The sequence below is a fragment of the Hyla sarda genome, chromosome 4 (genome assembly GCF_029499605.1).
Source record: "Hyla sarda isolate aHylSar1 chromosome 4, aHylSar1.hap1, whole genome shotgun sequence".
In the NCBI taxonomy this organism is placed as follows: Eukaryota; Metazoa; Chordata; class Amphibia; order Anura; family Hylidae; genus Hyla; species Hyla sarda.
In genome coordinates, this window is record NC_079192.1 from 28,185,651 (window position 1) to 28,257,739 (window position 72,089).

The window sequence follows — 72,089 nt, forward strand, 5'->3', positions numbered from 1 at the left end:
TTATTTTCGCGTTTGCGAAAATACGCGTATACGAAAATCAACATATGTGGAAATTCGCATATGCGAAAATTAGCATATGCTAATTTTCGCATATGCGAATTTTCGCACGCCAGTCTCACACAGTAGTATTACAGCCTTCTTTACACCACACAAGCTGGAAGCAGAGAGGGGTGATCACTGTGATGTGTACTGTGAAGAAAAAAAATAAATAAAAAACGAATATTCGTAATTACGAATATATAGCGCTATATTCGCGAAATTCGCGAATTCGCGAATATGCGATATTCGCGAATAATATTCGAATTGCGAATATTCGCGAGCAACACTAGTCACAAACCAAAGGTGAAAACCCACACACAGATTCTAAAGAAAGGAGAAGACAGTGTAATAGAACATTATGAAGTAAGTTTATTAAGAATGTAGGTGCACTTTGCAGTCATAGATGTGCCCAGATTTATATAATGTAGTTAATAACATTATATAGATATTTTTTTTATATATTGGTTAAAAAATGTGTATATTTTTAGGTTAGAAAAATCCCATACTTTTTACCACTAGGGGTCCCTCCACTGTCTAAAACTCAGTCTTGTCCTTGCAGCTATCATCTGTGTGTCTCTGTGCCAAGACAAAATCCAGAAAGTGTTGGCGAGGCAAGCAAGGCTTCCTGTATGCTCCTGGCTTGTCAGTCAGCCATGTATAAGGTATACAAAGAGGAATATTATCACCATACATATTATTATTATACTGTTATTGACCAAATCCAGTACACTGAGTCCAATATTACCATTAATAGCAGTATACAAGGAGGAATATTATCACCCTACATATTATTATTTTACAGCTACTGACCAAATTCTGTATACTGAGGCCAATATTACAAATAATATCAGTATACAAAGAGGAATATAATCACCATACATATTATCATACTGTTACTGACAAAATTCGCCACACTGAGTCCAATATTACCAATAATAACAGTATACAAGGAGGAATATAATCACCATACATATTGCCATCATACTGTTACTGACCAAATGCTGTATACTGAGACCAATATTACCAATAAAACCAGTATACAAGGAGGAATATTATCACCACATATATTACCATCACACTGTTACTGACCAAATTTTGCACACCGAGTCCAATATTACCAATAATAGTATAGAAGGAGGAATATTAAAATCATGCTGTCAGGATCCAGACTGGTATGTAGCGAGGACACTGGTGGTGGATCCTCTGTGTCAGTGGGGTGATGGCGTGGGCCGTACAAGGGGAACGGAGTCTAAGGGGTTACTGGTTTTCACCAGAGCCCGCCGCAAAGCGGGATGGACTTGCTGCGGCAGGTAACCCCCAGGTCATTCCACCCGATAGCGACTCAACCCCGGCTGACAGCTGAGACAGGCGCAGTACACAGGGACAAGGCAAGAGCAAGGTCGGACGTAGCAGAAGGTCAGGGCAGGCAGCAAGAGTCGTAGTCAGGGGCAACAGCAGAAGGTCTAGGTACACAGGCTTGGGGACACACTAAACGCTTTCACAGGGCACAAGGCAACAAGATCTGGCAAGGACAGGAAGGGGAAATGGGTTTTTATACACATAGAGCAGGTGTAGGTACTGATTGGGCCAGGCACCAATTAATGGTGCACTGGCCCTTTAAATTTCAGAGAGCCGGCGCGCACGTGCCCTAGAGAGCAGGGCCGCGCGCGCCGGGACAGAACAGCAAGAGGAAGGGGCAGGTGAGGAGATTGGGATGCGACCCGCGGGCGGGCGCGTCCCACTACGCGGATCGCATCCCCGCCGGTGATACCAGTGCAGAGCTCCCGGTCAGCGGGTCTAACCGGGGCGCTGCACAGAGAAGAACGCTGCGAGCGCTCCGGAGAGGAGCAGGGACCCGGAGCACTCGGCGTAACACATGCACATCACCATCATACTGTTAGGCTAAGTTCAGACTTTCTGCACGGAATTCTGCAATAAAATTCTGCTGTAAATTCTGCAGAAATCAATTGTCCATTCACTTCAATGGAATTTCTGCAACAGAAATTCTACAGTAGAAATTCTGTTGTGCAACTGTGACAGCAGTATTTCATTGAAGTGTATTGGCTATAAATTCATGCTGAATTTTCATGCGTAATTCCATGCAGAAATGCTGGCATATGAACATTGCCTTTATTGAACAAATCTTGTATACTGACCAAATCTTGTATACTGAGACCAATATTAACAATATTACTAGTTTACAATTACAATTATGACCATGCATATTAGCATCATACATGACAGTGATGTTGCCGGCCTGCCCCTCAGTCGACGAGCGCCGCCGGGAGAGGAAGACGCGGAGCTGGTGAGTGCTCATTTGCATGGCAGCGGCGGCGTTAACCCCTCACCCCATGGCAGCAGCAGTGTTATCACTGTTATCGGGTTAACGCCGCCGCTGCCATGGGGTGAGGGGTTAACTTAACCCTTCACCCCATGGCAGCGGCAGTGTTAACACCTCACGCAGCGGCAGCGATAAAACTGCCGCTGCCATGGAGTGAAGGGTCAAGTTAACCCCTCACCCCATGGCAGCGGTAGCGTTAACCCCTCTCTCTTAAGCGCAGCACAAATCCCCAGGCCTGGCCCATAGCCCCACCAGGCCTGGCCCAAAGCCCCACCAGGCCTGGCCCAAAGCCCCACCAGGGCTGGCTCAAAGCCCCAGCAGGCCTGGCCCATAGCCCCACCAGGCCTGGCCCAAAGCACCACCAGGCCTGGCCCAAAGCCCCACCAGGCCTGGCCCAAAGCCCCACCAGGCCTGGCCCATAGCCCCACCAGGCCTGGCCCATAGCCCCACAAGGCCTGGTCCACAGCCCCCACCTCGGGCCTGGCCCAAAGCCCCCACTTCGGGCCTGGCCCAAAGCCCCCACCTCAGGCCTGGCCCCTAGTTGAAATTTCATGGACTCAGGAACCAATTACCAGTTTTCCATAGAGATATGTACTCAACATATGATGGTCTCGGGGCTCCGGAACCAATTACCAGTTTTCCATAGACATGTACTCAACATATGATGGTTTCAAGATATGATGGTAATCCCGGAACCAATTACCATCATATGTTGAGGGACCACTGTAATAATAGTGAACATGGTGTGGCTATATTATTTACCGTAGGTTTTATGTAGGAGTAGCAGTGTAGAGGTATATTTACTCCTGGTATGTAACAATGTTATATGATAATTGTACATATGAAAATATAAATATATATATAAGACTCTAGTAATGCCCCTGCCTTAATTTATAACCTATTGGGCTGTGGTTGTCCAGGCATCCCGCATGCTTGGAATTTTCGTTGTGCAGCAGCTGGAGGTCAACAGTTTGGAGACCACTACTATATGGTATAGAACAGCTTATGTATACCCTAAAGTGGAAGAAGGTATTAGCTATATGCACGTCCTTGGTTGTTTGTTTGCATGTCATTGTCCGCAGTCTCTGTTAACCCATTCAGATCAGTTCGTGCTGTGAAGGACATGGTCTCTGTGTATTTTGCTAAAGCTGCAGTTCTTACTGGAAATTACAGCGTTTGGAAATCCCTCCCTCCCTGGAACTGATCAAAGGGACTGTTTACTTTGTCCGTCCCTCAGATGATATAAAACCTCACTGCCCAGGAGAGACTACAGAGCATCCTGGAGATACCATGGGGTGCAGACTTTTGTGTCTCACCCTGCTTGCCCTACTGGCTGGCTGCTTTGGACAACCGTGAGTATTTGGGAACTGAATTGCACCATTACGTGGGTCCTATATGGCAGTAGTCTGTGGGCCCTTTAAGGTTGTATTATTTTTATGCTGAATATTATTCAGGTTTTAATTATTAGGTGTTATGTAACATTATTATTAGTAATTATTTGGAAATAAATTGCAGTCATACATGGGCACTATATGGCAACATTTTGTGGGCTGTTAAAGGGGTATTGCAGGAAAAAAAAAAATTTATATATCAACTGGCTCCAGAAAATTAAACAGATTTGTAAATTACTTCTATTAAAGAATCTTAATCATTCTAATAATTATCAGCTGCTTAAGTTGAGTTATTCCTTTCTGTCTGTCAACAGTGCTCTCTGCTGACATCTCTGTCCGTCTCGGGAACTGCACAGTGCAGAATAGGTTTGCTATGGGGATTTGTTTCTACTCTGGAAAGTTCCCGAGGCAGGTGTCATCAGAGAGAACTTAGACAGAAATGAACAACTAAACTTCAGCAGCTCACAAGTACTGAAAGGATTAAGATTTTTTAATAGAAGTAATTTACTAATCTGTTTAACTTTCTGGAGACAGTTGATATATATATTTAAAAAAAGGTTTTTTTTCCTGGATAACCCCTTTAAGGTAGTATTCTTTGGACTTTGTATATAATTTGGGAGGTGATGTTATATGGCAGTATTATTTAGATGTGAATGTTGGGACTGCAGGATTACATAGGACCTACATGACAGTATTCCCTGGGCTCTTTAAGATAGCACTATACGCAGGTACGCAGTAGGACAGTATTGTGTAGGATGGATATTCAAGAACTACTGTCCAAAATTGTAAAGCGTGGGCGGGGGGGGGTCATGCTTTCCTTATTGTCTAGGACCCAATTTTCTATAAGACGGATCCAGAGTGTTGGTCATCATCATTATGTAAATTATCGTAGGTAATAGAACTCAGCATGGCTCCTTCTTATCACTATAACCTATATATGATTTTTTTTATATATTGGACTATAAGTTCTGTTCTCCCTTATTATGGCTATTAAACAGTTCTAAAATTTTAATGCACTCTGTTCTAGTTTTCTCTGGGCATCATATGGCACTACAATAAATGCACCTCATAGTAGTATTATGTATGCTCCATTGAGGAGATCTATCACAACCAGTGCAAAGGAAAAGTGGAAAAGTTGCCCATAGCAATCAATTAGATTGCTTCTTTAATTAATAAAAAAAAGGCTTCTATAAAATAATATAATAATAAAAAATAAAAGAACCCTCTATATTGTTAAAGGGGTACTTTTTTTTTTTTTTTTTTTTTAATCAACTGGTGTCAGAAAGTAAAACAGATTTGTAAATTACTTCTATTAAAAAATCTTAATCTTTGCCTTACATTTTAGGGGCTGTATACTACAAAGGAAATGTTTTTCTTTTTGGATTTCTCTTATGTCATGACCAAAGTGCTCTCTGCTGACCTCTGCTGTCCATTTTAGGAACTGTCCAGAGCAGCATAGGTTTGCTATGGGGATTTTCTCCTGCTCTGGACAGTTCCTAAAATGGACAGCAGAGGTCAACAGAGAGCACTGTGGTCGTGACATAAGAGAAATCCAAAAAGAAAAACATTCCCTCTGTAGTATACAGCCCCTAAAAAGTACTGGAAGGATTAAGATGTTTTTAATAGAAGAAATTAAAAAATTTGTTTAACTTTCTGGCACCAGTTGATCTAAACAAAAAAAATTTTTCCACGGGAGTACCCCTTTAAGTAGAAATATTTAGCACAATTTTAGGTACCATGTGGAATAGTAATTAGGGCAGTATTATGATCACATAAACCTCCATTTACCTTTTTCCAAAGTTGAAAACAATTGGCAGATTATCCTTAACATGTTTTATCTAGGGTTTCCCCACAAACTTTAAAGGGGATAATTCCAGATTATAAAAACAGAGCAAATTTTTTCAAAAACCGCACCACGCTTGTCCTCAGGTTGTGTGTGGCATTACAGCACAATTTCAATAAAGTGAATGGACCCAAGTTGTTATACCACACACAACCTGAGGACAGGTGTGGTGCTATTTGTAGAAGCCATTAGTTTTGCTTTCCTATTCCTGGATAACCACATTAATGTAACCCTACTTTTTTCAGATTTTTGTCTAGTTTGACTGATGTTTTTATTTCCTTTTTTTGTGATAGATGTACACTCATTACACCTAATGTGCTACGACTGGAGAGTGAAGAAATCATCATCGTAGATGGGCACAACAAAGCTTTTGAGGCTGATGTCGAGATTCAAGACTTTCCCAAGAGAAGTTTTAGCTTATCAAAGCAGAAGATCTCCCTGAATAATGGCAACAAATTTCTGGGCACAGCTACAGTCATGGTAAAATTGTGGCATAATAAAACCGGCAAACATACATCTCAAATCACTCCTTGATTTAGCCCTTTAAGAAGCATTATTCATTTTCTTCTTTCTTTTTCTCATCAGATTCCATCTAAAGATCTAGCTAAAGACCCAAAAACCAAGCAATATGTCTATGTAACTGTGAAGTCTCCCGTGTGCAACATGGAGAAAGTTGTCCTGCTTGGCTATCAAAGTGGATATGTCTTCCTTCAAACTGACAAGACAATCTACACCCCAGGGTCTACAGGTAACATGGATTTATGGGTTATAGCAGTGAACGTGCTCTTCAGGTCCAGGTTCAGCTCATTGCAGAGGCTGGGACCCTGAATGGGATCTATCAAGCTCTGTTATGGACCTTTGTTGAGTTTACTTTATGGAAGCAATACAATTTCGTGAAATCTCCTGCTGGGAAGCAAGAGCCTGATTGTCATGTCTGTATTGGTCTGTGTTCACACACAGCTTATTGGTTTTGCTGTGTGTGAACAGTTTTATGCTTCCTGGTCAGGGAAGAGTTAATGTCTCTGGCTCTTTCAGCTTCAGCCTCTGTTAGCCAATAGCCTTTTGGGTGTATTTGTAGGTCTATTTAAAATCTGCCCAGCCTTGCCTCGGTGGTGGTTCTTATCCTCATTCTACCCTGACTTTCTGCTATGCTGGACATGCTGCTAACTTGCTACTGCCATGTGGCTAATGGAGGCTGGGTGAAACTCTTCTTATTTGAGCTTTTAAACTACTATATCTGTTTTAGCATGCACTTTGTATTTTCTGGTTTTAGAGATGTTTATGGCATGCTCTTAGTAGATTTTAACCTGTGTTTGTTTAGTCGGTTTTAGGATTTGTATATCCTTTCTGTTATGTGTCTGTTCACACTGTGTATTCTCTTGTATCCGTTTATGTGAAGTTCTGTGTTTTATATTTCTGTTTTCCTACTGGGCCAGCATCCTGACCACACTGCGGTGTGTGTGCCGCTGGTCAGTAGTCTATTTGGATTTATTATTAATGGCTATTCCTATAGTGGAGTGGAGTGTCCAGTTTGTTTGTCCAGTGTGAACAGTGTCCTATGTTAGGCATCCTTGTTTCTGCTCCATGCGGACAATCCTGTCTATTGGAGGTTTTCTGAGGGATTGCGATTCCTGTCTTGTTCACTGTGTACTGTGTTCTATAATTATATCCTGTGTATCTAGATATCCCTGTTACCTGTCCATGGGGAATCTGGGGAATTGAGAATTAGTATAAGTTATCTCCGTGCTCCAAGGTGCGATCTAGATTGCGATCTAGTATGAAGACATTCCTGTTTCTACTGGAGGTTATCTGAGGGATTGCGATAATTCCTGTTTAGCTATTGAACCCTGATTCTGGTCCAGTGGGACTTCGTGTCTATTGGACGTTCTGGGGAATTATGCTATATTCCTGTCTGTTCCTATAGTCTGTTGACCTATCCGTTTTCCTGTCTGGTGTTTTGAACTATTTGTTATTTAGTTCTTTATTCAGATCTTTGGAGTTCTGTTCATGATCACTTATCTATGAGTTCTCTGTTCACGGCCACTGAGCTCATTGTTCATGTCCACTGATCTATGATGTCCTCTGTTCACGACCACTGATTTGTGTCCTCTGTACTACTCTCTGATCTGTGTCCTCTGAACTTATATACTATAGAGTTGTATGTTTCTGTTAGTTTTCTGGTTGGTGACCAACCATTTATTAGTGTATGTTTTTATTAGGCCCCAGCACTTTAGTTCAGGGAGGGACCGGCGCCCAGTTGTCGATTCACCGTTTAGGGTGGATGGGCAAGTAGGCAGGGAGAGATGGTTTTAGGGTCAGTTTAGGGATTACTCTCCCTGTCCCCCGGTCGGTCCCTGACACCGATCTACTGGTTTTGCTCAGGGACCCTGTCCACCTTTAGCAATTGTCCATCTTATCTTTTCTGTTTTCTTTGCACAGTTCTTTATCGTATCTTCTCTATGGACTATAAGATGTCTCCTGTGAATAAAGCTGTGGTCATTGAATTTCTGGTAAGTCAAATCGTATGCAATTTACATTTGTGAGCTTGCAAATTTACTTTCCTTCACGAAAAAGAATCCCATATCCAGCAAAGTTAAGAAAACAATAATATTGCACAGATGCTGGTAGTTGTGGTTCCATAATACTACTGGGCCCTGGTAGTCATGGTTTTACCAAAATCAGAAACAATTGTAAAAACTATTCTCCAGCATCGTTGAACGCTTTTTGGATCTGGGTTTTTCCCTTAATGGGGTGCAAAAGGTGACAAAAATAATACAAGAACAGGGATTTTAGGGGGAAAAAGTACTTTAACACAGGATTAAAAGCATGGACAGAACCTCCATCAGGAAGATACAACTGCTCAATAAAGTCATATATGTTATAAAATGAAAATTTATCAAAACCTGTGCAGAGGAGGAAAAGTTGACCAGTTATCCATAGCAACCAATCATATCGCTTCTTTAATTTTTAAAAAGGCCTCTGAAAAATAAAAGAAGCAATCTGATTGGTTGCTATGGGCAACTGGTCAACTTTTCCAATGCATAAGTTTTGATAAATCTCCCCCCTAGTCTTTTCAAATATAAGTGCCATACTGTGCCTACTTTGATACCATAACGTGCCCAAACAGTATTGTGATCATATAACATTGCCATACATTTCCCTAATTACAGAACTATACAGTACATTTACATACACTATGAATCTCTCTAAATGTACTGTATGTATGTATCCTCCAGCATCATATGCAAATGGCTGGAGATATTCCAATGAAACTTAGTCACATGTTACTTATATTTCAACTAAAAAATATAGTAGTGTTAAATTGACCATAACCAACCCCCTTATGGGCGGGTTGGGGGTTTTCTCTGAAGACCCATGCAAGTCTATGGGACTTCCGGTACATCTCCTGATCACATTACTCTCGGGCTTCAGAGATTGCCTGGGACTTTTAAACATCCTGCCGACTGTCCAGCAGGCAGGTGCAAAGCATAGTTATGAGGACGGGATATTAGGACAAAATATGATGACAGAATATGAGGATGACATATTAGCTTGTCATATAAGGTCGGGATATTAGGACGAAATATGAGGTCGGGATATTAGGACGAGATATGAGGTTGGGATATGAGAACGAGATATGAAGACGGGATATGAGAATAAAAGAGTCATTGTTGTTTTTTCTTTCCCACATGGTTAAAGGGGTACTACCGTGCTGACAACTAAAAGATAGGAAATAAGTTGCCTGATCACGCGGGGTCCCGCCGCTGGGGACCCCCGCAATCTCGCACGCAGTACCTCGCTCTCATCAGGCCCCGAAGCGAACATCCGCTCCGGGTCTGATGACGGGGGCGGTGATCGTGACGTCACAGCTCCGCCCCCGTGTGACATCACGCTCCGCCCCATCAATGCAAGTCTATGGCAGGGACGAGACAGCTGTCTCGCCCCCTGCCATAGACTTACATATAGGGGGCTGAGCGTGATGTCACATGAGGGTGGAGCCGTGACATCACGATACTCTGGCCCCGTGATCGGCAGTCATCAGACCCGGAGCGATGTTCGATCTGGGGCCTGATGAGGGCGGGGTGCTGCGTGCAAAACTGCGGGAGTCCCCAGCGGCGGGACCCCGCACGATCAGGCAACTTATCCCCTATCCTTTAGATAGGGGATAAGTTGTCAGCACGGTAGTACCCCTTTAAGGTAAGAAGACAGGGCAACACCGGGTACTCAGTTAGTACCTAATAATATAACCACATAATACTGCATTACAACAATATGTAATATTGTTCAAATATTAGCATTATTGCCTAGCATATGAGTGAGATGACCCCACATAACATTACTTTACATCCAATACCTTGTTTGCTTCATTTTCATTCTCTTTTTCCTGTACAGACTCCTGAAAATATAATTGTTAAGAGAGATACAGTAAAAACTGAAGGCTCATCTGGTATCATCTCCTTATCGCACAAACTACCGGAACTAGTGAGGTAAATAATAGATTACATACTCATATTTTCTCTGGTTAATTTGATATATTAGAGATCATATTAGGGATGCACCTCACCAATGTCATTTATGGTGGGTAAGAGTCAGTATGAACACATATAAGGACAATTGCCAGGAACCATAAAAAGCCAAGTATAACTGGTCATTTGTTAGTGACTCAAGCAAAGTCCAAGTAAGGTCGGCACTGCCAAGTATGGGTGCTCGTGGACCAAGTGCAAATACAGGTAAAGAAGAAAGGGTCCCCGGCACTGAAGGTTTTATCGAATCTTATCGATTTATTGCAGTTAGCATAATGCTAACTGCAATAAATCGATAAGATTCGATAAAACCTTGAGTGCCGGGACCCTTTCTTTCTTTACCGGTCATTTGTTAGTGGCTGGCTGTCCTACGTTATTCACAGCATTCACTACATATTTTTCTCCTGAAGAGCAATGGCGTCTCCTTCTGGTTAGACATGGAAGTTTGTGTTTAGATACATCCATGGAAGAAGCACTCATCATGGTAAAGTGACTGATATAAATGGCATCAATTAGTGCCCATATAAAAGGTGCCATACGGTGCTTTCAAATATATTGTCATAAAGTGTCTCAGTGCCATACAGTATATAATAATGACATAATTATCTGTCCCTACAGTGTGGGTGTATGGACCATATCAGCAAAGTATGAAGACTCTCCACTGCAAAATTACACCACAAACTTTGAGGTGAAAGAATATGGTAAGGACATTTTACTATGGGACACGCTGGTAATATCACTTTAAGTCGATTCTTTAAGTATTTCTAACAATTTCTACTTTTTGCCCATTTAGTCCTACCTACATTCGAGATTCAGCTGATTCCAGAGCAGAAATATTTTCATGTGGATTCTTCAGAATTTGTAGTGGATATTAAGGCGAAGTAAGTAAATGACCAATAAGAGCAAAGTCTGCCAAAACCTGTGAATTTCAGCAGGACCAATCGACTTATTTCACTCTCCTTTAACAGTGAATGTTTGAATGGAGAATGTTTGAATGTATTGAATTTCAATGCCTTTTGTTCTAACAAAAAATTAGCTGTTGCCATAGTTGTCGGGCAGTAGTGTATTTCTCTCACCTCATTGAGAACATTTGCACAGTTGGGTAATTAAAGCATTAATGTGTATTGAGGGGGGAGGGGATGGGAGGAACACTGGTTGGCTAATGAGTATTGGAGGTGTACAACCACTTTTTGAGCAAAATCTACCATCAAATTATTAGTCTTGTCTGTAAGCCAACAATATGAGTATGAGGAGTTTACCACTAAAGGGGTACTCCCGTGGAAAACTTTTTTTTTTTTATCAACTGGTACCAGAAAGTTAAAAAGATTTGTAAATTACTTCTATTAAAAAATCTTAATCTCTCCGGTACTTTTTAGGGTCTGCATACTACAGAGGAAATGGTTTTCTTTTTGGAACACAGAGCTCTCTGCTGACATCATGACCACAGTGCTCTCTGCTGACAACTCTGTCCATTTTAGGAACTGTCCAGAGCAGCATATGTTTGCTATGGGGATTTTCTCCTGCTCTGGACAGTTCCTAAAATGGACAGAGATGTCAGTAGAGAGCACTGTGGTTATGATGTCAGCAGAGAGCTCTCTGTTCCAAAAAGTAAACCATTTCCTCTGTAGTATTCAGCAGCTAATAAGTAGTGGAAATATTAAGATTTTTTTAATAGAAGTAATTTACAAATCTGTTTAACTTTCTGGAACCAGTTTATTTAAAAAAAATACAATTCCGCGGTAGTACCCCTTTAAAACCAGGAGACACTGGAACCTGAGAGAGTTTCAACACTATGCTCCAGATCACAAAATCATCCTTAAAGGGGTTATCCAGGAAAAAAAATGTTTTTTTATATATCAACTGGCTCCAGAGAGTTTAACAGGAAGTATTACTTTACTGTGAGAGTAGTGGATGCATGGAATAGCCTTCCTGCAGAAAGGCAAACACAGTGAAGGAAATTAAACATGCATGGGATAAGCATAAGGCTATCCTTCATATAAGATAGAGATAGGCATGAGGCTATCCTTCATATAAGATAGATCCAGGGACTATTGATAGGATTCAGATTATTGGGCAGACTAGATGGACCAAATGGTTCTTATCTGCCGACACATTCTATGTTTCTATGTAAATGACTTCTATTAAACAATATGATCTTATGAGCTGTTGAAGTTGAGTTGCTCTTTTCTGTCTAAGTCCTCTCTGATGAACGTGTCTCGGGAACTGTCCAGAGTAAAAGCAAATCCCCATAGCAAACCTCTTCTACTCTGTGCAATTCCCGAGACAAGCAGAGATGTCAGCAGAGAGCACTGTTGCCAGACAGAAAACAACAACTCAACTTCAGCAGCTGATAATTATTGGAAGAAGTAAGATTTTTTTAATAGAAGTAATTTACAAATCTGTAAAAAAGAGATTGGGGATGTGCAGCTCACAATTAGCTAACCGAGGTAAAATGGCTGTACACCTACACCTGGTGTTGGGAAGTAGCAGAGAAATTGTTTAAACAGTAGCCAACCCCTCAAAGTTAGCATCAGTTACCTGATAAAAAGAAGAAAAATAATAATAATGAAAACTGGATCGTGCTTCAATTAAAATATGAAAATGTATATTTATTACACAATTTTAAAATATATAGTTTTTTTTATCAATATATCCTCTAAGCACAGGGCCCTTGTGCCGAGGGAATTAAAATAAAATAGAATAAAATGACAATATCAACAAACACCGATAACTTGCATAAACCTAGACGCGTTTCAGGGCTCTTATATGTTTTAAACAAGGCCCTTTCCTCAGTAAGCTTGTATGCGTACAAGCCTACTGAGGAAAGGGCCGTGTTTAAAACATATGAGAGCCCTGAAACGCGTCTAGGTTTATTCTAAACCACCGATACTCGATTATCCACCGGTGACCTCCGATCCAGTCCTGCAAATCAGCAGATTATTCCTGAGACCATGTTCCAGGCAGCACTGCCAAGCGCCTGTGACGTCACCTACAACTGAGTTTTCCAGAGGCCCGCACCTGTCTTTCTGCTGAGATACCACCTACAGCGAACAACTTCTGAAAGCGGCTATCTTCCCAACTGGTCCGTGGCGGGCGGACCGGCGCTAAGACGCATGCCAGCATCTGGTACCATCTCAAAAGTACGGACCTCACAACATAACTCCAGGTGACCTCATATCAGGTTTTATTGCAGACTGGTAATTATAATATATCCTATCTACCTATATTACTTTGAAATCTACAACATTTATAGGACTTGAGCTCACTTTCCAGATTACCGAAGGCCGGACTATCAAAAGTGACATTAAATTGTCACATTTTCTTTTTTTTTTTTTTTATGCAAGTTATCGGTGTTTGTTGATATTGTCATTTTATTCAATTTTATTTTAATTCCCTCGGCACAAGGGCCCTGTGCTTAGAGGATATATTGATAAATAAAACTATATATTTTAAAATTGTGTAATAAATATACATTTTCATATTTTAATTGAAGCACGATCCAGTTTTCATTATTATTATTTTTCATCTTTGTATCAGGTAACTGATGCTAACTTTGAGGGGTTGGCTACTGTTTAAACAATTTACAAATTTCTGGAGCCAGTTGATATATAAAAAAAGTTTTTTCCTGGAATAACCCCTTTAATTTTATGATTTAAAATTGATAAAATGTTTTTGGAGCAGGGCAGACAGTCCATCACTCAACAGATTGAATTTTTACACATCAGATCTTTTGTTTCCCAAAAGATAGGCATCATATGTTCGAGGCTTTTAAATATCATGTACATCCAGCTTAACCACACATGAGTATAAACAGTAAAGTTTAGGGCGGAAACTCATCTTATTTACGGTATATTCCTGGTGGGTTTAAAGCAGCATTAAAAATGTATCCCCTATTCACAGGATAGGGGAAAAGTGTCGGAAGGGCGGTCCTCTGGGACCAGCTCCTTAATGGAGCTGGGTTAGCCCGTGCTCCATTTCATTTTCTCTGGAAAAACCAAAGATAGCTGACTACAGTGCTTTGCTATCTCCTGCAGATCGAGTCGGTCCTCGATTTTGTGGGGGTCTCAGACTTCCCTAAATCTGACACTTTAACCCTATCCTGTGGATAGGAGATACGTTTAAATCACCATAATGCCCATTCATTTATTTTATTTTTTTAATGACACCTGATTTCTGTTTAATATCAGATTCCTCTATGGGAAGCCTGTATATGGCATGGCATTTGTAATATTTGGAGTCAAGAAAGATGGTGTAAAGAAAAGTCTATCAAACACTCTGAGACGAATTACGGTAGGAAAAAATCTGTAAATGTTGTTATTACTTTCTTTTTAATAAAAGCATCTTGTGATTTTTTTTTTTTTTTTTTACCTTTAAAATTAATTACATTTTTTTTCTGGGATTTTTACTTCTTGTCTGGCTTCCATTTTTCATTCTTTTCTATATCACCATTCAGTACTGATTTTTTTTTTCTTTTTGTTTATCATTTTCTGTCCATTAGATTCAGGATGGAGATGGAGTTGCTAAATTAAAGAGGAAAGATCTTGAAGCAATATTAAATGAGCCTGATATATTGGAGTATACTTTATATTTGTCCGTTACTCTCATTACCGATTCTGGTGAGTGGATTTACTTTTATATAGTACATACACCATGTAATCTATATATTAAATTCTTCAGGATAAGAAAAGAAAGAGGCGGATCACTCACCGTTCCGATGCTGTGCACTTTATTAAGAGATGAATACAGTAACCCCCCGACATGCGATGGCCCCGACATATGATAAAATCGACATACGATGCTTTTATATGTCGGGGCCATCGCATTAACTGCTATCCGACAGCGCAAAATGCTTAAGCTGCTGTCGGATAGCAGTTTAAGCATCCCTGGCAGGTTCACTTACCTATTCCCGCTGCTCCGAGTCCACTCCGCGATCCTCCGGCATCTTGCGCATCTTCTCCAGGGTCCGGGCCTCGCTTTCCGGCATTGTTATTACGTCACTACGCACGCCGTGCCGGCGCAGCAGCGTAATAACGTCACCAGAAAGCGAGATTGTTGAACAGCTATTGCACTAGAGTGAGCACCACCGTCACACCAGATGTGTTGAATAAGCGCATTATTCCCCGCCAGTCATACAGCTCCCATTTATAGATCCCTGATCAGTGCCAGGTGCTCTGTTACATTCTAATCTATATATTATTTTCTAAGTAACTATATCAGCCTATAAATTTGTTTTTCACAATGCTTTAAAGTCTGTTAGAACATTATTTTTTAGATTTTATTAAAGGGGTTCACCGGTGCTTAGACATCTTATCCCTTATCCAAAGGATAGGGGATAAGATACCTGATCGCGGGAGTCCCGCCGCTGTGGACCCCCATGATCTTTCACGCGGCACCCCGTTTGTAATCAGTCCCCGGAGCGTGTTCGCTCGGGGTCTGATTACCGGCGACCACAGGGCCGACGACGTGTGACATCACGCCTCCACCCCCGTGTGATGTCACGCTCCGCCCCTCAATGCAAGCCTATGGGAGGGGGCGTGACAGCTATCACGCCCCCTCCCATAGGCTTTTTTCCTTATGAAGCATGATTTGGTGAGACCTTAGAACCTAAGTATAGTTTAGTACTATTATACAGACACTGCATGTCAATCATATTATAGCACAGTATGTATCATTATTTAGGCTTTGTTTTTGGAGCTTTATAGTTGAGTGTTTATGTGGACACTGTCTGGCAATAATATGTGGACATTGAAAAATACTGATATTGTGTTTGTGCTAATGTTTTAATATGTTGCATGTATTTTCATCTTAAAGGGGTACTTCGGTGGAAAAAAATTTTTTCAAACAAACTGGTGCCACAAAGTTAGACAGATTTGTAAATTAATTCTATAAAATAAAATCTTAATCCTTCCCATACTTATCAGCTGCTGTATGCTCCACAGGAAGTTGAGTTGTTCTTTTCTGTTTGACCCCAGTGCTCTCTGCTGACACCTCTGTCCATGTCAGGAACTGTCCAGAGAGGTTTGTTATGGGGATTTTCTCCTGCTCTGGACAGTTCCTGACACAGACAGAGGTGTCAACAGAGAGCACTGCAGTCAGATAGAAAATAACAACTCCACTTCCTGTGGAGCATACAACAGTTGATAAGTACTGGAAGGATTAAGATTTTTTTTTTTAATATAAGTAATTTACAAATCTGTTTAACTTTCTGGAGTGGATATGAAAAACATTGTTTTCCACCAGGGTACCCCTTTAATTAGATTCTTTTTCTGAGCTAGTCTCCCTTTTCTTTAGTTGCCTTCTTTAGCCCTTCAATGAGTTGAGGCGAAAGACTTTAAAGGGGTATTCCAGGAAAAAAAACTTTTTTATATATATCAACAGGCTCCAGAAAGTTAAACAGATTTGTAAATTACTTCTATTAAAAAATCTTAATCCTTTCAGTACTTATCAGCTTCTGAAGTTAAGGTTGTTCTTTTCTGTCTAAGTGCTCTCTGATGACACGTGCCTCGGGAACCGCCCAGTTTAGAAGAGGTTTGCTATGGGGATTTGATTCTAAACTGGACGTTTCCCTAGACACGCGTCATCAGAGAGCACTTAGTAGACAGAAAAGAACAACCTTAACTTCGGCAGCTCATAAGTACTGAATGGATTAAGATTTTTTAATAGAAGTAATTTACAAATCTGTTTAACTTTCTGGAGCCAGTTGATATATAACAAAAAGTTTTTTCCTGGAATACCCCTTTAATCTTGTTTTGCTGTTTTTTTTATTAGTGTATATAAATGACAATTCAGACTATGTATGGCAATTTTATCCTGCAGCACTGGGGTATTGGGTTGAAATGGGAGAAAGGAAGATCTATCTTTTCTCTTTGTGTTATCTGGCTTCTTATAAAATTATCCTCATGTGCTTGTGATAGAGAAATTAGTTTGTGACCGAAGCAGAATATGTTTGTGCTTTGCAAACAATGAGAAAATTAAAAGTGATCTTTCCATTTTGACAAGTGGTAAATATACTGGTGATGTTCTGACACTTGATGGTTGTAATATACATTGTGAATTCTAAAATAGTTTATGTTTATTATACATAAGACAATAGAAATGGAAAAGCAATACAGCGTCATACATAATCCTATAGGAAAAGTTGCCCAGTTGCCCATAGCAACCAATCAGATCGCTTCTTTCATTTTTAACAAGGCCTCTGCAAAATGAAAGAAGCCATCTGATTGGTTGCTATGGGCAACTTTTCCTTTGCACAGTTTTGATAAATCTCCCCCATAGTCCTATCTGTATCTACCACATGGCTTTTTGTTGTCTTTTTAGGCAGTGAAATGGTGGAAAGTGAGCTGGAAGATATTCACATAGTGAAGTCACCATTTAAAGTTCTATTTACCAAAACCTCCAAATATTTTAAGCCTGGAATGCCCTTTGACCTTATGGTATGTGCCTTTTTTTTATCGTTTAAAGTACTTAACATAGGTGTGTGACGCCCTTTTATCTTTCATACCCTTACATAGGGCTTCATAATCTGGTTATTATCACCTTCGTTACCAGGAGCCTAACAAAGGCCTTAGCTCTGCCATAAGTATCATGCCAAGTCATGTATCAGGCCATGCCAAGGCCTGTACAATTGCTGGCTTTACACATTAGATAAGTGTTGCCTGAACCTGTTGATTTAGGTTAGACTGGATAACCATCAGAGTATGGGGGTCTTCTAACTCTCCTGCAATTTCACATGTCATTGGGAATGTTGGATTTTAATTACTCTGCCCTAGTGTTCTAATGATGAAAAGATTCCATCAGAGGAGTCTGGCAGCAGCTTTTCCCTTCCTTGTCCTATTGAGTAAACATAAATGCTTGGTCAAGCTAATGTGCTTGGGGGAGGGATCGGGAAGGATATCTATTGTCTAGACCAGTGGTCTCCAAACTGTGGCCCTCCAGATACTGCAAAATTACAACTTCCTGCATGTTATGAGTTGTATATTTGCAACATCTGGAGGGCCACAGTTTGGAAATCACTGATATAGACCAGCATTTGGCCTAGAGATATGGTGTTATGGCCAGCTTAACACTTACAGGCTATGATGAATATGATCCCTACTTAAAGGGGTACTCTGCAGCAGGGAGAAAAACAACAAAATATGGAATGATTTTTCAAAAAAACTGCCAGGTGGAAACCCAGCCTTAAAGTGCAGTAAATTCTGGTCACGTGACACAAATGGGAGAGAATGTGCTAAGCGGAGACTTCTTCTGGCTCATTCTGGTGATCAATTAGTAAGCTTATTATTAAATGGAATTTTTAATTTTTTTATTTATTTATTTTTTGCTTTATAGCAATTTCCATGCAAATAGGATTGATGGACTGAAACAAACTCTATTGGCTTAAAAAGAAGAGTCTTCTAGGCACAGTCAGTGACCTGAGCAGAGATCAGTGTGCAGGGAGGAAAGAGCTCAGGACATCACTTATTGTGAATGGTCTAATCCTATCTTATCTACGTACTCGTGCAATCTTTCATTATAATCCTTCATGTGATGATCTGGAGGATATTGCAGAAAATTCTTACAAATATATTTTAAAAAAAAAATTGATTTTAACAATAGGTTATTTTCTGATGATACATTCCCCTTATAATCCATACAGTTTTTTGTGCCTTAGTTCTGTATGGATCTAAATGGCAACTTTGTGGTTTGGTATTCTAAATATATTCTCTTAAATGCTTTTCTTCATTCCAAAGGTGTATGTGACAAACCCAGACGGTTCTCCGGCAATTCGGATCCCGGTGATTGCTGAACCTGGAGGTGTACAGGGTATAACAGGAGCAGAGGGGACAGCCAGGCTGACAATAAACACCGCTTCAAATGCAAATTCCCTTAAAGTTACTGTGAGTATCTCCACAAGTAAATATATATATATATATACCGTATATATATACATATATATATATATACCGTATATATATATATATATATATATATATATATATAACCGGAGTGAACAGTCGCTTAAATGGGTGGAAAACACTCTGAAAGACTCCAGCCATCCATGCATAACATGGATATCACAATAGGTATTGTGCAATGCTTCATTTCTCCTGCCGTGGTGCTGCAGGGGATTTAAACACTTGCTGCCAATCTCTCTTATAGTTTACAGCAGATCAACATGGGGGACATTTATCAAAGCATTTAGAAGGTTTTTTTTTGCTTAAAATTGTCGCAAAAAAGTCGCACGTGCGACTACTCTCTTTTTTTCTGCGACTTTTTGCCCTAAGCAAAAAATAAAAATCTTGCTTACCAAAGCAAAAAGTGATTTTTGACTTGCAGTGGTCAGAGATTTATCAAGTGCGAAAGTCGCATTACATGGAAAAACCTACAAAATTTACTCCAGCTCAGACCTGGAGCAGAAAAAGCCACTACCAAAGCAAAAAAAGAAAGATTGCTTATGTGAAAGAAATGTATCAACAGGCTGAAAGCAGTTGATAAATAAGTCGCACATAAGCAAAAAAATTGTAAGAGAAAAACAACTAAAAAAAGGAATACATAAGCAAACATTGATAAATGTCCCCCCCCCCCCCCCATGTGATCCACTTAATGTGGAGAGAGCTTCTAACGAAAAAGGATTGTCCAAAGACTTGATGATGGTTGTTTGAGGACCTATTACATGAAAGTCCTCAGTTTTAGAGGTCCTGTAGGTTAGTGTCACATTGATTGGTATCTAGTGATCATTTATTTAGTGGAAAATGGGTTGACAAAACTGACATTTGAATTTTGAAGCAAAATCCACCAACACTTCGCCATGTTCCTCAAGATAAGCTTCATGATGAATCTTAAATAAAGACAGCGAACACCGTTCCACCCTCTTTTTATCAATAATTCTGTTTTCAGTTGTTGACTCAAATTGACGCTGTATTCTTCTCATTTTTTGTATTACAGGTAAAAACCAAATTTCCTCCAATATTTGATGCTCATCAAGCAACTGCAACTATGACAGCCAATGCCTATCAGTCGGGTGGAAATTACCTGCACATTGGTATCACCGCCTCAGAGGTCAAACCTGGAGACAATCTTGCCATAAACTTTAATATTCGTAATAGCAACGCTGCTGTTCAGAACCAGATACAACACTTCACCTATGTGGTAAACAGTTTCTACATTTCCCATTACAACTTTGTTGTGTTCATAGTGAAATCTTAGGAATATCTATGAGTATATTAGTCTTCAGTATTGTATAGTGTATATATACAGTATATTAGTGTTCAGTTTTGACAGAGATTGTAGAATTGGAAAGGATCCTGGGTTCTGACAATGCATAGTATCCTATCATAACCATTTGTGCTATGCAGTAACTACTGTATCGTAACTCTTATGACTACATGGCTGTTACAATCAGTTGGATCAATTTTGTTTTCAATCTTCACCCATTTTTAGATCATGAACAAGGGCAGGATACTGAAAGCAGACAGACAACCTCGGTTGCAGGGCCAGGCTTTGGTTACCATGTCTCTCCCCATCAATGAAGAATTCATTCCATCCTTTCGTTTAATCGCATATTACATTGTTGGAAATGAGATTGTTTCGGATTCTATCTGGGTGGATGTAAAGGACTCATGCATGGGAACGGTAAGGCACCTTATTTAGAAGAATCAAAGTTGTGTGATGTTATAAAGTAGTAGAGATAAGAGATGCGAGGTAGTGAAGAAGAATGCCAGGGGCTTATATACACTAGCGTGTAAGGTGGTGCTCAATATTTCAACTGGTACAATAAGCTTTGTGGTTTAAAATTACAAGTGAGTACAAAGCTTAATGGTTACAACTCATTAGGTAGCACCACAGCTTTTTGTTACTTTAAAGAGACTCCAAACTGCATCTAATTGAAAAGAACTAAACAGAATAGGAATCACTGCCCGACACTGATTTATCCTCCTACTATTTCCCTCTACTACCTCCACTTGACTTACGCTCAATTCACTAGATACACTTATGGCCTCAGCACACCCACTTCCTTGCCCAACAAGCCACCTGCACATAATTACTCTAGGTCCCAGTGACCATTCCCACCAAGTTTGTATTTATGTTGACAACAACTAAGTTTTGGCTTCCTTCAGCCTTACATCTACACAAAATGACCCTCCAACATACTGACAATACACTCAGCCTCCTCCACCTCTGCAATACCATGCCCCAAAAGACTATCTAGCCCTGCAGCTAAGGCTCAACTGCACTAACTCAAAAATGGTCCAAACACCTGGTAAGCTCACCATCTTTACACAACACCATAGGCATTTTTAGGTAACCCCTATGGTATGCCTTACAACTCCAATGGTCATGTGAATAACATGCACAGTAGCATTTTCACAGCCCTAACATCACTCTCACCACCCTGCTGATGAATGGTATACTCCAGCAGCCATTCCAACAGATGTCATCTCAAGCAATGGCAAGTTTCAATCTGTTCCTTACATGCAGATCAAGAACAGGCTGTTCAAATATAACATGCAGGTAAAGAAACATGCACTTAAAATTGGCCGCCCAGCCTTATCCACTTTTACATGTTTTCCCTCCAATGTGGTGACACACATACTGGCGCCACATTAAAAGCTTTCTAACTAGACTTAGGCACAATGACCTACTTGTAATTTCCTCCATCCAGGTGAAAGTTGACAAATAGTCCATTACATTAGTCAATATAATGAAATGTGGCAGCACCACTGAGTACCATGGAACTTTAAACCTTCAAAGATCCTGAAGCAGAAGGGTTGTTTTACACAGGCCGATATAACATCCATGTTTACCTACATTACAAGCTGTCCGTGGAATGTAGTTTAAAATGTTCCTATGTCATAGAGAGAAGAGTGATTGCTAACATACCTATTTATACCTCGAAACAGTTGTTGGTGACGGGCAACTCAGAAAGAGACAACAAAGCACAAAGCCCTGGTTCCGCTATGAGGTTAAAACTGCAAGCAGATCACAAGGCCTATGTGGGACTGGTGGCCGTAGATAAAGGTGTCTATGTGTTGAACAGCAAATTTAAGATGTCCCAAAAGAAGGTAAGGAGTTTTATGTAAACCACATTTGAAATAGTCACTATATGAAAATGCAAGTACATCAACTATATCCATGTCCGTCTTACCTTTTTTAGGTGTGGGACTCTGTGGAGAAATCAGACATTGGCTGCACATCTGGAAGTGGTTCCAATAATATGGGGGTGTTCTATGATGCTGGTTTGGCCCTGCAGTCAAGTTTCCAAATATCAACCCAACAGAGATCAGGTACAAAGGCCTTCTCTTGTTAGGAAGAAATAATGATGTGATTTATTCTACTGAAGAGATGTCCATTCAGATTCAATTTTAAGGTTTGTGAAATAGAAGACTTTCAAGGGACCTGTGGAATAGAAATGAACGCATTTAGGCATAATAGGAGTCCCAAAGGAGATAGGAGTGATGATGAGTAGGGCAGGGGAGAGGTGTGGGTAAAGCCATGTTGGAGAGAATATGATGTGTGATGAGTGTAAGAAAGGAACAGTATGGGAAAAGCCAAGAATTAGAGAATATGAGGGAGTGATGAGTATGGGAGAAGCTGTCTGAAAATATGATGGAAGACACAAGTGAGAAGTGTTGAAAAAGAAAAAAGAAAGAGCTAACAAGAGAAGTGGAGAGGAAATAAATGCCCTGATAAAGACCTGGTAGTAGAGTAGAGGAGAGGTATGGAAGAAGCTGTGATAATATGAGTGTAAAAAAAAAAAAGAATAGGGGAGGGAAGGATCAAAAAATAAATCTTAAAAATTTGATTTTAAAGACGTTAGATGTAAAAGAGGGGCAACTCATCGACTCTTTGTCAAAACATGTATATGTTCAGAAAATAACTAATGATTGTCTAATGACTAAGGCTAATGGCTGTCCATGCACAGCACCTTTCATTAATAGCAGTAATAATAAAACGTATTTATATAGCACCACAGCACTTTACAACTCTGGGGATCCATAAACAGACATCAGACATTACTGACTTACACATTAATTATTTAAACAAAACGAGTGAGGGTCCTATTCTTTTACAATCTATGAGGAATGGGGTTGAGATAAAAGGCAGAAAGTGCTTTATTTGTATCTTGTCCGATATACGAATTGGGTAGTGCACATACAGATGGATCCTTCCGTGTTCAGATACCAGGCGTGTGAAGCATAGTCAGACTCTGTTGAATGGAAGGTGTTTGTGTGTGTATGGGCAACCATTCAGGGAATGTTGTAATGTTATAAGCCTGCCTAAATGGATGTGTTTTAGGGCACACTTAAAGCTGTGGATGTTAGGAATGAGTATGATGGTTCTGGGTATCACATTCCAGAAAACTGGAGAGTACTGATGCAGCACAAGCAAAGTTGACTTCCAATTTTGACAGCATGCCGGTGTATACGTTTCATGTCTTGGCCAATCACCTTGCAATGCACCTTAATGAAGGGAGAGGCATGAAAAGGAATCTGGCCATACATATTAGAAATGGTCAGTTTTAACTATTTCCACTGATCATCCTTTTAGACATGATGACCGATGACCAATATCTGCGGAGACATTGTCTGTATTTTTTAATTATTTTTGTTTTTTTTCTCATCAGAACCACAATGTGAAGTCCGTGCTGCTAGGAGGCGCCGCTCCTCTGCACAACTTATTGAACAGAAAACTACCTATGGTGAGATGAAGCGCAGTGGGAAGTGATCATACAGTTAGGCCTCTTTCACATAGCCATCAGGCTCTGCTATATGGAGTTCCATCTGCAATTCTGTTGCAACGACAAGAGTTTAGCAGAGAAAAAAATAGTGCATGTACTATTTTTTTTCTACTGTAAACTACCGGATCTCCAAAAGACCCAGTTCAAGTAAATGGAATCCGTCGAGACCCGGTGGAGTCAATTGTGCATCACCCTGTTTTGAACCCAGAATGGGACAGAGCACAACCGCAATGTGAACATAGACTTAGTTAATTTAAAGTGTACCTGTCATCAACAAAAACTTTTTATATAATATAGATAATACCATTATATGTATATTTGTAATATACATTGGTTATAAAAATATGTATATTTTTTCCATAAAGCTATTGTCTGTGTGTCTCTATGAGGAGTCCAAATACAGGAAGTGAGGGGGGACAAGCAGGGCTCTGTGCACTGAGGCTATGTGACATGCTATGGACTCACACATGAGGATGATTGACAAGCCAGGAGCCTGCACAGAGTCCTTCTTGTCCTGTCCTCACTTCCTGTATTTGGACTCCTCGCAGAGACACACAGGCAATAGCTGCAGAAACAGCATTTTTTCACCCAAAAATATACACATTTTTTTTACCAATGTATATTAAAAAGATACATATAATGTTACACTGGTACACTTTGAGACTCTGCTTAAATCGTCAGTAACTTATATTGTTGTTATACTCTTTTCTATACAGTTTGCTCTTGTCTATACAGTTTTAAAAAATGACATTGCATAGTGGGAGAGGGTGATTTGGAGACATAACCAATGGTCTGATTTCCTGGGTACTAGCTCGCAGGGGGAAAACACTGCAATCTTTAGTAAACCTCTGTAATACTAGGTAAAGAAAAATGTCTTTGAGCACTTGGGCTTCCCCTCTCATTCTCTGATCTTGGGTTTTATATTGGTAGTATGTTGGTAGTATTGCTTCATCTTAGACATGGAATCTTCTCCTTACGTGTGTGAATGTGGCTTTGGATTTATGTTTATCAATGAAAACTTATTTTTCAGCCTCCAAGTACAGTGGGTCAGTGAGGACATGCTGCACGGATGGCATGCATGACAATCCAATGGGTCACAGCTGTGAAAAACGAGCAAAAAACATCTTGGAAGGCAAAGAATGTGTGGATGCTTTCTTGGACTGCTGCAATTACATCGAACGAAAGCGGAAGGAGGAGAGGGGTCTAAAAGAAATCGACACGGATGGCAGAAGTGAGAAGTGGGAACACGGTGGGATCTGGAAAATACTTATATACTTTATCCACTATAAAGGGAACATTCACACATTGCAGAAATACATGTGTTTGGCACCACAATAACCCCAACCAGATGAACGGAGCTGATTTTCGTCTCCCCAAATTTTGCAGCCAATCTGTCTTTTATTAATGTCCCCTAAGAGCTTAGAGGAAGAGCTTTTTTTGCTCTTTTTTTACTTTGCTTTATCCTCATTGGTTCTTATTGCTCCTTCTAGAGATATACATTTTTCGGAAATTTTAAAGCCATGGAAAAAACATATCTCTATTTCTTACTCCTGGTTTAACCACAGGTGTCAAACCTCTTCATGTCGGTAGACTGCACTGTAGGGGAAAATGTACAGATATAAACATGGCGTGTTTTATTCTGCAGGTGATGATGACGATGAATATCTCCCGGATGCTGATATTGTTTCAAGATCAGAGTTTCCTCAGTCATGGTTTTGGAAAATAGAACAAATGAATGAGAGACCTGATAATAACGGGTATGTTTTACAATTCTGTTTTTTCAAATGGACAGATGAGGTGAAAAAATAAAACAAACAATACTCACCTTCCCAACCCCTCCAGTGCAGTTCCAATGCTGACCGGGTCCCTGTGAATCTCCACTTACTGGTTCCCCCTTAATAAGCAGGAAATTCCCACTTCCCACAGACTGAGATGGGTAACCTATGTGACCAATAATTAGTTAAAGGGGTTCTCAACCATAAGGTGATTTTAGTACATACCTGGCAGACAATAATGGACATGCTTAGGGAGGATCTGCACTTGTCTTGGGGCTAAATGGCTATGTTGTGAAATCTGTGAACTTGTATTTCCTGTTTGAGTTTTCTTTTTTTGCCTACAAATCCCATAATTCCATTTTCATCCCTCCCACACATCAGCCACCCCACCCATTGAAACATAAATGAGCTGCATCCATTCAAAAGACCTTTGGTTTTCAATCAGGGTGCCTACAGCTGTTGCCTTAATTACTGATTGATCTCTCTCCCACCAACGATCCCTCCACCCATTGAAGCAGACAGGCTCCCTGTCATCAGCTGACTAGTGAGTCAGGTCTTGGCCACATTGCAACCTGGGAAAAATCTGAGACAACAGTCATTTTGTATGCTGTTAAAAATAAATATTGGGGTGAAAATCACATAAGAATTGTGAGAAAACCGTCACACACAGGTACAGACACTATATTATGAACTACACTAACTTTACAGCCCCTGCAGCATAGTCAAATAGAAAAAAAATCCTGGAATACCCCTTTAAGTGGGCATTTACTTCCATTGCATGTGTTGAGAGGACAAGAAGTAGGGATCAGCAGTGAGTGTTGGAACAACACTGATTCTACCCCTTTTTAAATAAAAATATATGGCTGGAAAACCTATTTATATAGTATTTTTCTACATATGTGAATTAAAGGGGGTATTCTCATCTTTAGATGTAATTCCTTTTTAATATGGTAGGGGATAACAAGCTGTTTGGCAAGGGTCTGACCTCTGGGACATCTACTGATCCCAAGAACAGGGATAAAAAAAATTCTGAATGAATGGCCAACACAAGGCATAATCTGCCACTGTCCTATTCATTCTCTATTAGCCTAACAAACATTTCTGAGTTCAGGGATTTCAGAGAATGAACAAAATTCTGGCAGCACATGTGCAGTGCCCACCTCTGGCCTACCTCATTGTCAGGATTGGTGGGGTCTCAGCAGTCAACCCCCCCACCCCCATCCCCCATCCCCCCCATCAATGAAAATATCTTGAGATGGTATAATCCGTTTTGGTAAGATGGGGCAAATGGAAGAAAAGAAGGTCCCATAAAATGTCACTGCTTTATAGTGTCCAGTTGGGTCAATTCTCAACTCTCTATAGTTTGCTAAAAAAAAATAATGCTGTTAGCTTGTGGAACCCTTGCAGGTTCTTACCAATCAATGGCATAAGGAATGGGACCAACTCTTAAGCAAAATGCACAAAAATAACAAACCCAGAAACAAGGGGGAGGGGCTTGTCAGAAAATGTGCATGGCGTGGGTGAAGAGCGGAGTGGTCTAAATTGTCATGGTATGCACAAAAAATTTGGAGAATTGTTATGACCTAAAGAAAATAAAGAATACATTATTCAAAACTTAGCCAAAAAGTGCTAACTAAAACGAGACAGTCTACAGATTTATGAATCAACCTCTGACCTTGTGATAAATCTGGCACATTTAAAGACACATTTTCCACTGTCTTAGAATTATACATTATTATTAATAAATGTGAGCCAAAGATTGTAACTTTTTAGCGTCTTAATATGACAAATATTATATGGTGATTTATAGATCTTCATTACTGACTAGTTTTCCATCTCTTTAGGATTTCGACCAAGGTTCTCAACCTCTTCTTGAAGGATTCCATCACTACCTGGGAGGTCCTGGCTGTGAGTCTCTCTCAAAATAAAGGTACTAACCTGAAAAATGTGTTCTAGAAAGAGGATCAGGTCCTGGTGTTTCTGTGGTGTTTTTTGACCATATTAAAACACAAAGCTATAATATATTCACAGGTTTGAATGATAAAGCAATATGGAAATTTACTTTAGAAAAATATGTACAATTGTATTCCTTATAGCTTGCAGTCACAACCGTGGTATATTCAGTTAAAAACTATTGCACCAAATTATAGCCATTACTGTTCATAATATGGTGGAAAAGGTCCGGGATCTTCGGCGCGTACCGTGTAGAGATGACAGGAGCGTATGGTAAAAAGGTTTCTTTATTGCCCAATACACTTAAACGCGTTTCGAGGCTTCTTGCCTCTTTTTCAATAAGACATAGGCTTCAAGCCTATGTCTTATTGAAAAAGTGGCAAGAAGCCTCGAAACGCATGTAAGTGTATTGGACAATAAAGAAACCTTTTTGCCACCCTAGGCAGAACCTCATTTTGCCGCCCCTTATATAGCCTTTAGGTGGTTCCACCCCTGCTGGGGCCCACTTTCATATATATAATGTGTGAGAACATGGTGCAACATATGAGAACACAATATAACCTATGAGAATACAGTATAATATATAAAAACACAGCACAATGTATAAAAACACAACCCAATGTAATGTGCACTAGTACGTGCTCCAGTTTCTGGCACAGCATGCCAGATTTCAGGCGTGATAGAAGATGTAGTTTTGTAACAGCTGGAGAGCCACAGTTTGGGGTACAGTTTTGTCCATCATCACTGCAGAACTTACAAGTGACTCCAGCATGATTGGGACAGTCAGAATACACAATGATATAAAGTGACTCACAGGAAACGTCTTCTGTCTTTCCTTTTCTTCTCCATCTGTTCGAGGTGCTGTGACTTCTTCCATTTCCATCTTCTCTCCATCTTTGTTTAGCAGATCTTCATCCTCTATATGAAGACAATTGTTACGCCGAGCGCTCCGGGTCCCTGCTCCTCCTCGGAGCGCTCGCGGCGTTCCTCTCTCTGCAGCGCCCCGATCAGACCCGCTGACCGGGAGCGCTGCACTGACACTGCCGGCGGGGATGCGATTCGCATAGCGGGACGCGCCCGCTCGCGAATCGCATCCCAAGTCACTCACCTGTCCCGGCCCCCGGCTGTCATGTCCTGGCGCGCGGCTCCGCTCCTTAGGGCGCGCGCGCGCCAGCTCTCTAAGATTTAAAGGGCCAGTGCACCAATGATTGGTGCCTGGCCCAATCAGCCTAATTAGCTTCCACCTGCTCCCTGTCCATATTACCTCACTTCCCCTGCACTTCCTTGCCGGATCTTGTTGCCTTGTGCCAGTGAAAGCGTTTAGTGTTGTCCAAAGCCTGTGTTCCAGATCTCCTGCTATCCTCTTTGACTACGAACCTTGCTGCCTGCCCCGACCTTCTGCTACGTCTGACCTTGCCTCTGCCTAATCCTTCTGTCCCACGCCTTCTCAGCAGTCAGTGAGGTTGAGCCGTTGCCGGTGGATACGACCTGGTTGCTACCGCCGCAGCAAGACCATCCCGCTTTGCGGCGGGCTCTGGTGAAAACCAGTAGCAACCTAGAATTGGTCCACCGACACGGTCCACGCCAATCCCTCGCTGACACAGAGGATCCACATCCAGCTAGCCGAATCATAACAACAATAATTATTATAAACCTGCCACACACTATGCAGCCTAAATATAACCCTGTCAGACAACATGCCTCCTGAAAATAATACTGCCATATGCTGTTTTAAGTCCAACTGTCCACCCCCAAACCCGTCTTTCTCCTCCTCCTTTAGATCCCTAAGGGCTTGCAGTCTGGCAGAATTCTGCCCAAAGAATTTCTATGTTCATTCTTCGGGCAAACATCCATTCCTCCAGCAGGATTCCGCTGTGGTGATTCCCAAGTGTGCAGAGAGCAGAACAATCTCATTGAAAACAAAATCTGCAGTGGGGACATGGTCTATGTCCCCCCAGACACCTTAGTCCTCCTCCAGACCCATGTTTCTCCTCCTCCTTCAGACCCCTGAGTCCCCCTTTAGCCCCTTTGCCCCCTTCTCCTCCACACCTTTTCTCCTCCTCTAACCCTCCAATCCCCTCTGTAATTCTCCATGCTCCTCCTCTATGCCCCCATCCAACAACTACCTCCTAAGCAAGCGGGTGGCGCCCCCATAAGGAGAGCGCTATAGGCCGGTGCCTACTTTTCCTATAGATGGCTTCAGCCCTGGCCTAAAGCTATCTCTCCTAATTCCCTGTACACATGCATGATCAGCTCTGCCAGGTCTGCCTTAGTTTTCAGTGAAGAGGAGAAGATAAGCTTCTCAGAAGGAACGTCAAGCTTTAAAATAAACAAGAGGGTCATGTAGAAATCATACTGTCCTTTTTTTTATTTCTCCTGACTTTATCTATCGGGGGAAGATTCTGAAGGTGCCCATACATTGGATAATAACTTAAAGGGGAACTCCAGTGGGGAAAAAAAAAATCAAATCAACTGGTGCAAGAAAGTTAAACAGATTTGTAAATCACTTCTATTTAAAAATCTTAACCCTTCTAGTACTTATCAGCTGCTGTGTACTACAGATATACTACAGAGAAATGTGTGCTCTTTGCTGACACCTCTGTCCGTGTCAGGAACTGTCCAGAGCAGGAAAGGATTTCTATGGGGATTTGCTTCTTATCTGGACAGTTCTTGACACAGACAGAGGTGTCAGCAGAGAGCACTGTTGTCAGACAGAAAATAAATTCACCAATTTCTCTGTAGTATACAGCAGCTGATAAGTACTGGAAGCATTAAAGGGGTTATCCAGGAAAAAAAATGTTTTTATATATATCAACTGGCTCCAGAAAGTTAAACAGATTTGTAAATTACTTCTATTAAAAAATATTAATCCTTTCAGTACTTATGAGCTTCTGAAGTTAAGGTTGTTCTTTTCTGTCTAAGTGCTCTCTGATGACATGTGTCTTGGGAGCCGCCCAGTTTAGAAGAGGTTTGCTATGGGGATTTGCTTCTAAACTGGGCGGTTCCCGAGACACGTGTCTTCAGAGAGCACTTAGACAGAAAAGAACAACCTTAACTTCAGAAGCTCATAAGTACTGAAAGGATTAAGATTTTTTAATAGAAGTAATTTACAAATCTGTTTAACTTTCCGGCACCAGTTGATTTGAAAACATTTGTTTTCTACTTGTTTCCACCGCAGTTCCCCTTTAATGTGCATGACTACCTCAACACAGTCTAATTTATACATTGAGATATTAACAGAATTTCTGTCCTGTACACAGGTATTTGTGTAGCCAAGCCTTATGAAATCCAGGTATTAAAGGACTTCTTTATTGACCTGAAGCTCCCATATTCCGTGGTGAGAAATGAGCAGGTGGAAGTTCGAGCTGTACTTTATAACTATGGCAATGACAAGATCAAGGTAAGAGATGTCTTCTAAGGGTGCCACAGCTATGTAAACAATTCATAACTGTAATAAGTCAATTTCTTGTAATAGTTCAGAATGGTCAAAACTTCATCCAATTGGCTCTTAATGTTTTACCAGCATTAAGTAAAAAAATTCTACACAAATTCATGTGACCTGGGCTGATTGTTTATATTCTTCATAGTTAAATATTTCCCAAATGTTCTACATGGACAGTTACTCCATTCCCATTTTCCTTTCCATAATGTTTTACCTTTTAATGTCTTCATCTTAGGTACGAGTGGAGCTAACTCACAATCCAGAATTTTGTAGCCTGTCTACGGCCAAGGCGAAATTCCGTCAAATTGTAGATATTAGACCTCAATCTTCTATAGCTGTTCCTTTCATTCTGGTTCCATTGAGCCTGGGTTATCACGATGTGGAGGTGAAGGCTGCAGTTTCCGGACAGTTTTTGTCAGATGGTATCAGAAAGAAACTGAAGGTTGTGGTAAGTAACCAGGAATCATCTTTTGTACCCTACATTACAGGAGAATGTGATGGGCAAAAGTTTAAATTCTGATGTATAAAGTCTGAAAGTAATATACGCAGTTCTCAATATCAAAAGAAAAATTGGGTATTGTGCAGCTCAAAATATTTTTATTAGTCGAGGCTAGATGGAAAAGTACTTACACCTAAAGAAGTACAGGCAGTGAGTAACTATAAAAAAGAGAAGCTACCATAAGCCTCTACACTAATACCATAAAATGGTACATGATGAATATAAATATGTTCATTATTTAAAGGGGTACTCTGCCCCTAGACATCTTATCCCCTATCCATAGGATGGGTGATAAGATGTCAGATCGCGGGGGTCCCGCTGCTTGGGACCCCCAGGATCTCGGCTGCAGCACCCACCTGTACGGCTTCCGGCAACCCTGGAGGCTTCGGATCCCGACCACAATGGCGGAAGAGCGTGACATCACGACTCCGCCCCGCGTGATGTCACGTCCTGCCCCCTCAATGCAAGTCTATGGGAGGTCCGTCAAGCCCCCTCCCATAGACTTGCATTGAGGGGGCGGGGCGTGACATCACACGGGGCGGAGTCGTGACGTCACGCTCTTCCACCATTGTGGTCGGGATCCGAAGCCTTCAGCGTTGCCGGAAGCCGTACAGGTGGGTGCTGCAGCAAAGATCCCGGGGGTCCCCAGCAGCGGAACCCCGTGATCTGACATCTTATCCCCTATCCTTTGGATAGGGGATAAGATGTCTAGGGGCGGAGTACCCCTTTAACAACCAAACAACATACCCTGCTTTACATTTTTGAAGAGGGTATTGGGTACCAATCGCAATCATTACCAAACCATAGAGATCAGAATTTACAATCATTGAGAATAATATAGTCTTCATATTCAAAGGTTGCCTTGAAAATTCTGCTAATAGGTCATTGGATATAGTCAGGCCTGACAACTTTTCTGCATCTCCTCTACTAGAACACAATTTATTTATATCCTTTTGTTTTTTCAGCCTGAAGGTGTTCGCATTACAAAGAATGTAAAACAAGTCACACTGGAACCTCAGGTCAAAGGGAAAGGTAGGCCCCATTTTTGCAGTTGTAAATCACCCATCTTCTACTGGATCTGACCACATGTAGGGGTTTTAATGTTTGTTACCATGGAAATTTATAGGTCTGCACTGGAGCTGTATGTATAAGATAGTAAGGTATCTCTAATGAAAACTATTTGCAAAGTTGTTTGATTTTGTTATTTTAGCTGCATCGGAGAAATTTAAATTGGTTGCCATAAAGTATAGTTTAAAGGAGTTTTCCCACCACTAGAAGTCCTTAGTATAGGGGATAAGTGATCACTGGGGAGTCCATCTGTTGGGGCCCCTTGAGAACAGTGACCCACATCTCCTGTCAGAATGAAGCAGTAGTGCGCACATGTGACTACTGCTCCTTTAATTTTCTTTGGAAACTACCAGAGATAGGCATGTGCTGTACTCGGCTATCATTGGCAGAGAGTGAATGGAGCAATGGTGTGCATGTCTGACCACCACTCCATTCTGATGGGAGACCCAGGTTCTCATTCTCCAAATCACAGTGGAGTTCTGTAGCTACAGTAGCTACTAATGGGGGGACACCCCTCCTTAAAGGGGTATTCTGGGCAAAAACATTTTATCCCCTATCCAAAGGATAGGGGACAAGATGTCTGATCACAGGGGGGCCCGCTGCTGAGACCTCCCGCGATCTCCCTGAAGCATCCGCATTCTACGTGGGTGCTGAATCTCCAGTTTCGGAAACCTCTGGGACTGGGGACGTGACGTCACGCCACGCCCCCTCCATTCATGTCTATGGGAGGGGGTGTGACGGCCGTCACGCCCCCTCCCATAGACACGAATGGAGGGGCGTGGCATGACATCAGGTTCCCAGTCCCAAAAACCCGGAGGTTTCCGAAACTAGAGATGCAGTCCCCGCATAGAATGCGGGTGCTACAGGGAGATCGCGGGGGGTCTCAGAAGTGGGCCCCCGTGATCAGACATCTTATCAAAATGGTTTTGCCCGGAATACCCCTTTAATGAACTGATGACCTTTTATTCTAGGGTCAAGTAAGACCTAACTCTTTCTTGTCTTTAAATGTATCATTTGCTTTAAAAAAAAGAAAAACAATAGAATGTTTTTTACAACATAAAATAAAGAGATTATAAAATGGATACAAATGTATTATGTGAAACTGTAACTTAGACCAAGCTATACACTTAGTATTCAGTGCATGTTTATCTATAACAATTTAAGTTTAGCATGTTTAATTCACATGCTGTTACCATTGAGTATATGGATATATATGCAAAAAAAATAAAATGGATATTAGAAAAGAACAAGAGAATTTGCATCAATCATTTGTGATCTAAAAATCTCACGTGTAGACGACATTTCAGCTTTATGAAGAGAATTTGAGTTGGACCAATATTTTATAATGTTTGATGTAGTTTCAGAAATAACTATTCCTTCTACGTATCTTTTATTCCACCTATGATAACATAATTTTACTTAATCTGGCCAGACATACACCCCCTTACACAAGCACACTCAGCTTATTGGGTATGCTTATGTTTTTAGTGGAAAGAGGGATAAGCTAGTGATTCTATCTGAGAAATCAAAGTGAAAAATCCTTCTCTTCCCTGATATATGCTTTGGGGAAGAGTCAGGAAGCCCATATCCACATTACTGTATATAGTCTGCCAGTTGTCAGCTTTAGTCACTAATCTACCTTAGAAATCTTTCAGAAGATGGTAGATATATTGTATTTTTCAGCCATGAATACAAAACTAACCAAGTAGTAATATGTTGTTTATTTCCAATAGATGGTATTCAGGAAGAGAAAGTGTCTGCTCTGGATGAGAAAAACATTGTACCTAAGACGGAAGTTGAAACATTTGTAACTATTCAAGGTAAAAAAAAAAATAATAATACTTATGGCACCCATTCTTCTACAGCCATGCATTCATCTTCCATGACCAAGTTACTTATGCCCTGTACTTTTTTTTGTTAACATTTGTATTAGCCATAAGGGAGAGTATGACACCCATATTAGCTAATAGTATTGGATGAGACTGAAAAGCCCTTTTGATGCCCCAACAGGCAAGGACTGAAACTAAAACTCAGACATGAAATTATGAGGAGGCAGTTTTCCCACTTCTGGTGGCCTAATATGAAGATTTTCTGTTCTTTACCAGTATACTGTGATGCACTGGTCTCCATTCTGAGGTTTACTGATACTTCATGATCTACTGGTCTCCTTGCTGAGATCCCTTTATACATCATAATCTGTCTCCACATTTACTGATACATCATGGTCTACTGGTTTCCACTCGGAGATCTTCAACTACTTTGATATCTACCAGTACATCACAATCTACTTTTTGCCACTCTGCGGTCTACTGATACATCATATCTCATGGCTTTCACTCCGAAGTCTATTAGACATCTACTGGTCTCCTCTCTGAGATCTACAAAATACATCATGATTTCACTGGTCTCCTCTCTGAAATCTACAAAATACATCATGATCTACTGGTTAAAATCTACTGAAATATATTGTAGGATAAACTTTACCTGTTTATTTAACTGAATACCAGGAAGACTTTGAATTAACTCTCTGGCCGTACAGTAAACATTTATAGTAAATTCACAAAAAAAATTAGGTTAAAGGGGTAACTCCAGTGGAAAACTTTATTTATTTTTTTTTTTTTTTCAATGAACTGGTGCCAGAAAGTTAAACAGATTTCTAAATTACTTCTATTAAAAAATCTTTATCCTTCCAGTACTTCTTAGCAGCTGTATGCTACAGAGGAAATTGTTTGCTTTTTGAATTTCTTTTTTGTCTTGTCCACAGTGCTCTCTGCTAACACCTCTGTCCGTGTCAGGATTTGTCCAGAGTAGCATAGGTTTGCTATGAGGATTTTCTCCTGCTCTGGACAGTTCCTGATACGAGCATCAGGTGACAGCAGAGAGCACTGTGATCAGACAGAAAAGAAATTCAAAATGAATAGAATTTCCTCTGTAGCATACAGCTGCTAAAAAGTGCTGGGAGGATAAAGAGTTTTTTAATAGAAGTAATTTACAAATCTGTTTAACTTTCTGGCACCAGTTGATTTAAAAAAAAAATGTTTTCCACCAAAGTACCCCTTTAAGTAAGCCTCAATCTCCATATCAATTTTAAAGGGTTTAAGCAGTTCAGGAGAGAGCTTCTTAAAATATTAATTAGGGGACTGTATATACCGGGCCATAGCTCATTCACCCTTGACAACGCTGAAGTCATGGCAAAACATGTTGAAGGCAGTGCTCTATTGTTTTGATCCAATTCCTGATAAATATGTGTAGCCCACTTGTATAAAAAATGGCTAGTGGTGGAAGGTGATTGAATCCCTAGCCCAAGTGTGGGCTCCTTATACATATTAATTCTTATTCCATTCAACACAATTCCTACAACTGTCTGAAATTAATATCCCATAAAAGCTCCTAGTTTCCAGATAAATGTTTCACTACACTTCCAATGTATATAATTTCAATAAAAGTTTAAATTTTTAAGTTTTAATTTCTTTTAAAGCAATTGGTAAATGGGGGGTCATTAGTTTCTCTTTGGCAAAAAATAAATATATATGTCTTTATACCTTAAATGTAATTTATCCATTATAAATGACTATGTCTGGTGTCTAAAAAAATATTTCATGAATCCATTCAGGAAACCCAATCGGCCAACTGGTTGAGAATGCAGTCGACGGCTCAAATCTCAATCCTTTAATTGTTGTTCCCCGTGGTTGTGGAGAACAAAATATGATCACCATGACTCCCAGTGTAATTGCAACCATTTTTCTTGATGCTACCAACCAGTGGGAAAGAATTGGTTTGAACCGAAGAGATGAAGCCCTCAAGAACATCAGGCAGGGTAAGAAAAAAATAAAAGCATACAACATGTGTATTACATATTAGAAACTCACTTTAAGTTTAGCATTCTTCATTGTCATTTTTTTTTCTTCTCAACCCCATAGTAGAAATAGAAGTACACATTTCAAGTGTTTTAGGGCATTATATAACTTAAAGTGTACCAGTGAACTTGTCCTAGAGATATATATTCAAAGTTTTCATCGGTGGAGGTTTAAGTGTTTAGAACTCCATCGACCAAAAGAACTAGCCAGGAGAAAACTGCACAGCCATTCACTCCTGCCTTCTCTTTCACATGACCGAGACATCCTCCATAGACTTACATTGAGAGTGTGTCTCGATCATGACAAAATGTTGGGAGAAATTCTTTGAGCACAAACTTCTCCCGGCTTGTTCTCTAGTGATGAGCGGCAGGGGTTGAAGTCGCGATATTTTGCGAACACATGGACGAATATTGATCCTTTATTCGCGAAAAACGCATATTCACTATGTTCGTTCCCTTTTTTCCATGCAAAAATTTGTAATGAAATTCCCATAGTGCGCATGCACAATTATATCTTCCATCTAAAAGAAGGGAAGGATCAGTGTCTTCTGGAGGTGCCAATATTCGTGGATATTTGCGTATACAAAATCTTCGCGCTCCCCACTGACTCACACAGTAAATAATATGATCACTTTTTTTTTACACAGTACACATCATTGTTGTGATGTGTACTGTGAAGGAAAAGAAAAAAAAATTGCTATATTCTAAATATTTGCAAAATCGCGAAGTGCAGATATTCGTGGTAAAAATTCAAATTTTGAATATTCGCGCTCAACACTATTGTTCTTCTGATCGGTGGAGGTATGAACAATTATATCCCCACCGATCGAAATTTTCACATGTCTCTAGGACATGTCAAAAGTTTTTCCAAGTGCATATTTAATAAATAGAAATGGCCTGTTTTTTTTATGAGAAATAATATTGACAATAGAAGGAATCTTCCATCAATGGCACATTCCCAAGTTGTAAACTAAAGGCATACTTCTTATGCCTAATACCTTATGAAAATTTTGGGTTCAGTCCCTGGGATCCCCAGCAACCCTGAGAACCAATGAGGCTAGCAGCAGTCCCCTGAATGGCCAGGAAGCAACTGTTCAAGGAAAACAATGAAGGGCATGTAATATTAAACTAGTACTGTAGTCCCTTCAATCTCAGAATTAAAGGGGTACTCCGCTGTTCAGCATTTGGAACAAACTGTTCCGAACGCTGGAGCCGGCACCAGGAGCTTGTGACTTCATAGCCCCTCCCCTTCATGACATCACACCCCGCCCCCTCAATGTATGTCTATGGGAGGGGACGTGACGGCTGCCACGCCCCCTCCCATAGACTTGCATTGAGGGGGCGGGGCTATGACATAACGAATTCCTGGCACCGGCTCCAGCGTTCAGAACAGTTTGTTTCAAACGCTGAGCAGCAGAGTACCCCTTTAATAAATATCTAATAATATGTAGACATATGCTAGCAATATGCCATCACTGTGTACGTTCACACTGCTGAATGTCCCCCCAGATATGCTCTGTCTTCATTTTGAATTTCCAATTTTCCTTTTTTTTTTTACAAGTGTACAGTAGATTTTAGACTTGTTATGAAGAGCCTATGATTGTGTGATTACCTAATGCATACTATGTTAGTGATTTTATTATTTTTTTGTTCAGGTTATGTACAGCAACTTGTCTTCCGTAAACCAGAAAATTCTTATGCAGCTTTCAAAGATAGGCCAGCCAGCACTTGGTGAGTGCCACCTCTGTTGATGCAGGGTACTTATGAATGTTCATATCCATAGATTGAAAAAAAAATCATCTTAGATGTTTGTTTATTTGTAAAGAAAATAATCTCTTGGGTTTCATTTGGGTACGATTTGAAGAATATGGCAAAAATAATGGCATAAGAATGGCAGTGGCTGCTCTTAACATCTCAGTAAACAGGTGGTGATGTCTTCAGCCTTGTCTAATTCACTGAAATCCTGTGCATTTTGCTAAATTTTGCAAAAATAACATTTGAAGTTTAGGATTTAAGGCTTGAAATATTTACTATTTGAATAATATCCTTTTTTTCTGGCCAGGCTAACAGCTTACGTAGCCAAAGTTTTTGCATTAGCTCAACCACTGGTGGATATTGAAACCGATGTTTTGTGTGGGGCAATCAAATGGTTAATTCTTCAGAGACAAAAACCAGATGGAATGTTCAAAGAAGAAGCCCCGGTTATTCATCAGGAGATGGTGGTATGTACTGTATCATCAGAACACTTTCTACAAATCAACTTGCCTTTAATGACCTATAATATGTCTCCTAACATTTACTTATTCAATTACATTATTTTTAACTAGGGAGCTATCACAGGAGTCTCAAAAGACGTTGCACTTACAGCCTTTGTCCTCATTTCTATGCTGGAAAGTGAAAAGACCTGCACTCCACATGTAAATGTGAGTCTTACCTTCATTATCCATTAAAGGCATCCAAATCCAATACATGCCCACATTAATGTAAAACATATTTTCAATAACTTATTACAGAACCTGAAGATCAGTATTGAGAAGGGGACCAGCTTCTTGTTGGGTCAATTTCCAGGTCTCAAAAAACCATACGATATCGCTATTACTTCATATGCTCTTGCTATAGCTGGGGCGATAGATCATCCAGAGAAGCTTCTTTCTGCAGCCACAGGTACTGAACCTCAACAGATATTTTGTAGGAACTAAATTCCCCCCTCCCCCCCCCCCAATAAAAAGGAGAAAGTTTTCAGCAAAATGCTAATAGTAGTAAAGTGAATAAAGAAAACACGTCCACGTGTATTATGTCTACTTATAGGGGAGAAAAAAAAGTTTACAAACATTTGGTCTTTTATAACCTTCACTTTTCATGCAAATGGATGTAGCCATATACATTATCTATGGTGGGCCTATCCAAGACATTGTTCTCAGTTATTATAGTCCACCAATATGCAAATCTGCTCTTCTCCATGATGAAGAGAGCTGGCTCTCTAAAGTTCTCCATACACATGTGTGAAAATTTGGCAAAATCTATCCACTTGTCGAGACCTGATGACTGTCTAGTTTACATAGGGGCCTGCCAAACAGATTATGTTGAGAATTGGGCATGTTGGATTTTAAGTAGACAATCCTTTCATTCTCTGGGAAAGCTGCCACCAGAACGATTTGGCAGTGGTTTACCTTCTATTTTGGCAAGATCAAGCAGTCATCCAATGTGCATATTGACCTCCTGACACTTCCATGACAGCAGATGCTCGGTAGAGAGGTGGGGAGATAAGGTGCCACCAGAGGTCTCTGCCTGCAGCTTTCCCCACTGACCGCTGCAAACAGGCCAGAACAGCCAGGAAACCCTTTTTTAAGACCACCTATTTAAAAGTGCTGGCCTGTAAGTCAATGTCTAAATTATAAAACAGCCATGAAACATGACCAGGTTCGGATACTAACTTGTGGCACGGACAGCTTTCTTCCTTCTAGAGGAGAGCTAATTTCCCTACCTTTTTCCCAGGGAGAATTTCCTGGCCTATAATACTCCCAACAACAGCTGGTGGTCTCCTCAAGGAAAAACACCATTCCCCTAAGATCAGTCTACAGAAGGACTTGTAAAATGTTCACCCTGTTTTTCTAATACTGACCTTCTCTTTTTTTTTTACAAGACAAAGTTAAATGGGAAGAGCCTAGTTCCCGTTTCATCACCATTGAGGCCACATCCTACGCTCTTCTGTCTCTCTTGCGCCTGAAGGTTTATGATCTAACTGGTCCAATTGTGCGATGGATAAATGATCAAAGATATTATGGAGCAGTTTATGGGTCCACTCAAGTAAGTGATGCCAATGATCTGGGGCTACTTCATTTTTCTTGGACTTTGGCATTCATGTTATGTATTATTTCTTGTCTTCTTGTCTTTTGTGTACTATATGTTAACTTTGATAAAATTGCCCAAAACATCACTGTACTTTAATCTTCATGTCTGTAGGCTACCATTGTGATGTTCCAAGCCTTGGCTCAATATCAGATGGACATCCCAGCTCTAAATGAGATTGATCTAGATGTGTCCCTCAGTCTCCCAGAAAGGCAGGCTCCAATAAAGTACCGAATCAATCTGGAAAATGCTTTGCTTTCACGTTCTGCTGAGGTCAGTATTGTGGCGGCATCTTGAAAGAGAATATGGAGGGTATAGTGTGATGTGCCGTACTCTTATTATCTGAGGTCATAATAATGTTTTGTAGTAAAGAATTTCCTACAGGCATATTGGTAGTTAAGGATATTTTCACCTTAGACACTTACTGTATGGCATATTCACAGTGCATGTCATAAATGTCTGACAGATGCAGGTCCCATCTGCGTTCCAAATCTATTTCAAGAATAGAATTCCTTGACCCACCATCTAAGGTGGCTGTCAAAATGTCCACAGCTCTCTATATTCACTTGTATAGGAGTTACAGAAACAGTGGAACAAACAGTCACTCCAAAAGAAGTAAAGGGAAAGTGCTGCATGAGCAACAATTCATTTTACTCCCTAATGCAGCCTAACATGCCCCTCTAACAAAAGGCGTGGGTCTTAGAGACTCCATAAATGGTGGGGATGTCTTTTTAAGGTGGTCATACAAAGCCAGGTGTTTCTGTCAAGAATAGGTAAGAATTGTAAGAACTCCTCAATATTAAATCTAAAATCAACATCTTCTATGTTCTAAGATGGGCATACGGGTCAACATTGGACCTTAAGTGGCCATGTGATAGAGCCCCTACCTTTTCTAGGCTAGGTGGATTTTGGGGCATGAAAAATATAAAAAAAAGAAAGTATAGCAATTCCATGTACTTGCCATTGGTATATATAGGCTTTAAGTTGTGTTAATGTTTAAGAATTGCAGAATAATATACATTTAATTGTACAATTGTACTTTACAGACCAGATTGAACAAAGAGTTCATTGTCAAAGCCCAGGGCAAAGGGCAAGGAACATTGACGGTAAGTTCAAATTAGCAGTTAACACCATTACTAATCCTCAATTATTTACCCAAAAAAACATTATCCAATACATACATAGCCAGGGAGATTCTATATTTTCTATTTATGGTTACTTCTGCACCAAACTTCAGGTGGGCAAGAAGGAAATGTTTCTAAATATCATTTGGACACATCCACAAAACAATTTGGGGTGTAGAACACTTTGCCTTGCTGTAACACTCAGGGTGTGTGCTGGGTTAGTGAAATACTGGTATTCAGTATGACATGCAGATTGGAGGCATCGCTATTAGAATCACTGTCGCAGAGCGGCACAATTACCGAGCTTGGAGGTGGCATCAATATGAGGAGACCATATGGTAGCTGAATGACACAGTGTGGAGGTGGCGGAAGCATGAGGAGAACATATGGTGAGAACATGTTAGACAGCCTGGAGGTGGTATCAGCAATATCAGGAGTTCTGAAAGTGACCCAGTCACATAGTGGGGCGGTTGGTGGCAATAGTATCAGAATAGTAGCTGAGGCAGGTAGGCAAAAGAAAACGGTCTCTTTTGTAAAAGTGTTAGTGTGCACAAGTAAGTATTGAGGATATGCATTACATAAAACTTAACTTTTAATAATATTCTTAGGATAAAATATATGTACCCAAATTTTTTTTAAAATCAGACAAAAGGAAAGGTGTGCAAAAAACACCATGTGCCACCTACACCACCAAGTATTGATGTGATGCAAAGACCTCTAAAAGGTGGAAGGGAACAATGTATGGTCCATTGTAACCGGTGGGGGTAAAAACTTCTCCAGTATGACCCTACTCTCACATTATTAATTCCCTCCTTGGCAAGTGTTACTCACCCTAAAAAGGGCGGCCCCACACAGGAAACTCTCCCTATTTCCACCTAAAAACCCTGGGAAATGGCAGTGTTTGTAGGTGGAAATAGGGAGAGGTCCCTGTGTGGGGCTGCCCATTTAGGGCAAGTAACACTTGTCAAGAAGGGAATTACTAATGCAAGAGTAGGGCCTTACAGGGGACATTTAAAGCCCCACCAATACTATGCACTAATGCATATCCTCAATACTTACTTGTGGTCTGATGCGGAGGAATGTCTGTTACTGGGGAGCAGCACCTTAAATATGTTTTGCACTATCCATATTTGTGAAGTGTTGGTGTGCACCATGGTCAATCTACTCTGGTGCATCAGGCATTGGTGGTGGAAATCCTGGCTGATCCATGCCTGATTCATCTTCACAAAGTTCAGTCTCTCCACATTTTTCATTGACAGATGAGTTCTCCCTGGGGTTACTATTTCCCCCGCCGCACTAAACACCCTCTCTGATGGCACACTACTGGCCGGGCAGGACAGCTTTTCCAGGGCAAACTCTGCTAGTTTTTGCCACAAATCAAGTTTGGCTGCCCAGAAGTCCAGCGGATCTTAAAGGTGTGTTGGCATGGTCATGTCAAGGTATGCCACCACCTGCTGATTCAGGCCCTGCTCCAGGTCTTCCTGCTGCTGATGAGTTGCTTCATATGCAGATGAAGAAAGCTACTCATCAACGACTGTAGACTCAGGCTGCTGCTAATGGAGCGGGTACTGCTCCTAACACCCCACCCATCCCCTCCCCAGGAGCCATGGCAGTGGAAGGTGAGAGCAGAGGGCTCCCTGAGTCAGACCTACGAGAGGATGGGCAATGGCGCATATAGGCATTGTCCAACTGACTACGTAGGATCTCTCTGTAGTAGGTCAGTTTGTCCTCCCTCTCAGTGGGTGTAAAAAAGGCCCCCATTTTGTGCCGCTAGCGAGGGACCAATAAGGTGCTGAATGGTGACAATTTGGCGGTCACTACGCAAGAAAGTGAGCATGCATCCTGCCATTTGTGCAAGTGACTCGTAGGGACACCCTGCCTCCATCTCCACTGCATGCTGCCACGGTGTGTCTGGGTCCTCTGTCTCGCCTTCCTCCTAACATTCTAGCTCCTCTGGCTGCTGGTATGCTGGAGGGGCACTGGAGGAGAGACTTGTCTGTGCAATGGAGGCTGAGCCCATGGGGGAGGATGAGGAGGTGGAGTCGCACACCGTCAAAGGACCAACAGCCTGAGAGCATGGAAGCGGAAGCGGCGTGACCAGTCCAAGTTGCTGCTGTGACTGTGCAGGAACCTTATTCACCTAGTGGGCCATAAAGGAAATGTATTGTCCCTGACCGTAGTTACAGCTCCACACGTCGGCGCTGCTGTGCACTTTGGTACACATCGACAGGCTCAAGGACTGGCCCACCTTCTGTTCCACAAAATTGTGCAGGGCTGGTACTGCCTTCTTCGCAAAGAAATGACGGCTTGGGACACTCCACCTCGGCTCGGCACAAGCCATCAGTTCTCTGAAAGGTGCAGAGTACACCACTTGAAAAGGGAGGGACTGCAGCACCAGCAACTTGGACAGGAGAATATTCAGCATCTGCACCGTTGGTTGAGTGGGTGCATACTGTTGTCTTTTGGACATGGCTTCGCCGATTGATTGCTGGCGGAATGACTGACTCGAAGTAGGAGGAGCAAGAGCATCTGGAGCGAGAGAAGGAGGGTATGACACACAGCTCCCTTCGGCTGAGGTGGTGGAGCCTTGGCTGGCTGAAACAGGGAGTGGCATGCCAGTGGATGATGCAGCAGGCTGTACCACCACATCGGAGCCAAGGTTCTCCCAGGCCGCTTTATGGTGATGCTGCATATGTTGACGCAGGGCCGTGGTGCCAACATTGGGACCCTGGCCATGCTTCACCTTCTGCCGACACATGTTGCATGTGGCCATGTTAACCTCCTCCGGATGCTTGATGAAAAACTGCCACACTGCCAAGTAACTGATTTTCCCACCAACATTCCGCACTGATTGCTACTGCCACCGAATCCAGGAACCCCTGTTCCACTACCTCCTGGGAAGGTAGGCCGCCACGAAGCAGGTGGTCTACCCTGGGCATGTTTGGCTCCAGACTTTCTACTTTTGCCACCATGCTGACTGCCAACCATGCTTCCACCTTGCTGGCTCAGCTGCTGTCTCACAGACAACCTGCAACCCTCTTCTCCTGATTATGATGATGATGAAGCCCCTTCTGCACCCGGCTCCCAAGTGCGATCGGCTTCATCATCAAGTTGTGTCTGCACGTCACTGATGTCCTCCTCAGGTACTCAACAGTGTCTGCTTCAGGAGCCTGAATGCTCGCAACACCACCTCCCTTGCCACTCTCCTCATCACTACTTGCCCACCTAGCGGAGGAAGTGGCGAATGTCTTCTCCACTTCTTGGCTGGGCAGTAGCTGCTGACTGTCCTCTAGTAGATTGTCCTCACTAAATAGTGGAGCTGAACCCACAGCATAAGATACTTCAGTGGGAGAGGGAACAGCATAGGACAGAGGCAATGGGAGGACAGGGACTGCTACCGGGCCATGCCAACTGAGGGTTGTTTCTGAGGAACCCACTGACTGTTGAATGGGGGTGTCAGATGTCACTTGTGATGAAGTGGATGACCGTGTTAACCAATCGATGATGGCAGATGGGTTGCTGGTCGAGACACGACCGCTAGCTGATACAGGGAGCTCAGGCCTCTCGCTGTGACTCCTGCTACCACTCGCCCCTAGTCTGCTGCGACCTCTACCTGTTGAATTTAGGCCTCTGCCACTCCTCTGTGAACGTCCTGGCACTTCTCTGCCTGACATACTTAGTGCGTATATGAGGGGAGTACAATAAGCTCCACTACGCTTAAAACCGTATTTGTCTACACAGCAGGTGTGTACTTTTGTCTGGCCTTTCACAGAATCTAAGCCCTTAAGACTTTAACCGGAACAAAATGGTACACCACTTACATGTACATATGTGGTATGCACTTATGAGTGGAGGACAATGCACTCCAGTACGCATAAAAACAGTATTTGTCTACAACACCAGCAAGTGTGTACTTTTGCCTGGCCTTACACAGTATATAGGCCCTTAAGACTTTAACAGGAACAAAATGGTACACCACTTAGATGTACGCACAGGTTACACATAGAGGACAATACGCTTTTAGTGCTCTACTCACCCTAACTGGCTGGCTACTATTAGCTTTTCAGTTGTTGTACACACCAGTGCTGAAGCACACAGTCGCTGTGTACTACACCCAAAATTGCACTTTCTCTCTCTCAATATCACTCCCTTCCCTATCAGTTCTTCTAGGCTGGATTTGGGCTTGAGGTGAATCGCTGCTGTGAAAAAGCTTTTCTGTGCAACACACTGCTCTCTGTCCCCCTCTCTCTGCAATAGAATGCTGATGTGGCTGGGAGGTGAATCGCTGCTGTAAAATGCTTTTCTGTGCAACACATACTGCTCTCTGTCCCACTCTCTGTAATAGAACTCTGATGTGACAGGCCGCAAGATGACTGCCGATTATATAGGGCTGTGACATCACAGGGGTGGCTGGCTGCTGATAGGCTGCATGCTGCATGTGATTCAGGGTCATCCCGCCGACCCTTGTTCCCGCCTTCCCAGGATTCCTTGCCCCATTTCCACACATGTGGATCTGTCATTTTAGATGCCCGGCCCCAGGAGCCTGGACCGGACTAAATGAAGTTTAATGAAGCGATTAGCGCGATCGAATTGTGGCGATATTTGCATTTGTTATGAATCAAATTTTTCCTGAAATTCGTAACAAATTCGGATTCTTTAGTTTTGATTCACTCATCCCTACTCCAGCCTAGTAATGCCAAAACAAGACAGTCAGATGGATGTCTCATACTCATTGTAATGCTTATGGTGACCACCTCCTCATAAGGTGAGACACACTTGCCTGTTCAATGCTTCCTTGCTGTTTTCCTCACAAGTAGTGGACACAAAAAAAACAAAAGACATGAGAATAGGGGGTCAGAATGTTTCTTATAACCCTGAATAGCGAAGTAAAGTACCAAGAGAAGACATGCACATATATATTTGTTTTTGTAATTAGTTCTATCTAGAGGATGACACAAAGTAACATTGGCCCTTAACAGAAATCAATGATTTAGGGGTCACAATCAGCTATAGGGAGCTGATCACAAAGCTAGAACCTATCAGCTTTAAGGAAGGGCTTCACCTCCAAGCTCCATTACCCAACATACCCAATGACTGTGCCCTGCCTCTAGGGTACACCCATCACAATTTCCATTTACGTAAGGATAAATCAGGGTAAACCTTAAAACCAGATTAGACTATGGGATTCAGTTTTTAACAATGAGTCAAAAATCTATAAAAAAAAATGTAAACATTTCTCATTTACTCCACGGCTCTTTAGGTTATGTCAGTTTACCATGCTCTTGTGACAGAGAAAGAAAAGGAATGCAAAAACTTTGATCTTACAGTTAACGTTAAGGAAGAACACTTAGGTAAGTGCATAGTTCAAAAATAAGTGCCCCTTGCTTCCAAACTACATATTACCTCAACCGGTTTATTAAAAGTTTTATGCCTGGATATGTTCAGTCCTCACAAAAGAGGGGAGTAGTTTTATGAATGAGTGCTGGGCAGTAGGGTACTTGCTAGGATAGTGTATTGATGCCCAAATGCAAGTAATTTATTTTTGGTTTTCTTTTTGTACTTAGTACGTAATGCTCCAGAAGGTGCTTTCCAAACATTATCACTTGAGATTTGTGCAAGGTAAGGTAATACTTTTTATAAAGATCATACTAATACCTTTGTGCTGACTTCCTGAATAATAGTAAATCTAGTAGCATTACATAAGAAAAGTAAAAAGTAACACATTTGAGAGTTGCCAAAATGTCCACATCCATTATATTACCCATAGTGGAAAAGAAATGTTGTGTTGAAGAGTGCATCTTCCTTATCTCCCTTATTTGCACCAGTTAATGAGCTTATTTTCGGTTTCCATACTTCACACTGCAGCACTGCTTGATTTCATTGACTACTGTGTTTAAGGACATGCCCATCACACGTTTAGCAAAAAATAAGTCCACTTCGAGCTGATTTTTGTTTCTGCAAGGAAATTACAATGATAAACTACCAGCAACCAGATCATAGTACCTGTTTCTTCTACATGGTAACATGTACCAGTTACTGACATCTACCATCATATGCATTAAATTGTGCATCAAGCACTATGGTGACATGAAATATCTTAAAGCCATCTAAAAAGATGTTATCACCTTATTGTAATCTTTCCATAGACATCTTAAAGAAAATGATGCAACCATGTCTATCTTGGATGTTTCAATGATGACTGGATTTGCCCCTGATGTTGACAGCCTCAACAAGGTGAGATTATTGGATTAAAAATTTTTAAATGTTCTATCATCTTTGTAAATGAGAAATAATTCATGTTCTTCTTGCTCACAGCTAATGAAAGGAGTGGATAAATATATCTCCAAGTTTGAGTATAACAAAGAAGCCACTGATAAGGGATCACTCATCATCTATCTGGATAAGGTATGAAGTCTCCACTGCTCTCAGGTTTGAGGATAGCCATATACTGTATGTAGGTCAATAATAGACATTACTACATGGAGGTCCTTAATACATGTAGCCAACCACTTACCATGAGGTGTTGGGGATCTACAAAGTTTAGCTATAAATTGTTGTGTCCTGAATTGTCTACTAATTCACACTACATCTTCTAAAGTTGATGGGATATTGAGATTACGTGGTCAAACCAGTGTTCTCCATTGAAATGATCAGCTTGGACAATATGATTTATGTACTGTAAAACTATATATCAGTTTTTTTTTTTATTAGTTCCTCAATGATCTATTAACTTTCCCTTTTTACTTTGGATAGATCTCACACAAAGAACAGGAATGCATCAAATTCAATGTTCACCAGATCTTTAAAGTTGGTCTCATCCAGCCTGCATCTGTCACTGTTTACGACTATTACACCCCCGGTAGGTAACATAGAACATTTTTCTATTGATCTAATATGTGATTTTTACATATCTGTAAATTCATATTGCTTTTCCCATGCCTTTGTAGAAAGCCGTTGCGCTAAATTCTATCATGTGGACAAGGACAGCAGTTTATTAGGCACAATCTGTCAAAATGATGTGTGCCGATGTGCCGAAGGTAAGCCCTGAAACTGATGTATTAAAAAACTCATAATAGAAGCAAAGAATTAAGGGGCTAAAGTTATTCAGATAGTAAATGAAATACAGGTAAAGCTCTTTGAGAAGACTACACAAAAAAACAATGGTCTTCTCGAAGAAAATTACCATTATGCATAATGCATAGTAGACTGAAAACCTCCCGCACAAAATCTGGTCAAGAGAAGGGGTGGTTTTCTCAAAGAAGTTTTACTGTATGGATACCTCCCTATGTGTAGCCGGTGGGATAGGCAGTACTTTAAGTTGTGTTGGACACAGGACCATGCAGTAATAAATGAAGGTGGTTTGCTTAGCTTTATAAGTACTTATATACTCTAGCTGTCAAGATAGCTACTTCCTGCCAATGGTAGCTGTCAGATAGCTACTTCCTGCCAATGTAGCTGTCAGATAGCTACTTCCTGCCAATGGTAGCTGTCAGATAGCTACTTCCTGCCAATGGTAGCTGTCAGATAGCTACTTCCTGTTAAGGTAACTCTTGAAAAGTCAATAGCAGAAACTACTGAGCTTACAAAAAAAATAAAAATACTGAATTTGGTGAGCACACATAGGGATTCAGGAGTTCATGGAAGGTTCTTTAAGGTCGAAGATAAGGAAATCTTAAGCTGAACCTCCTGACAATGATTCTTTAATGGATTTTGTCTTTTAGAGAATTGTTTCTTGCAGCAACAGCTGGAAGGGGAAATTGATGCAGCAGAACGACTGGAAAGAGCGTGTGCACCAGGAGTGGACTATGGTGAGGGACAAATACTTTTATCTTGAACACAGAAGTTCTGGATAACAGTGGGAATATGGGGGGGGGGGGGGGGGGGCAAAGGACCTATACAAAAGAATCTGAATTTCCTGTAATTTACATTTTTTTTTATAGTTTTCAAGGCGCGTCTGGAAGAAATTCAGAAAAATGTTAACTATGACAACTATGTGATGACGATAGTCAGTGTCATCAAGGAAGGTAAGTACAGACAAGTGTATGGGAGATGACTTTACAGATATAGAAAGTAGATATGCGTGGATATTAGTATGGCTTCTACATTAAAATCACAGGCTTATTTATGTTGCTTATATTGCAACAACATATTGACACCTAGTCACTATACACATCAGGCCCAGTCCCCACAGGGGCTCTCAATCTATCAGTATGTTTTGGGGGTATGGAATTAAACCAGAACACATATATGGGGAGAACAAACACCATACAGATGTTGTATTAGGCAGAGCAATGTAGCATACTACTAAGCAACCATGCTGCACATATGCGGTATGTTTTATGGAGTTTGTAGAAGGGAGTGAAACTATGGGGGACTATTATGGGACAGTATTCCCCGCACACCATGTAAGACAATAGAGTTGCATGACAGATTATTGTAGCAATTGTATTATGTTAACAGAATTTAGTTGTCAATTTGCTATTAATGAGGTTGTCAGGGCAAGGAAGGGTTTATTAAAATACTGCCTGGGCTGCAAGAAAAATAATAAAGAAGTATACTTACCCGGCCCACTCCCTCGCTGCTGTGGGTTCCCAAGCATCCGGTCCCCACTGTGATGCTATTCTTATTAGATCCAGTGATTTGCCTTGTGGACAAGAACTGCTCATTCAGCTAATGCGCTCAGAAAGCGGAGAGGAAGCGGTCTAGGTAAGTAGTAGGAAACATTTACACATGCAGGTTTGCCATGAGTTTCCCACTGCCAGTTTGAGCCTCATTGGGGGACATTTAGCAATGTTTGCTTATGTATTCCTTTTTTTAGTTATTTTTTTTTTTCTTACAATTTTTTTGCTTATGTGCAACTTATTTATCAACTGCTTTCAGCCTGTTGATAAATTTCTTTCACATAAAGGGGTACTCAGGTGAAAAACTTTTCTTTTTTTAAATCAACTGGTGCCAGAAAGTTAAACAGATTTGTAAATTACTTCTATTAAAAAATCATAATCCTTCCTGTACTTATTAGCTGCTGAATACTACAGTGGAAATTATTTTCCGTTTGAAACACAGAGCTCTCTGCTGACATCATGAGCACAGTGCTCTCTGCTGACATCTCTGTCCATTTTAGGTACTGTCCAGGGTAAAAGGAAATCCCCATAGCAAACATATGCTGTTCTGGACAGTTCATAAAATGGACAGAGATGTCAGCAGAGAGCACTGTGCTCGTGATGTCAGCAGACAGTTCTGTGTTTCAAAAAGAAAATAATTTCTGCTGCTAGTATTCAGCAGCTAATAAGTACAGGAAGGATTAAGATTTTTTAATAGAAGTAATTTACAAATGTGTTTAACTTTCTGGCACCAGTTGATTTAAAAAAAAAAAAAGTTTTTCACCGGAGTACCCCTGTAAGCAATTTTTCTTTTTTTACTTTGGTAGTGGCTTTTTCTTCTCCATGTCTGAGCTGGAGTAAATTTAGTAGCTTTTTTTCATGCGATGCAACTTTTTTGCGACTTTCGCACTTGATAAATCTCTGACCACTGCAAGTCAAAAATCACTTTTTGATTTGGTAAGAAAGATTTTTATTTTTTGCTTAGGACACTGAACAAGCTAAATGTCGCAGAAAAAAGAGCGCAGGCGCATGTGCGACAATTTTAAGCAAAAAAAAACTACTAAATGCTTTGATAAATGTCCCCCATTGGGTTTTTTGCGGTGGAAAATCTGAAGCAGACCCCACTGAAGTCAGTGAAATCTACTGTGGAAAATCCAACACCACTAAATCATGCAGCGGGAAACTCATGGCAATCCCGCCTGTTCACACATTGTAAAATTTAAATGGGGGAAACAGTAAAATAAGTTTTACAGGCGGCAGTTTTTTCAATCTAATAATGTACTATATTAAAGTCTGAATGGAAAAGCATCCATCAGTGCACATATAGTATTATAAAAATAAATATTACTTTTAAGAAATAAGAAAAATTTAAATTGTTTAAAAACAATATAAACAGTAAATTTTATCGAAGTACACTTTCTCCCTATGAATTCTAGATTATTTCTAAGAAAACCTATTGTCAGTTTAGAAACGGTTTTGTGAAAACATTTCTGACCCCCTTTTTTTGGACAGAATATTTCCCACTTAAATCACCCATTAAGTAGGTAAAAAGATAGTAAATCAGTGGGAAAGAGAGAAAATGGTGTTCTAGAGGTAATGTCGGGTTTGTCTTTTCTTTTGGTGCTTAATGTTTGTCACACATGACATGCGACAAACTTTTGGCACACAACCCTACCAAAACATGTCAGAAACCCTCTAGTAAATCAGGGCCAATGCGTGGACTCACTGACGCTTTTCCATAGACTTTAACCCCTTGACGACACACAATGTAAAGTTACGCCCTGGTACTTAAAGCATCAGGACGTACATTTACGCCCTGGACATGACGTGAGCACAGCAGGTCCCAGCTGCTATTAGCAGTCAGGGACCCACTGGTAACGGTGGACATAAGCGATCTCACTGATGTCCGCCATTTACCCCTCAGATGCCGTGATCAATGAAGATCACGGCATCTGCGAGGATCTTATCATGTATGTATGCCTATGCATAGCACTGTTTAGTATTCGCAATCTATTGATTGCTATAAATAGTCCCCTATGGAGGCATCAAAAGTGTAAAAAAAGTTTTTTAAAGTTTAAAAAAAATATGAAATATGAAAATGGCCCCTTTTTCCTATTTTATCCCAAAAAACATTAAACTATTTTATAAACATAATTGGTATCACTGCATGGGTAAATGTCCAAACTGAAATATAATGTTAATGATCCTGTACAGTGAACAACATAAACATGAAAAAAAATCAAGAATTGCTACTTTTTTGTTATATCACATTCCAAAACAAAATTAACCCCTTCCCGCAAATGGACGTGTATACACGTCCATTTTTTCTGTGACTTAACGCAAATGGACGTGTATACACGTCCAATACATTTTCTATCACCATGTCCGTTGGCACAGTCCGTCGCAGTGTCTGTCAGTTGGCTGACCGATGACACTATACAGCAGGGGACCAATCAGACTGGTCCCCTGCTGCAGATCGTTGTCAATAGTCAGTCAGTTAGTCACTGACTAATGACAATGACTTGCAGGGTTCCGGGCTGAACGGGTCTCTGGTGACCCGATCGCCCGGAAAATAGGGATGATCGGAGCAGTCAGAGACCGCTCCAATCCATCCTGAGTGATAGGAGTGAGGTGGCAGCTGCCACCTCGCTTCTAAACCACTGCCATTGGTCGTTAGGACTAGCGACCAATGGCAGGAGGGTGGCGGGAGGGTAGAGGTGAAATCCCCGCTCTGCCCCACCCCTGGATGTCGGGGCAGAGCGGGGGGAAGATGGCGGATGGCCCCGGATGGTCCGGACCGACAGCGCGGGACCGGCGGATGCAGCGGCGGACGCAGCAGTGAAGATCAGCGGTAAGTGATCTTCACTGCTGCGTTCCAGGAGTTGCCAAACTACAACTCCCAACCAAAGGCTTTCTGGCAATGCTGGGAGTTGTCGTTTTGCAACATCTGGAGGCACTGTGCAATGGTCTCCAAACTGTGCTCTTACAGATGTTGCAAAACTACAACTCCCAGCATGCCCAGACAGTCCAGGCATGCTGGGAGTTGTAGTTCTGTAACATGTGGCCCTTCAGATGTTGCAGAACTACAACTCCAAGCATGCCTGGACAGTCTGGGCATGCTTGGAGTTGAAGTTTTGCAACATCTGGAGGGCTACAGCTTGGACACCACTGCACAGTGGTCACCAAACTGTGACCCTCCAGATATTGCAAAACTAACTCCCAACATGTCTTTCGGTGGTATGGGCATGCAGGGAGTTGTAGTTTTTCAACAGCTGGAGGCATCCTTTTTGGGAAACACTAAGTTAAGTAACAAACTCAGTGTTTTGCAACCAGTGTGACTCCAGCTGTTGCATAACTACAGCCCCCAGCATGCACGGACAGCCAAAGGGCATGCTGGAAGTGTTAGTAGTATGCCTCCAGCTGTTGCATAACTACAAGTCCCAGCATGCCCTCAATTGTCAGTGCATGCTGAGAGTTGTAGTTTTTGCAACGGCTGAAGGCACACTGGTTGTGAAGTTTGTTACCTAACACAGTGTTTCGCAACCAGTGTGCCTCCAGCTGTTGCAAACTACAACTCTCAGCATGCACTGATAGACCTTACATGCAGGGAGTTGTAGTTTTGCAACAGCTGGAGGCACACTGGTTGCGAAACACTGAGTTAAGTAGCAACCTCTGTGTTTTGCAACCAGTGTGCCTCCAGCTGTTGCATAACTTCAAACCCCAGCATGCACGTACAGCCAAAGGGCATGCTGGTAGTGGTAGTTTTGCAACAGCTAGAGGTTTGCGCCCCCCCCCCCCCCCCATGTGAATGTACAGGGTACATTCACACGGGCGGGGGTCTACAGCGAGCTTCTTGCTACAAGTTTGAGATGCAGCAAGTTTTCCGCCGCAGCTCAAACTCCCAGCGGGAAGCTCGCTGTAGACCCCGGCCGTGTGAATGTACCCTAAAAACACCACACTATACTACATTACACAAAATAAAAAGTAAGACGCTACATACACATACCCCTACACAGACCCCCCCCCCCCAAATAAAAAATTTCTCATATGACACTGTTTTCAAAACGGAGCCTCCAGCTGTTGCAAGACAACTCCCAGTATTGCTAGACAGCGATTGACTTTCCAGGCATGCTGGAAGTTTTGCAACAGTTGGAGGCACCCTGTTTGGGAAACACTGCCATAGGGTATTTTTGGTATCGGAGGCAAGTGTCATTCTTGCATCCGGTTCCGTCCTTATGCAAATCCCTTATTTAGTCCTCAAATGCACATGGTGCTCTCTCACTTCAGAGCCCTGTCGTATTTCAAGGCAACAGTTTAGGGCCACATATGGGGTATTTTCGTACTCAGGAGAAATTGCCTAACAAATTTTGGGGGGCTTTTTCTCCTATTACCCCTTGTAAAAATGTAAAATTTGGGGGAAAACCAGCATTTTAGTGAGAAAAAAAAAATCATTTACACATCCGACATTAACGAAAAGTCGTCAAAAAACGGTGGGGTGTTAAGGCTCACTGTACCCCTTGTTACCTTCCTTGAGGGGTTTAGTTTCCATAATAGTATGCCACGTGGATTTTTTTTGCTGTTCTGGCACCATAGGGGCTTCCTAAATGTGACATGCCCCCCAAAAACCATTTAAAAAAAATTCACTCTCCAAAATCCCATTGTCGCTCCTTCCCTTCTGAGCTCTCTACTGCGCCCGCCGAACACTTGACATACACATATGAGGTATGTCCTTACTCGAGAGAAATTGGGTTACAAATTTTGGGGTGGATTTCTCTCCTTTTACCCCTTTTAAAAATACAAAAACTGGGTCTATAAGAACATGCGAGTGTAAAAAATGCAGATTTTGAATTTTCTCCTTCACTTTCCTACTATTCCTGTGAAACACCTAAAGGATTAACAAACTTACTGAATGTCATTTTGAATACGTTTAGGGGTGCAGTTTTTATAATGGGGTCATTTGTGGGGTATTTCTAATAAGAAAACGCTTCAAATCCACTTCAAACCTGAACTGGTCCCTGAAAAATTCAGATTTAGAAAATTTTGTGAAAAATTAGAAAATTGCTGCTGAACTTTGAAGCCCTCTGGTGTCTTCCAAAAGTAAAAACATGTCAACTTTATGATGCAAATATAAAGTAGACATGTTGTATATGTGAATCAGTATATAATTTATTTGGTATGTCTATGTTCCTTACAAGCAGAGAGTTTCAAAGTTCGAAAATTGCCAAATTTTCAATTTTTTTATGAAATTTGGGAATTTTTCACCAAGAAATGATGCAAGTATCGTCGACATTTTACTGCTATGTTAAATTAGAATATGTCACGAAAAAACTATCTCATAATCAAATTCATAAGTAAAAGCATCCCAGACTTATTAATGCTTAAAGTGACAGTAGTCAGATGTGCAAAAAACGCTCTGGTCCTTAAGGTGAAAATGGGCTTGGTCCTTAAGGGGTTAATAAAAAGCATATAAAAAGTTGCATATACGCATAAGTATAATCGATAAAAACTACAGATCACGGCACAAAAAATTTGCCCTCATACAGCCCCATATACAGAAAAATGAAAAAGTTATAGGGGGTCAAAATAGAGTAATTTTAAACATCATGGGTATCATTTTAATTGTATTGACCCACAAAATAAAGACTACCTGCCATTTTTTTACTGTAAAGTGTACAGCGCGAAAACAAAACCTTCCAAAATTAGCAAAATTGCGGTTTTTAATTTCCCCACACAAATATTTTTTTTGTTATCGTAAAATGAGTGACATCATTACAAAAGTCAATTTGTCGTGAAAAAAACAAGCTCTCAAATGGGTCTGTGGATGAAAATATAAAAGTTATTATTTTTTGAAGGCGAGGACAACACATTAAAAATGCAAAAATAAAATTGTCTGTGTCCTTAAAGGGGTACTTCAGTGGGGGGGAAAATGGTGCCAGAAAGTTAAAAAGATTTGTAAATTACTACTTAAAAATATTAATCCTTCCAATATTTATCAGCTGCTGCATGCTCCACAAAGTTCTTTTCTTTTTGAATTTCTTTTCTGTCTGACCACAGTGCTCTCTGCTGACACCTCTGTCCATGTTGGGAACTGTCCAGAGCAGGAGGAAATGCCCATAGCAAGCCACTTCTGCTCTTGACAGTTCCTGACATAGACAGAGGTGTCAGCAGAGAGTACTGTGGTCAGGCAGAAAAAACAACTCAACTTCCTCTGTAGTATACAGCAGCTGATAAGTACTGGAATGATTAAGATTTTTTAACCTCTTAAGGACTCAGGGCGTACATGTACGCCCTGAGCCCAATCCCGGTGTGAAAAACGGGGTCATGCCGTGACCCCGCATCACACCGGGTCGGTCCCAGCTGCTAACGATAGCCGGGACCCTGGGCTAACAGCGTGCGGCACCGATCGTTGTGCCGCACGCTGTTAACCCTTCAGATGCGGTGATCAAAGTTGACCGCCGAATCTGAAAACGAAAGTAAACGCTTCCCGGCAGCTCAGTCGGGCTGATCGAAACATCGCGATAAAATCTGGATGTTCCGATTAGCTGGGACGCAGGCAAAGGTCTCCTTACCTCTCTCTGCAGCGTCCGATCGTCGATTAATTGCTCCAAGCCTGAGCTACAGGCTTGAGCAATCAAGCCCCTATCTGACTGATCCGTGCAAAGCTATGGCTTTGCAGGGATCAGCATAGGAGATCAGTGTGTGCAGTGTTATAGGTCCCTATGGGAGCTATAACACTGCAAAAAAAAGTGAAAAAAAAAAGTTAACAAAGGTCATTTAACCCCTTCCATAATAAAAGTTAGAATCACCCCCCTTTTCCCATAAAAAAAAACCTGTGTAAATAAAGATAAAAATTAACATATGTGGTATCCAGCAAGCGCTCACTCCCACCGCCGTCTTACTCCTCAGTGCACCTGCGCAGTGCTAGGTGCAGAGAGCGCACTTCCTCTCTGAACCTAGTATCGAGAACTAACCTGATTGCGCGCTGATCTGCGCAGGCGCACAGAGGAGGAAGACTGCGGCTGGAGCGAGCGCTTGCTGGATGACACACAGCAGCGCGCAGGTTAGATTAGCTGAAGGGCGCATGCGCTGGGACCTGTGTGTCAATCACACAGAGGTCCCAGCGCGGACATACGGGGTAGGCGTGGGGGTGGGCGTGGTGGCAGCGGGGCATCGCGTACCTCGCGCCACGCCTATCCGACCGTCAGTGGCTTTGAATAAAAGCCTTTTTTGCAGTCATGAAAGCCACCAAATTTCAGGTAAAAACATTGTTATACCCACCACCTGCACACAGTACAAAGGCTGTGTGCAGGTTATTGCACCAAAATGTCATGACATTTGCGCTTTAAGGGGTTAATAGAAGTAATTTACAAATCGGTTTAACTTTCTGGAGCCAGTTGATATGAAAAAAAAATGTTTTTCACCAGAGTACCACTTTAGGGCCAAAATGGGCTGTGTCCTTAAAGGGGTACTCCACTGAAAAAATCTTATCCCCTATCCAAATGATAGGGGATAAGATGTTAGATCATGAAGGTCCCACCGCTGTGGACTCCTGTGATCTTCGGTGTAGCACCCCTGTCATTTGGTGCACAATATGTGAACATATCCATAGGCTCTGTTCAAATGTATATCATTGCTTCTGTTCATAACAACAGCCACAACGCAGTGCCAAATCCATCCCAGATGTACGTTATACCTACATTGTGTTAATGTTTTATTTTTCATCTTTTGTCCCATCATTAGGAACAGACGAAAATGTTTTAGACAAAAAGAGGAATTTTGTCAGTCATATAAAGTGCCGCAAAGCCTTAAATCTGAAACAAGGGCGCGATTACCTGATCTGGGGAGTAAGAGGTGACCTTTGGGACCAGCCCTCTGGGTGAGTGATATGAGAATTAAAGGAGTATTGCAGTTTTAGAAAATTTTATTCGAATAAGACTATCACCTCAAGGTATATATACGAATATATCATTATCACAAATTGTACGGGCTTCAGCATGATTTTACACAATTTAGCCCTAACAGGAAGTTGTGTAGTCCTCTCATTGTCAGTGTGGTGTTGTCCCAAGCTCCCTGGCTCCTTACATGTGTCAGATCCTTCTGGTTTCAGGGGAGATAATGTTCAGCTGCAGCATTTCCATCTCATGTAAAACACACTAAGGGATTATTCACAGGGTGGAATATTAGGAATAGCGGGATTTCCGGAGTGTCAACGGGAGTGTGGAATCCCATAGAAGTGTATTGGGCTTTTATTTCACGTGGGATTCTACCAGCAGAAATTCTGCCATGTGTATAGACCCTAAGGGTAAGATATTGCATGTGCTGCGTATTTGATGTTGCATGTTTGATGCCGTGTTTTTCAGTGTTAGCTAAGTCTATGGGTGTTTTTAGTTACTCCTATAGACTTTTTTTTAGCACAGAAATACACAGCGTCAAACACGCTACGTGTAACCCAACCCTAATATAGGAAAAAGTATCTTCCAACATATTGTACAAATATAAAAGAGGCTATATTGTAATAAATATATATATATATGAATTTATTAATTCTATATTTGCTTTTTTAATTTTACTTTAGCTATTCCTATATTATTGGAAAAGATACATGGATCGAATGGTGGCCGAATGATAGAGAGTGTCAAAATCCAGAAAACAGGAACCAATGTGACGATTTTGCTGATCTTTCTGATAACCTAGAGATTAATGGATGTCCTTCATAAGAACAGAACCTCACAATCTTCTCCTCCTCCTCCTCCTCTGTCCACTTTTAACTATCGTAGATATTTCTGATGTAATGTTTTATAAAGCAATAAAGCTTTCATTTTCCATTCATTGTGCTCACTTAATGTTTGCTATCAGTTGGAAGTAATTTGGAAATGAAATAATGTCATGAGGTGGCATCTACCATGCTTAGCAAATCATTCTATATGTGCCATTATTGCTGATACTTAAAGGGATTATCCAGGAATAGAAAAACAGAGCTAAATTCTTTCAAAAACCACTTGCAGTCTGTCTCCAGGTTATGTGTGGTATTACAACTTGGCTCCATTCACTTCAAAGGAACTGAGCTGCAGAATCACACCCAACATAGAGACAGACGGGGAGTGTTTTTTTATTATCGAAATTAGCTCAGTTTTTCTATTCCTGGCTAACCCCTTTAAAGTGCCACTGTCAATATGTTCTAGGGACATGTCAAAAGTAATCAGTTGGGGTCCAAGTCCAGACCCTGATTGAAGATGAGAATGAGCCAGGATAAAAGTGGGCAGCTGCGAGCTCCCCACTCTGTGTCCATGGGACCTAGAGGGTCCCATAGACTTAAATTATGAAACCTTACAGGTCACATGACACAGGGACAAGAGAATCTCTTGAGTCTCTATGACATATCAAAAGTTTTCTTTCATGACAGTGCCCATTTAAGTTTATGTCATTTACCACTATTCATTCTCTCTTTAGATCTACATTTGTAAAATTAGGATCAATCGATCCTTCCAGGTTGTGTCTATGGGATGGCAGTGCTGAGCAGAACACATGATCAATGTACACTTGCGAATGATGTAAACGTCAACTTAATGTCACTTATGGAGAATTGACACTAAACTAAATAATGAAAACCTACGATCCAGCATTTAACCCCTTAAGGACCCAGCCATTTTACACCTCAGGACCCGGCCATTTTTTGCAATTCTGACCACTGTCACTTTAAACATTAATAACTCTGGAATGCTTTTAGTTATCATTCTGATTCCGAGATTGTTTTTTCGTGACATATTCTACTTTAACATAGTGGTAAAATTTAGTGGTATCTTGCATCCTTTCTTGGTGAAAAATCCCAAAATTTTATGAAAAATTTGAACATTTTGCATTTTTCTAACTTTGAAGCTCTCTGCTTGAAGGGAAATGGATATTTCAAATAATTATTTTTTTTCACATATACAATATGTCTATTTTATGTTTGCATTATAAAATTTACGTGTTTTTACTTTTGGAAGACACCAGAGGGCTTCAAAGTTCAGCAGCAATTTTCCAATTTTTCACAAAATTTCCAAACTCACAATTTTTCATGGACCAGTTCAGGTTTGAAGAGGATTTGAAGGGTCTTCATATTAGAAATACCCCACAAATGACCCCATTATAAAAACTGCACCCCCCAAAGTATTCAAAATGACATTCAGTCCGCATTTTAACCCTTTAGGTGTTTCACAGGAATAACAGCAAAGTGAAGGAGAAAATTCACAATCTCCATTTTTTACACTCGCATGTTCTTGTAGACCCAATTTTTGAATTTTTACAAGGGGAAAAAGGAGAAAATGTATACTTATATTTGTAGCCCAATTTCTCTCGAGTAAGCACATACCTCATATGTCTATGTAAAGTGTTCAGCGGGCGCAGTAGAGGGCTCAGAAGCGAAGGAGCGACAAGGGGATTTTGGAGAGTACGTTTTTTTTAAATGGTTTTTGAGGGGCATGTTGCATTTAGGAAGCCCCTATGGTGCCAGAACAGCAAAAATCCCCCACATGGCATACCATTTTGGAAACTAGACCCCTTGAGGTACGTAACAAGGAATAAAGTGAGCCTTAATATCCCACAGGGGTTTCACGACTTTTGCATATGTAAAAAAATAAAAAATAAATTTCACTAAAATGTGTGTTTCCCCCCAAATTTCACATTTTTGCAAGGGTTAATAGCAGAAAATACCCCCCAAACATTGTAACCCCATCTCTTCTGAGTATGAAGGTACCCCATAAGTTGACCTGAGGTGTACTATGGGTGAACTACAATGCTCAGAAAAGAAGGAGTCATATTTGGCTTTTTGAGAGCAAATTTTGCTCGGGGCATGTCGCATTTAGGAAGCCCCTATGGTGCCAGGACAGCAAAAAAAAAACACATGGCATACCATTTTGGAAACTAGACCCCTTGTGGAACGTAACAAGAAATAAAGTGAGCCTTAATACCCCACAGGGGTTTCACGACTTTTGCATACATAAAAAAAAAAAAAATCACTAAAAGGTGTGTTTCCCCCCCAAATTTCACATTGTTGCAAGGGTTAATAGCAGAAAATACCCCCCAAAATTAGTAACCACATCTCTTCTGAGTATGGAGGTACCCCATAAGTTGACCTGAAGTGCACTACGGGCGAACTACAATGCTCAGAAGAGAAGGAGTCATATTTGGCTTTTTGAGAGCAAATTTTGCTCGGGGGGCATGTCGCATTTAGGAAGCCCATATGGTGCCAGGACAGCAAAATAACCCCCACATGGCATACCATTTTGGAAACTAGACCCCTTGAGGAACGTAACAAGGCGTAAAATGAGCATTTACCCCCCACTGGTGTCTGTCATATCTTTGGAACAGTGGGCTGTACAACATTTTTAATTTGCACAGCCCACTCTTCCAAAGATCTGTCAGACACCTGTGGGGTGTAAATTCTCACTGCACCCCTCATTACATTCCGTGAGGGGTGTAGTTTCCGAAATGGGGTCACATGTGGGGTTTTGTTTTTTTTGCGTTTGTCAAAACCACTGTAACAATCAGCCACCCCTGTGCAAATCACCTCAAATGTACATGGTGCACTCTCCCTTCTGGGCCTTTTTGTGCGCCCCCAGAACACTTTACGCCTACATATGGGGTATCTCCGTAGTCGGGAGAAATTGCTTTACAAATTTTGTGGGGCTTTTTTCCCCTTTACCTCTTGTCAAAATGAAAAGTATAGGGCAACACCAGCATGTTAGTGTAAAAAGTTTATTTTTTTTACACTAACATGCTGGTGTAGACCCCAACTTCACCTTTTCATAAGGGGTGAAAGGAGAAAAAGACCCCCAAGATTTGTTAGTCAATTTCTCCTGAGTACGGCGATACCCCATATGTGGCCCTAAACTGTTGCCTTGAAATACGACAAGGCTCCGAAGTGAGAGCGCCATGTGCATTTGAGGCCTGAATTAGGGATTTGCATAGGGGTGGACATAGGGGTATTCTACGCCAGTGATTCCAAAACAGGGTGCCTCCAGCTGTTGCAAAACTCCCAGCATGCCTGGACAGTCAACGGCTGTCTGGCAATACTGGGAGTTGTTGTTTTGCAACAGCTGGAGGCTCATCTTGGAAAGAGTGGCGTACCAGGCGTTTTTCATTTTTATTGGGGAGGGGGGCTGTGTAGGGGTATGTGTATATGTAGTGTTTTTTACTTTTTATTTTATTTTGTGTTAGTGTAGTGTAGTGTTTTTAGGGTACAGTCACATGGGCGGGGGATTACAGCGAGTTTGAGCTGCCGCGCAAAATTTGCTGCATTGCAAACTTGCAGCCCGATACTCACTGTAAGCCCCCTGCCCATGTGAATGTACCCTGTACATTCACAGGGGGGGACCTCCAGCTGTTGCAAAACTACTACTCCCAGCATGCCTGAGAATGTTTGAGAGTTGTGGTTTTGCAACAGCTGGAGGCACACAGGTTGGGAAACACTGAGTTAGGAAACAATGTTTCCCAACCAGTGTGCCTCCAGCTGTTGCAAAACCACAACTCCCAAACATTCTCAGGCATGCTGGGAGTAGTAGTTCGGCAACATCTTTAGAGCCAGATGTTGCCGAACTACAACTCCCAGCATGCTTGGAGTTGTAGTTTTGCAACATCTGGAGGACTACAGTTTGCAGACCACTAATACAGTGGTTCCCAATCTGTGCCCTTCCAGATGTTGCAAAACTACAACTCCCAGTATGCCAAAACTGTCCAGGCATGCTGGGAGTTGTAGTTCTGCAACATCTGAAGGGCCAGACGTTACAGAACTACAACTCCCAGCATGCCTGGACAGTAAGGGCATGCTGAGGATGTGTAGTTTTGCAACATCTGGAAGGGCACTGTGGACCTCCAGATGTTGCAAAACTGCAACTCCCAGTATGCCCAGACGCCAAGGGCTGTCTGGGCATGCTGGGAGTTGTAGTTTACAGGGTCCTATTACAGCAATGCATGTCGCTTTACGGCGACGTGCATTGCTGTAAAGGGCCCGACCGCGGCTGAAGATCCACTCACCTGTCGCCGCCGCCATCTTCATCGTCTGGATCCGGGTCTTCAGGGACGAGGTAAGTACCGGGGCCGGTCCCCAGCACTCCCCCGTCCCCTGCCGCGTCCTCCGGTCTTCCTCCCGTCCTCTCCGGACTTCCAGGGGCCGGGCAGGACGGGAGGAAGTAACCGACCCCCCTCCTGCGATTGGTCGGTTAACTAACCGACGGATCGCAGGGAATAGGAGGAGGTGGCAGGCTTGCCACCTCGCTCCTATTCTTTAGCATGGTCCTGGCTGTCTGTGACAGCCGGGATCATGCGAAATTACCGGGCGGTCGGGTCCCAGAGACCCATCAGCCCGGTATCGCCGCAGATCGCAAGGGCGATTTCCCTTGCGATTTGCGGCGATCGCCGACATGGGGGGCCTACATGGCCCCCCTCGGCGTTTGACCTGGATGCCTGCTGAAGGATTTCAGCAGGCATCCGGTTCCGATCTCTGCCCGGCGAGCGGCAGAGACCGGAAAAAGCCATGACGTATGCATACGTCATGGGTCCTTAAGACCCAGGGTGTGATGACGTATGCATAAGTCATGGGTCCTGAAGAGGTTAATATATTCCTTGTCAATCCTCAAAAATATATATTACTTACAAAAGACTCTTAGACTATGATTATTCCAAACTTTTATTAGTACATACTAGAAAAGATACAGCAGATCAGCCCTCCCATCAAAATAACCCACCCTAAAAATTACGTCAACCCCAAAAAAGAGCAATAGGTGGGGAGCAAACACAGAAACATCCACAATGCTCTATGTCATCAGTTACAAGTATTCCACACGAATACATATCATACATACATATCATACATAGCACTAGCCGTACTAAACAATATAAGAATATTTATAAAGACCTAACAGGGACATGTTGTGGATTCCTGAGATACACCCCACCTTCCACCTCAACATGTGTGTTAAATCACTGTCAGAATCTCTTGTCCAACAGATCACTACGCAGATACGGAGCTCGTGATGCCTTAGCCCCGCCCTCTAAATGCAAGTATATGGGAGGGGGCGTGACGGTATGAGGGGGCGGGTCTATGAAGTCACGAGCTCCCGGCTCTAGCATTTGGAACAGTTTGTTCCAAATGCTGAGCAGAGGAGTACCCCTTTAAGGCCATAATAGTGAAGATGCCTTCATGAGGGAATGTCACACTGATTCTATTTTTGAGATAATTGTGGGTGGGTGGCATGTACAGTAGCCGAACCCCTCTAGTCTTCATTCCAGGTATACTTACAGCTTGGGGTTAGATTAATTTAGTAAGGGAACCAGTGGTGCAGTATTTCTCTGAAGTTTCCCATGAGCCATTTCTGAACACAGCAATGAGAGGGCCCATGCTGCTCATGTTACTGGTCAGACTTTAGGACCTAAATGTGCCACTATGGCCTGCGGCATCTCTGGATTTATCTCCTATCGAACACATCTTGGATTATACAAATTATCAAAATTATGACCTGGTGAATTGCAGACAAGTATAATTGATACAATTCAGATCTGAGATGACTATTTCTGAGATATGTTAAGTTCTTTTGATTAAAGGAGATTATATTAATGCCTAATACCTAAATAATCACAATGATTTTTTACATGTTTTTTAAATGCCACAGCAGCGTGCACCCGTGTATTGGGTTTAGGTGCTTACAACATTTTTTTTTTTTTTTGCAGTGCAATTTGGGGGGAGTGGCTCCCTCTGTAGCCGTGCATTCCCTGCCCTATTGCACAGGAGGTGGTTTTGGGTTGTTAGTGGATCCAGCATGTCACCCAGCCTGAGGTGAGTGAATGTTGGGGTCCCATCCGATATGAGGCCAACTCTGCGTCGTCAATGGGGGGACACGTTTTGATCAAAAAGAGCCTCCATTTTGTTGGCCAAGTGTGCTGCTGCCATTTTCTTTTTTTTACATGTTTTGCAGCAGCGTGCACCCGTGTATTGGGTTTAGGTGCTGGATACATTTTTGTTTTGTTTTCGTTATATATAAAATGAACATCTATCAGATATGAATATAAAGTACAGAGATTATTACTAAAGCATATAAGCTTATGTTAGTTGACTACATAACAGTAGAACAACAAGTTAAAAGTTAGTAACAATGTACTAGTTAGTTTGGATATGATGTATACAAAAAAGTAGGCATAATACTCTGCAAGAATGCCTTATGATATAAAATGGGCAATATCTAATTTATAGACATATCTAAATGGATTGATACATTACACTCCGCCCCTATCTAACTAACTACACATCACAAGGGGGGTGGACGAAGAGGATGGTAGAAAAGAGATCCCGGCACTCACTTTTTCTTCTGCCAAGTGTGACGTGTTTATTAACACAGTGCAAGTAACAAGTAGCTACGTTGTGGCGTTTCGGCCAAAGCCTTACTCAGACTGACCAAGAGGATGCGCCGCTGAGTAGCTTCCGGTCCCAGGCCCCGCTGATGACGTCCTTCCAGCTGGCGGCCGTCTTGTCGGAGACCAGTATCAGAAGCGACGCGGAGCCTGACCTCTTCAGTTCACTGGAAGCACTGGCGAGGAGCAATAAGATGGCGGAGTCACAGCAATCCATGTGTGTCGAGAGTCCCAAGATGGAACTGAAGGATCGGCTGATTGCCGTGGCCGCTACAAAGGTGTTCCAGTTGTTATCGGATCACCTGTATGATCTCTCCATCGGTGCCGAAGACGCCCACCTTAAGGTGCCCTTGCCGGAGGACGATGGAGAGTGGGCCACAACCAAGGACTAGGTTGTCACCCCATCACCGGAGCTGGGGATCCTGGGTCGAGATTCAGTCGGAGGAGTCGGAAGTGAGGACCCCGGCTGATGCCGCGTTCTCTACCCCTCAATCTACTCCTAGTCCAGAGCCCACGCCCCAGGCCCAGCAACCACCAGCACGTCCTCACCACCATTACCCAGAAGGCTGTTTGGCGACGAGCCCGCATTGATCGAATACATGCGGGAGCATCTCCTTTCCTCACCAGGGAAGCCCCTTCCCTCAGTTCCTCTGGCCCAGTCCGAAAGGGCCAAAAGAGACACTGAGGTTGCCGCAATTGTGGAGGAACTGAGGGCCCAGATATTAGAAAGATACGGTGATATTTTCATTGCTTGGACTGAAGGAGAGGATAAACTCAAACAATTTCATGATGCCTTCAACACATTTAATCCATCCATCAAACTCAAAATGGACTTCTCTACAGAAAGTGTAAACTTTCTGGACACCACTGTAACTATAAACAAGGACACAACACAGACATCTGTATACAGAAAACCCACAGACCGATCCAGCTATCTACACAATTCAAGTTCCCATCCGTCCCACACCAAGAAAGGCATCATATACAGCCAAGCCATCAGGTACCACCGCATCTGCTCCAACCCTGATGACAGAGACACACATCTACAGACACTAACTGAGAAATTTAAACAAAAGGTTACAAACCAAGGACCATCCAAAAGAAAATCCGCTCTGCTCTTCAAACACCACGTGAACACCTGCTGCAATACAGAGAGAAACAAACCTCATCACGCATACCACTGGCAACCACATACAATCCCACCCTTGAGGAAATACGCAAAATCATCAAGGACCTGCAGCCAATCCTAGCAGAAGATGAGGTGTTAAAACAAATCTTTCCTGAACCACCCATCTTGGCCTTCAGACAACCACCCAACTTAAAACAAAAGCTGGTCAATAGGAAACTACCCACAGAAACATCAAATACAGACAATGGGACGAAACCCTGCACCAAACTGCGCTGTAAACTCTGTCAACACTGTCACGATTCGGCTACAGGTTGTGGATCCTCTGTGTCAGCGAGGGATTGGCGTGGACCGTGCTGGTGGACCGGTTCTAAGAAGCTACTGGTGTTCACCAGAGCCCGCCGCAAAGCGGGATGGTCTTGCTGCGGCAGTAGCAACCAGGTCGTATCCACTAGCAACGGCTCAACCTCGCTGACTGCTGAGAAGGCGTGGGACAGGAGGACTAGGCAGAGGCAAGGTCAGACGTAGCAGAAGGTCGGGGCAGGAGGCAAGGTTCGTAGTCAAGATGGATAGCAGGAGTTCAGGTAACACAGGCTTTGGACAACACTAAACGCTTTCACTGGCACAAGGCAACAAGATCCGGCAAGGGAGTGCAGGGGAAGTGATGTGATATAGCCGGGGAGCAGGTGGAAGCCAATTAAGCTAATTGGGCCTGGCACCAATCATTGGTGCACTGGCCCTTTAAGTCTCAGAGAGCTGGCGCGCGCGCCCTAGAGAGCGGAGCCGCGCGCGCCAGCACATGACAGCAGGGGACCGGGACGGGTAAGTGACTTGGGATGCGATTCGGGAGCGGGCGCGTCCCGCTGTGCGAATCGCATCCCCGACGGCCATGTCAGTGCAGCGCTCCCGGTCAGCAGGACTGACCGGGGCGCTGCAGGGAGAGAGACGCCGTGAGCGCTCCGGGGAGGAGCGGGGACCCGGAGCGCTCGGCGTAACAGTACCCCCCCCCTTAGGTCTCCCCCTTTCTTTGTCCGGTAACTGCTTCCCATGGGATGAGGACACCGGGAGTGATTGAAGGGTTTCCTCAAAGGCAGGCCGTACAGCAGGAGTGGGAATGGGGAGGGAGGGCAGAGGGTGAAGCTTGGCACGGGGCAGGGTGACACCAGGACGGGGGCCATGAGGAGGCACTGAGGCTTGCCTGACGGGACTGGGAGGGGGGGAGAGGCATTTCTTGTGGCAAGCAGAGTCCCGGTTCTTGATCTCCCCGGTGGTCCAGTCAAGGGTGGGAGAATGAAGCTGGAGCCATGGCAGACCGAGGAGGACCTCAGAGGTGCAGTTGGGAAGGACGAAAAATTCAATCCTTTCGTGGTGGGGTCCAATGCACATTAAGAGGGGTTTTGTGCGGTAACGCACGGTGCAATCCAATCTAACTCCGTTGACCGCGGAAATGTAGAGCGGCTTGACGAGACGGGTCACCGGGATGCAGAACTTATTCACCAAAGACTCCAAAATGAAATTCCCAGAGGCACCAGAGTCCAAGCAGGCCACGGCTGAGAGGGAGGAGTTGGCTGAAGGAGAAATCCGCACGGGCACCGTGAGACGTGGAGAAGCAGACTTTGAACCAAGAGACGCCACACCCACGTGAGCTGGGTGCGTGCGTGCGTTTCCCAGATGTGGAGGACGAATAGGGCAATCCACCAAGAAATGTTCGGTACTGGCACAGTACAGACAAAGATTTTCTTCCCTACGGCGATTCCTCTCTTCCTGGGTTAGGCGAGACCGATCCACTTGCATGGCCTCCTCGGCGGGAGGCCCAGGCGTAGATTGCAAAGGATGCTGTGGGAGAGGTGCCCAGAGATCTAAGTCTTTTTCCTGGCGGAGCTCCTGGTGTCTCTCAGAAAAACGCATGTCAATGCGGGTGGCCAAATGGATAAGTTCTTGCAGGTTGGCAGGAATCTCTCGTGCGGCCAGCACATCCTTGATGCTACTGGATAGGCCTTTTTTAAAGGTCGCGCAGAGAGCCTCGTTATTCCATGATAATTCGGAAGCGAGAGTACGAAATTGGATGGCGTACTCGCCTACTGAAGAATTACCCTGGACCAGGTTCAGCAGGGCAGTCTCGGCAGAAGAAGCTCGGGCTGGTTCCTCGAAGACACTACGGACTTCAGCGAAGAAGGACTGGACTGTGGCTGTGGCAGGATCATTGCGGTCCCAGAGCGGTGTGGCCCAAGACAAGGCCTTTCCTGAAAGATGGCTCACTAGGAACGCCACCTTAGACCGTTCTGTAGGAAACAAGTCCGACAACATCTCCATATGCAGGGAACATTGAGACAGAAATCCACGGCAGAGTCTAGAGTCCCCATCAAATTTGTCCGGCAGGGACAAGCGGAGGCTAGGAGCGGCCACTCGCTGCGGAGGAGGTGCAGGAGCTGGCGGAGGAGATGGTTGCTGCTGTAGCAGAGGCAGAAGTTGCTGTAACGTTTCGGTCAACTGCGACAGCTGCTGTCCTTGTTGGGCAATTTGCTGCGATTGCTGAGCGACCACCGTGGTAAGGTCAGCGAGACTTGGCAGCGGCACCTCAGCGGGATCCATGGCCGGATCTACTGTCACGATTCGGCTACAGGTTGTGGATCCTCTGTGTCTGCGAGGGATTGGCGTGGACCGTGCTGGTGGACCGGTTCTAAGAGGCTACTGGTGTTCACCAGAGCCCGCCGCAAAGCGGGATGGTCTTGCTGCGGCAGTAGCAACCAGGTCGTATCCACTAGCAACGGCTCAACCTCGCTGACTGCTGAGAAGGCGTGGGACAGAAGGACTAGGCAGAGGCAAGGTCAGACGTAGCAGAAGGTCGGGGCAGGAGGCAAGGTTCGTAGTCAAGATGGATAGCAGGAGTTCAGGTAACACAGGCTTTGGACAACACTAAACGCTTTCACTGGCACAAGGCAACAAGATCCGGCAAGGGAGTGCAGGGGAAGTGATGTGATATAGCCAGGGAGCAGGTGGAAGCCAATTAAGCTAATTGGGCCAGGCACCAATCATTGGTGCACTGGCCCTTTAAGTCTCAGAGAGCTGGCGCGCGCGCCCTAGAGAGCGGAGCCGCGCGTGCCAGCACATGACAGCAGGGGACCGGGACGGGTAAGTGACTTGGGATGCGATTCGGGAGCGGGCGCGTCCCGCTGTGCGAATCGCATCCCCGACGGCCATGTCAGTGCAGCGCTCCCGGTCAGCGGGACTGACCGGGGCGCTGCAGGGAGAGAGACGCCGTGAGCGCTCCGGGGAGGAGCGGGGACCCGGAGCGATCGGCGTAACAAACACATCTGCACAAATTCTGAGGCCTCCCACAACAACAAGACATACAACATCAAGGGGCAATACTCCTGCACCACAGAGAATGTAGTCTACATGATAATATGCACCAAGTGTGACCTGGGATGTTACATTGGTGAGACCAGTCAGCCACTCAATAAAAGGATGAACCTCCACAGATCGTCCATCAACAACCATAGAGAATAGGACTATTGCACCCCAGTTGGACACCATTTCACCCAAACAGGTCACTCCCTACAGGACCTCAAAATCAAGATCCTGAAAGGAAACTTCAAGAACACGCAGGAAAGAAAGACATTTGAAGCCAAAATGATAGTTCTTTATGACTCCAAGAACAGAGGATTTAATGTGGATTTAAGCTTCTTATCCCATTATCATAATTTCCTATAACCTATGCTAAACTGTCTTCCCTCTCCCTGCTCTAACTAACACCATTACACCCCTGCTCCCCCTCCCCTGTCTAAGTCTTATCTTCAGTCCATGGTCCTGTAGTAAAATTGTCCTTCCTCCTCTGTCCAGCGTAATCACCATTCTCACCTCTGCTCTCCAGCCCCACTCATCCTTATCTGTAGTCTATCTTCCTATAGCTATACAATTTATGGCCCAAGTTAATGTCCATTCTCCACATATGTTGTTTTAACCCCTGCATATTTTGTGAGATAGAACGTGTGTTTTCCCCTTGTGAGCTCAGAAATGCTTATGACTTGATAAAGGGAGGAATCCCAAAAGCTTGTCTCTACAAAATCTTGTTAGTCCAATAAAAAAGGTATTACAAGATACTGCAACTATCGATGATTTTGCTTTATATATATATATATATATATATATATATATATATATATATACACACGTAAGAGGGTTTTGGGGTGTCACCTGTGTCTCTGGGGTCCCTTTCTCTTGTTACCTATCTGCCCTTGGCAGGATGATCCTGAGCCTTCACATTCTGGAACATCCGGGACTGCCTGCAACCTGCCTTTGTAGTGCATTTTTGTCTGTTATCTATAGCTGTCTGGTGTAAATAAAACAAGGACAACTGTTAACCTTTGCTGGACAACAGGGGGTCTGCCACAGTGTTTATTATCAGTAACCAGATCAAACAATAGTTTGACTCCAACGTATCTTAACCCCTTAGGGACTCAGCCCATTTTCACCTTAAAGGGGTACTCCGGTGCTTAGACATCTTATCCCCTATCCAAAGGATAGGGGATAAGATGCCTGATCTCGGGAGTCCCGCCGCTGTAACGCCCCCACCCATAGGCTTGCATTGAGTGGCAGAGGCGTGACGTCACACGTCGCCGGCCATGTGGTCGCCGGTAATCAGACCCGGAGCGAACACGTTTCGGGGACTGATTACAAACGGGTTGCCGCGTGCAAGATCACAGGGGTCCCCAGCGGCGGGACTCCCGCGATCAGGGATCTTATCGACTATCCTTTGGATAGGGGATAAGATGTCTAAGCACCAGATTACACCTTTAACCCCTTGGGGACGGAGCCCATTATGACCCTAAGGGCGGGAGCATTTTTTGCAAATCTGACCACTGTCACTTTAAGCATTAAAAACTCTGGGATGCTTTTACTTAGGAATTTGATTCCGAGATAGTTTTTTCGTGACATATTCTACTTTATGTTAGTGGTAAATTTTCTTCGATACTTGCATCCTTTCTTGGTGAAAAATTCAAAAATGTCATGAAAAATTTGAAAATTTTGAATTTTTCTAACTTTGAAGCTTTCTGCTTATAAGGAATATGGATATTCCAAATTAATTATATGTTGATTCACATATACAATATGTCTACTTTATGTTTGCATCATAAAATTGATGAGTTTTTACTTTTGGAAAACATCAGAGGGCTACAAAGTTCAGCAGCAATTTTCCAATTTTTCCCAAAATTTTCAAAATCGTAATTTTTCAGGGACCAGTTCAGGTTTGAAGTGGATTTGAAGGGTCTTCTGGTTAGAAATACGCCATAAATGACCCCATTATAAAAACTACACCCCTCAAAGTATTCAAAATGACATTCAGTAAGTGTGTTAACCCTTTAGGTGTTTCACAGGAATAGCAGCAAAGTGAAGGAGAAAATTCTAAATCTTAATTTTTTACACTGGCATGTTCTTGTAGACCCAGTTTTTGAATTTTTACAAGGGGTAAAAGGAAAAAAATCCTCACAAAATTTGTAACCCAATTTATCTCGAGTAAGAAAATACCTCATATGTGTATGTCAAGCGTTCGGCGGG

General features: G+C 42.3%; 1 protein-coding gene across 1 annotated transcript; it reads left to right on the forward strand.

Annotated features, from left to right (window-relative positions):
• The first annotated feature begins 677 nt into the window (after window positions 1-677).
• Window positions 678-58,847, forward strand: C3 (complement C3). The gene is made up of 42 exons (XM_056570229.1): window positions 678-701; window positions 3,554-3,732; window positions 5,908-6,094; window positions 6,200-6,362; window positions 8,054-8,124; window positions 10,007-10,101; window positions 10,756-10,838; window positions 10,931-11,018; window positions 14,325-14,427; window positions 14,636-14,753; window positions 17,455-17,570; window positions 18,867-19,013; window positions 20,062-20,265; window positions 20,557-20,748; window positions 22,017-22,178; window positions 22,271-22,400; window positions 23,741-23,815; window positions 24,885-25,085; window positions 25,500-25,611; window positions 27,474-27,559; window positions 30,843-30,982; window positions 31,260-31,472; window positions 32,489-32,555; window positions 34,325-34,411; window positions 36,205-36,408; window positions 38,103-38,178; window positions 38,510-38,669; window positions 38,775-38,870; window positions 38,961-39,111; window positions 40,091-40,254; window positions 40,411-40,569; window positions 41,343-41,402; window positions 46,681-46,771; window positions 46,985-47,039; window positions 47,567-47,654; window positions 47,736-47,825; window positions 48,174-48,279; window positions 48,368-48,457; window positions 49,142-49,228; window positions 49,361-49,444; window positions 57,761-57,896; window positions 58,596-58,847. The coding sequence occupies exons 1-42, from the start codon at window positions 693-695 to the stop codon at window positions 58,735-58,737; spliced, it is 5,067 nt and encodes a 1,688-aa protein (XP_056426204.1). The 5' UTR covers window positions 678-692; the 3' UTR covers window positions 58,738-58,847.
• The last annotated feature ends 13,242 nt before the right edge of the window (window positions 58,848-72,089 follow it).

Excerpts from the sequence above, each read along its gene's own strand:
- C3 (XM_056570229.1), top strand. Across the intron at positions 6,095-6,199 it reads TGGGCACAGCTACAGTCATG|ATTCCATCTAAAGATCTAGC; the intron begins GTAAAATTGTGG and ends TTTTCTCATCAG. Across the intron at positions 36,409-38,102 it reads CCTCAAGAACATCAGGCAGG|GTTATGTACAGCAACTTGTC; the intron begins GTAAGAAAAAAA and ends TTTTTTGTTCAG.